General features: G+C 43.2%; 1 protein-coding gene and 1 long non-coding RNA gene across 3 annotated transcripts; both read left to right on the forward strand.

The window, feature by feature from the left end:
• The first annotated feature begins 838 nt into the window (after positions 1-838).
• On the forward strand, positions 839-44,112 carry LOC110493665 (uncharacterized). Of its 2 annotated transcripts, none has more exons than XM_021568063.3 (5): positions 839-971; positions 35,629-35,813; positions 38,848-38,934; positions 39,068-39,403; positions 40,340-44,112. In XM_021568063.3, the coding sequence occupies exons 3-5, from the start codon at positions 38,871-38,873 to the stop codon at positions 40,714-40,716; spliced, it is 777 nt and encodes a 258-aa protein (XP_021423738.1). In that variant the 5' UTR covers positions 839-971; positions 35,629-35,813; positions 38,848-38,870; the 3' UTR covers positions 40,717-44,112. The 2 variants fall into 2 exon arrangements, with proteins under 2 accessions (XP_021423738.1, XP_021423739.1); XM_021568064.3 differs by having other exon boundaries at positions 35,634-35,813.
• A 985-nt stretch (positions 44,113-45,097) lies between these two features.
• Positions 45,098-52,654, forward strand: LOC149975727 (uncharacterized). Its single transcript, XR_016487738.1, has 2 exons — positions 45,098-46,028; positions 52,288-52,654. It is a non-coding gene; the product is annotated as an uncharacterized LOC149975727 (long non-coding RNA).
• The last annotated feature ends 8,157 nt before the right edge of the window (positions 52,655-60,811 follow it).

A 60,811-nucleotide genomic window follows, 5' to 3' on the forward strand; every position in this document is an offset into this window, starting at 1 on the left:
CGGGCCACCGAGGAGAAAGGGAGGGAGGGATTAATAATATATTTTCTTCAGCGTTGAATACTGAGCATTCATCAGTGACTAATAGCTTTGTAAAGCATTATAGAAATTCAGCTCTATAGAAATGCTGTATGACTGACTGACTGATTTGAGCCGGGTTGTGGCATCAATAAATTGTCCTTGTTGAAGCATGACACACTACTGCATTCTTTACACCGGGGTTATAAGGTTTCTCATATTTTCAAGCAGTTGCACAACACTCTATAACAACTATGCCACTAAAGCATGTCTGTGCCCCAAATGGCACCCTGTTCACTGTGTAGTGCACTACTTTTGACCAGAACCCTATGGGTTCAGATCCTTACTATATAGGGATTGAGGACCATTTGGGACGCATCCATGTTTTTACTAGACCACTGAAAGAAAAGCGTCTATGTGGCCCTCAGTGAAGCAGATCGATAGTTTATTTTAAATATTTAGGGACCCATAATGCTCCTGGCAATAAAAGAAGCTTACTTCAGCTCACTGAGTTGCTATGAGAGGGAATTAGTACACAGACATACACCTATTCTCTACTTATCCTCTGCCGTTCTATCTCTAGGGTGTAGTGATTTCTTGGGGTAATGTGAGAAGTGGAACTCTTCTCCTTAGGCATTATTGCCTGGTCCTAGATCTCAAATGTTTTTTTTCCAATGCCAAACAACACTATACAGCACGAATATGTATATATTTATATACAGGGTATAATCACAAGGAGGGTGACGTAACCAACAGGGGATGTCCACTTTCCAATAGAGAAGTGACTTCGTGTTAAGACGTGGTAGGTGTTAGGCAACTTCCTGTACATGAAAGGGAAACAGGCACCATGGAAAGGGTTACAGGAAATCCCCTATTGAAATAGCAGTTTGTTAAATAAGGAAAGCAAAACTGAGAAGCAATCCGTTCATATTTCACAGGCAGCCAGGCAAGACAAGGTTTGTACGTGGAATGCTACTTTCAATATTAATGAATGGTTCTAACTGTACAGTAGAGCAACAGTAAGATTACTTTTATAGTTGCTGTACTTGGTGTAGTGTGCTGTATGGTCTTAACAATAGCTGAATGTCTGATTGCTAGCAAGAACTGATGATCATCTGTGGATTCATGTTTCAGTGCTGGGGTGAGTGAGAATTTGCATTGTTAGGATACTGTTTCCCTGCAGTTATAGATACTTCTATGTCTGCACTGTGTAGCAAAGAGAGAGCAAGAGTATGGTTGCAAAACTCCACTTTCCCAAAATTCTGAGGTTTTCCAGAAATACTTTTGGGAAAGCTACAAAAATGTTTCAAACCCTATTCAACCATAACCACCAGTGGCGACCTGCTTTTTGAGCCCCACATTTTTAGGAACAAAAAATATATACATACTGTATATACAGTTGAAGTCAGAAGTTTAGATACACTTAGGTTGGAGTCATTAAAACTCGTTTGTCAACCACTCCACAAATTTCTTGTTAACAAACTATAGTTTTGGCAAGTCGGTTAGGACACCTACTTTGTGCATGACACAAGTCATTTTTCCAACAATTGTTTACAGACAGATTATTTCCCTTATAACTCACTTTATCACAATTCCAGTGGGTCAGAAGTTTACATACACCAAGTTGACTGTGCCTTTAAACGGCTTGGAAAATTCCAGAAAATAATGTCATGGCTTTAGAGGCTTCTGATAGGCTAATTTACATAATTTGAGTCAATTGGAGGTGTACCTGTGGATGTATTTCAAGGCCTACCTTCAAACTCAGTGCCTCTTTGCTTGACATCATGGGAAAAACAAAAGAAATCAGCCAAGACCTCAGAAAAAAATGTGGAGACGTCCACAAGTCTGGTCCATCCTTGGGATAAATTTCCAAATGCTTGAAGGTACTACGTTCATATGGAACAAACAATAGTACGCAAGTATAAATACCATGGGACCACGCAGCCATCATACCGCTCAGGAAGGAGACGCATTCTGTCTCCTAGAGATGAACGTACTTTGGTGCGAAAAGTGCAAATCAATCACGGAACAACAGCAAAGGACCTTGTGAAGATGCTGGAGGACGAGACCTATAAAACGAGACCTATATTGACATAACCTGAAATAACCTGCTCCAAAACCGCCATAAAAAAGCCAGACTACGGTTTGCAACTACACATGGGGACAAAGATTGTACTTTTTGGAGAAATGTCCTCTGGTCTGATGAAACAAAAATAGAACTGTTTGGCCATAATGACCATCGTTATGTTTGGAGGAAAAAGGGGGAGGCTTGCAAGCCGAAGAACACCAGCCCAACCATGAAGCACGGGGGTGGCAGCATCATGTTGTGGGTGTGTTTTGCTGCAGGAGGGACTGGTGCACTTCACAAAATAGATGGCATCATGAGGAAGGATTTGGTCTATTTTCACCAACGCGGTATTGTACACACACCGTTTGTGGCCGGTGTGTGCTTGTTTCGTACAGCTTTGACAGTGCAAATGATAGTAGTTGTGGCGCTTGGCTTGCACGTGCAAATTCAGCACACACAACATTCTTTAATAGAATTGTGTTATTTGGCGTGTCAAGTTAAAAGCTTATTTAACGCGTCAAATAGTGATATGTATAATTTTTGACAAGCAAAGACCCAAACAGCGTTCAATGTGCCTCACCTTAATAATTGGGTCTATTTTCACCTCTTAATTTCGCATACTATTCTAACTTGGTGGTGCACATGTAGTCTTTAACCTGTTTTAGAGAAATGTCAATGAATATTGTAAGAGCTTTCATTGTGTTTATATGCCCCATTTATTGATCCTATAGTTCTAACCTGTTGTACAGAGAGTACACTGTAAAAATGGCCCATGTTCTGAATTCTGTCGCTGTACATTTCAAAGGTGTGAACAACTAGTTATATTGACTACGTCTGTCGTCGCTCGCTCATTAATGTCTTAATCGAAATTACAGATTGCCTCTTATGCCATAGTTTGTACATCTCAATTGTCAGTAGAAACCACATTTGTTTAAGCAAGTCAGCCATATCAGCTATGTTTTTTCTGTAAAGAAAGTAAATGAGGCTGAAATAACTGTTTCGCTGCCAGACAAGGCTCCGCTGATAGCCAGTTGTAACAGTGGTAAGGCGTTGGGACAGCTTTATGTAGGCCCTAACAGTTTGTGGGCACTGTTTGTCACCGTTATAGTGCAATTAATGTATTGTTTAATCTTGTGTTGTGGCTTCCTGGCATGCATCCCACATTTTGTTTTTGTTTGCCCCACCAAGATGTACATGCTAAAATTGCCTTTGCTGTGTTGGTGGTGTATGTTTACATGTTGTGTAGCTTCAGGCCATCATACTGAGCAAAATTGTCAAAGATGGATGTGTTACTTTGTTGCCTTCATCTTCTGCGGTAAACCTTCCCTATAATAACGTACCCTGGTTGCCCAACAGTGATTGAGCCCTCAGGCCATGTGAGTAATGCCATTACAAAACGGCCGCCTCGGCACCCCAGAAAACATGTCCACATTGGCCTAATGCGGGCTAAAATATTGGCCACATGTAGGCTGCCAACATTTCTATTTCATAGAAATGTATTTGAGTTATTAATTACAATTTAATTAAACATCTGTATCAGAAACACAACAAAGTTGTTGCTATCATACATATATTTTTAAAAGAGAAACTTAAGTTTTTCATACGGGTCTGTATAAATAATGGGGCCAATATGCGACATTCAGAATGGTTTCAAACCCACCAAATTATTATTTTTATGCAGTTCCACATACAGTACCAGTCAAAAGGTTTAAGGGTCATTTAAGGGTCGCTCATTTAAGGGTTTGTCTTTTATTTTTTACTATTTTCTACATTGTAGAATAATAGTGAAGACATCAAAACTATGAAATAACACATATGGAATCATGTAGTAACCAAAAAAGTGTTACACAAATCAAAATATATTTTAGATTATTCAAAGTAGCCACCGTTTGCCTTGATGACAGCTTTGCAGCTTTTGACACAATGCCCACTTAACCTGGAAGCCAGCCGCACCAATGTGTCAGAGGAAACACCGTACGCCTGGCGACCGTATCAGCGTGTACTGCTCCCGCCCCCCACAGGAGTCACTAGTGCGGGATGGGACAAGGACATCCCTGCCGGCCAAACCCTCCCCTAACCCGGACGGTGCTGGGCCAATTGTGCACCGCCCCATGGGTCTCCCGGTATTGGCCGGCTGCAACAGAGCCTGGACTCTGACTCAGAATCTCTAGAACAATTTCAAAGATTTTACTGAGTTACAGTTCATATGAGGAAATCAGTCAGTTGAAATCAATTCCGTAGGCCCTAATCTATGGATTTCACATGACTGGGAATACAGATATGCATCTGTATTTGTGTTCGTTGTCCGTAGTGTATGCCTGCCCATACACGTGGTCTGCGGTTGTGAGGCCGGTTGGACATACTGCCAAATTCTCTAAAACTATGTTGGAGGCGGCTTATAGTAGAGAAATTCACATTAAATTCCCTGGTAACAACTCAGGTGGACATTACTGCAGTCAGCATGCCAATTGCATGCTCCCTCAAAACTGCTGTGGCATTGTGTTGTGTGACAAACTGCACATTTTAGAGTTGCCTTTATGGTAGAAAATGACAAGATCATGTTTTAATACTGTTTATGCATCGAATAAGGTTTCTCAGGACTCCCTCATCTGTGTCTGTGTGAACTGAGCTGGGTTCTGGGATTTAGGCTAGCAACTGATTCCATAGATTGAATTGGTGTTAGTGTACTGTGAGGTCCCAGGGAGGAGATGGCTCTGGTATGGGCAGCTGAAAAGAAGAACCTTGTCTTAGGGGCCAAACTCTGGTTTATATACAATTAGAACAGTTTTCACAGCAAATGCTATCTGGCTGGGAGATATTCCTTTCTCACATACAAAACCTCACCTTTGACCCATTCCACACATCTGTAGTTTGCCATGTACTCAGACGGATGTGCTTAGTCTATAAAGGCTGTATCCCAACTCTGCTCATTGGGTTACAACCTTTTTAGCAGATGTTATTGCCAGTGTAGCAAAATGCTTGCATTCCTAGCCCCAACAGTGCATTTCGTGCAGGACACGAAATGTTACATAGTTACACTGCATTTTGAAGATCTCTATACAAATAACTGTCTGACAGCTAGATCCAGGATTCTTACAAGGTTCAATGTCTAATTTAACTGATTAATGCTAAATATATGATAACTTACACTGCCATAAATGCAAGGACTGAAAAGTTATGTTTTATGTCACACGATTTTGGACAAATCCGTCAAAACACCAACCATGATAAAGGGTTTTAAACTAACTTGTAAATTTTATTGAGTTTAGCTATGTTGTGTCTTTGGCTATGTCGTGTCTTTGGATGAAGTGATATGACATGCTCTTCTATAAAATCCTTTCTCTGTAATTAATATTACCTGATTGAGCTAATCATGTAAATGTAATTAACTAGATAGTCGGGGCACCACAAAATTATATTGATAGAGCAGTTATCTTCCGAATAAACTCTTAAAGACCTAGTAATATTTTACATCAATAGCAGTCAATATTAATCTTCATCTTAATTCAGTCTCATCTGAAAGTTGTAAATTCTTGGTTATCTTCACGAACCCTGGCTAACAAGTTGAATCAGCAATACAAAATTGGGTTAAATTGTTTATTTACTAAATACCTAACTAATCACACAGAATTACATATACACAGAATGAACCATACATTGATTACAAATTATGTCATAAAGGAAAACGTCTCTAGCGGACGGAACAGATATGACAGCTGGTTACCCAAAGAAAGTGGGTTGGATTTGAGTGAAAGAGCGGGAAGACTGAAGAACAAAGGGAGAAGCGATGTCTCTATCGGGCCGTAGGCAGATACTCTATCTTAAATACAGAATCTTATGCATTCTGAATTACCGCCCATTTGGAAAAGGAAAATGCAATAAATATTTACTCTGAGCTGCGCTTCGGTAGGTTGGTCGTAGATGCTGGTCGTGTTGGCCAACAGAGATATTCATGTCCTCAGAAGAATGTCTCTGGTGGTAAATTGGATATGTTGTATTAACGTCGTTGTGTGGTAGACGGAATACTCTGTTCGTCATTTCCTAGCCCACATTTACAGTGGCCTCTACTAACTCAACAGCTAGGAGGTATCACTTCTGTAGCGAATAAGAGTGCAAAGTTCATACCATTCACAACCAAAGCTCACGCTGAGGTTGGCTTCATTCTGTAGTTATTATCTGAACCCTTCTGACATCGGATCGTCATTCTAATGTACCCGGAACAGAAAGTTATATTGTCGTCAAGGCTTTATATAGGAAGGGAGAGGAGGGCGTGTTTCATAGAGTCAAGAGAGAGGGAAGAGAGAAAGGTATTTATGGGGGGAGGGGGGGGGGTCATAAACCTTACCCACAGGCCAACGTCATGACAGCTATAATACCCCCTTATATCTTAATAATGACTTTGGCATTATTACAGCTGTAACAAGTTGTCCATAGTAGAAAATCCTCACAGGTACACTAGTTTATAGAAATTTCACACACACCTTTTAAAGACTTCATCAGCATTGTACAGAAAAATTGGGCATCGCACAACAGAGAACTTAAACTGGAATGACACACTCAGTAATGGTTGCACAAAAGTAATGTGTACAAACCACGCCTCCAAATATTATAATGAGGCCCTGCCTCTAGCTGGGCTTGGTGTGGGCTATCCGGAGCTGGGCTTGCAGGCTAGGCAGTGTTGGCATTATGTGGGATTTCTGTGGACTAGTCTGTGTTGGGCAGGCATGGACTTGGTGTGGGCAAGCCCTTGCCCACCGAATACCCACATGGGGTCAATAGGGTCATGTTTGCTGGGACAGTACACAGTTTCCAAGTTCATACATGAAATTGGTATCTCACACTGTGCCAAAGTTGTAAAAAAGAGGAATCGAGAGGAGAATTCAAAAAGTTGGGCAGTGTGTGCACCCTTTATCTGTCATTGTCGGTAAATAGACAGATTAGGCAGGTTGAAACAGGGCAAAGGGAAAGCGGTATTATTGTTGAATTAGCCAATCCTCCGTTTGTGCTCTGTAAAGTACTGTGAAGTAGGCATGATCTTCTTGGAATGTACAAGAGACTCCCTGCAGCTGCATCCTTCCTTAACCAGACACTATTGTATAAGGGAAACAGGAAAGGACAGGAAAGGACAGGAAAGGACAGGAAAGGAAAGGGGAGGGGAAGGTAGCACTTAAACAAGCAAAATTCCTCCAAATATGTATATACAGTATCATTCAAAAGTTGGACGCACCTACTCATTAAAGGGTTTTTCTTTATTTTTTCTATTGTAGAATAATATAGAGGATATCAAAACATATGGAATCATGTAGTAACCAAAAAAAGTGTTAAACAAATCCAAATATATTTTAGATTCTAGATTCTTAAAAGTACTCACCCTTTGCCTTGACAGCTTTGCACGCTCTTGCTATTCTCTCAACCAGCTTCACCTGGAATGCTTTCTAACAGTCTTGAAGGAGTTCCCACAGATGCTGGGCACCTGAGGATAGGTGATTGTGGAGATCAGGTTTATCAGATGCAGCACTCCATCACTCTCCTTCTTGGTCAAATAGCCCTTACACAGCCTGGAGGTGTGTTTTGGGTCATTGTCCTGTTGAAAAACAAATTATAGTCCCACTAACGCAAACCAGATGGGATGGAATATCTCAGCAAAATGCTGTGGTAGCCATGCTGGTTAAGTGTGCCTTGAATTCTAAATAAATCACTGACAGTGTCACCAGCAAACCCCCCCCACACCATCACACATCCTCCTCCACGTTTCACTGTGGGAACAACACATGCAGAGATCATCCATTCACCTACTCTCTATCTCTCAAAGACACTGCGATTGGAACAAAAAATCCCAAATGTGTACTCATCAGACCAAAGGAGAGCTTTCCACCGGGTCTAATTTCTATTTCTCATCTTTCTTGGCCAAAGCAAGTCTATTCTTATTATTGGTGTCCTTTAGTAGTGGTTTCTTTGCACCAATTTGACCATGAAGGCCTGATTCACACAGGTTCCTCTGAACAGTTGATGTTGAGATGTGTCTGTTACTTGAACTCTGAAGTATTTATTTGGGCTCCAATCTGAGGTGCAGTTAACTCTAATGAACTGGGATGGAAAAATTACGTATTTACCAGATTTGTTTGATGTTAATAGTTAGCCATTAATACTTAACACATAGGAAGATATTTCTGTCCTGCTTATGCTGTGCTTTTATTGTCTCCAATCTAGTTCCCTGCAGCTAATCTAGGAGTATGGTCACTAGAGATGGCTTGAGATGACAAATGAGTTTGACTGTATTGCATAGACACAAATGTGTTTAACTAGAGATAGCTAAGGAGTAGAACAATCTCTCGTTGTCTCAAAATTATCCTTGCAACTGGGAAACTAAGCCAGGGTGGGGTTAAGACAACCACCCCGTGCAGATAACGACTGGATGAACCCAGAGTGGCAAATGATGCCCCAATCTGCATGAGGGGTGGAACCAACCATGACTAAGCATTCTTTGTGTCAGCTATATAAATAACTCTGCATTTGTGTACATACTGTTGGGTTGACTAGTTTTGTTATTGCAAAAATTAATCAATATTAAATACAGATGATTGTCTGAAGAAATTACAAAGTCTCTCTCAGTATGAATTTCACAGACAAAACTTATCGTCTACAGCAGAGGTAACTCTGGGTCTTATAGCGCTTGATTGTTTTTGCGACTGCACTTGAAGAAACTTTTTTAAAAAAATCCTTATTGATTGACCTTCATGTCTTAAAAGTAATGGACTGTTGTTTCTCTTCATATTTAAGCTATTCTGCCATAATATGGACTTGGTCTTTTAAACTAATAGGGCTATCTACTGTATGCCACCCCATACCTTGTCACAACACAACTGATTGGCTCAAATGCGTTAAGAAGGAAAGAAATTCCACAAATGAACCTTTAACAAGGCACCCCTGTTATTAGGAATGCATTCCATGTCACTACCTCATGGGGCTGATTGAGAGAATGCTAAGAGTTTGCAAAGCTGTCATCAAGGCAAAGGGTGGCTACTTTGAATGATGACATTTAATACACTTGTTGGTTACTACATGATTCAATGTGTTTTTTCATAGTTTTGATATCTTCACTATTATTCCAAATGTCGAAAATATATCCTGGAATAAGTAGGTGTGTCCAAACTTTTGACTGATACTGGATATACAGTTGAAGTCGGAAGTTTACTTACACCTTAGCCAAATACATTTAAACTCAGTTTTTAACAATTCCTGACATTTAATCCTAGTAAAATGTCCCTGCCTTAGGTCAGTTAGGATCACCACTTTATTTTAAGAATGTGAAATGTCAGAATAATAGTAGAGAAAATTATTTATTTCAGCTTTTATTTCTTTCATCACATTCCCAGTGGGTCAGAAGTTTAAATACTCTCGACTAGTATTTGGTAACATTGCCTTTAAATGGTTTAACTTGGGTCAAACATTTTGGGTAGCCTTCCACAAGCTTCCCACAATAAGTTGGGTGAATTTTGGCCCATTCCTCCTGACAGAGCTGGTGTAACTGAGTCAGGTTTGTAGGCCTTGCTCGCACACACTCTCTCAGTTCTGCCCACAAATCTTCTATGGGATTGAGGTCAGGGCTTTGTGTTGGCCACTCCACTACCTTGACTTTGTTGTCCTTAAGCCATTTTGCCACAACTTTAAGTATGCATTGTCCATTTGGAAGACCCATTTGCGACCAAGCTTTAACTTCCTGACAGATCTTGATGTTTCTTCAATATATCCACAAAAGAAACATCCTCTCACTGTCAATTGTGTTTCTTTTCAGCAAACTTAACATGTGAAAATATTTGTATGAACATAACAAGATTCAACAACTGAGACATAAACTGAACAAGTTCCACAGACATGTTACTAACATAAATGGAATAATGTGTCCCTGAACAAAGCAGGGGTCAAAAAAAAAAGTAAGTTATTATCTGGTGTGGCCACCAGCTGCATTAAGTACTGCAGTGCATCTCCTCCTCATGGACTGCACCAGATTTGCCAGTTCTTACTGTGAGATGTTACCCCACTCTACCACCAAGGCACCTGCAAGTTCCCAGACATTTCTGGGGGGAATGGCCCTAGCCCTCACCCTCTGATCCAACAGGTTATTCGCTGGCCATGGCAGAACACTGGCATTCCTGTCTTGCAGGAAATCACGCACAACGAGCAGTATGGCTGGTGGCATTGTCATGCTGGAGGGTCAGGATGAGCATGCAGGAAGGGTACCACATGAGGAAAGAGGATGTCTTCCCTGTAATGCAGAGTTTAGATTGTTTGCAATGACAACAGGCTCAGTCCGATGATGCTGTGACACACCGCCACAGACCATGACGGACCCTCCACCTCGAAATCGATCCCGCTCCAGAGTACAGGCCTCGGTGTATCGCTCAGTCCTTCGACGATAAACGTGAATCCGACCATCACCCCAGGTGAGAGAAAACCTTGTCTTGTCAGTGAAGAGCACTTTTTGCCAGTCCTGTCTGGTCCAGCGACAGTGTGTTTGTTCCCATAGGCGATGTTGTTGCCGGTGATATCTGGTGAGGGCCTGCCTTACAACAGGTCTACAAGCCCTCAGTCCAGCCTTTCCCATCCTATTGCGGACAGTCGGAGCACTGATGGAGGGATTGTGCGTTCCTGGTGTAACTCGGGCAGTTGTTGTTGCCATCCTGTACCTGTCCCGCAGGTGTGATGTTTGGATATACTGATCTGGTGCAGGTGTTGTTACACGTGGTCTTCCACTGCGAGGATGATCAGCTGTCCGTCCTGTCTCCCTGTAATGCTGTGTTAGGCGTCTCACAGTACGGACATTGCAATTTATTGCCCTGGCCACATCTGCAGTCCTCATGCCTCCTTGCAGCATGCCTAAGGCACGTTCACGCAGATGAGCAGGGACCCTGGGCATCTTTCTTTTGGTGTTTTTCAGAGTCAGTAGAAAGTCCTCTTTAGTGTCCTAAGTTTTCTTAACTGTGACCTTAATTGCCTACCGTCTGTAAGCTAATAGTGTCTTAATGACCGTTCCACAGGTGCATGTTCATTAATTGTTTATGGTTCATTGAACAAGCATGGGAAACAGTGTTTAAACCCTTTAAAATGAAGATCTGTGTCACGACTTCTGCCAAAGTCTGTTCATCTCCTTGTTCGGGCGGTCGATGTCACCGGTCTTCTAGCCATCGCCGATCCATTTTTCATGTTCCATTTGTTTTGTCTTGTTTTCACACTCACCTGGCTTCAATTCCCTAAATTACATGTTGTATATTTTCCCTCTGTTTTCCCCCATGTCCTTGTCAGGAATTGTTTGTTGTATGTATTGGTGCCAAGTATGTTATGGTGTGCGACGGGTTTTTACCCACTTTCTTAATTTTGTATGTTGGTTTTCGGAGTTTGTAAGCATTTATTAAATAACTCCGTTTATACTAATTTCGTTCTCCTGCGCCTGACTTCCCTGCCACCACCATTACAATCTGTGAAATTATTTTGATTTTTACGAATTATCTTTGAAAGACAGGGTCCTGAAAAAGGGCTGTTTTCTTTTTTTGCTGAGTTTATATTGTAGAAGTATGCACATGGTGAAATACACACGTACACACACTCAGTTCCCATATACAATTACCTGAAGTGCAGTGCAGGCTTGGTAAATGGATATGTTCCATTTGTTTGAGCACAGCATGCGACTGTTGAGCCTCTCTGGGGTAGGTTACATAGATCTGTATGTCTGTCTCTCATTCTCTGATGATATCTACGTTCAAGCCTCTCTAAACATAAACCTACAGTTTGCAGAGGTTTGTGGTATTTCTAATATCAACCCAGCAGCAGCCTGTTGGTGTGTATCTCACCTCAGCCGTGTGAATAGCTCAGTGGATGGCCTTGGCAGCCGCCCAACGCAAAGCGCTGTTGATGTGTGTTCCTCCGACTGTCACCTCAAGCTTTGCTCAGCAACAAACCTCGTTCTGACAGGGAGACAAACCCCACTGGCTGCTGTTGAACTAGTTGAAGCCCGTTTCTGACAGGTTGTGAAAGTCAATTAGTTTACTTTTCAGACAGAGACACTTTGAGGTTGTTCAAAGCAGCACCGTCCGGAAAGATAAATTGAGCGTGTGGAACGACAGTGACAGAATGTTTCAGGTTTTATTTTCTATACCTATTGAAAAGGATGTTTAATTTACTCCACCTACTTCCTAAGAACTACATTTAAGACAATAGAACAGTTACCAGATAAAGAGTGTGTGCTTTGGCTTGTGTCTAGGAGAGGGAAAACTTCCTCTAGGCCACTTACGTTTCACGATCTAGGCCAAGACGTTTCACGATGCTAGTATCTAAGCCAAAGTAGATCATTTTATAGATAGGCTTACAATTTCATATTGAAGCTTATCATGAAAGGGCACCCTTGTAACTGTGTGCCTAATGTAGCAAAATGTTTTCCTTGGGGTAAGTTGAGCCATTGGTTGAGCCAACGACAAGTTGAGTAAAAAGTGTTTCCTTTCCAGGTGTAATGCAAGACATTATCACTGGGATATGACGTAACAACAGGGCCTGGCCTATGTTATGTTAAAAAAAAGTACAACGTTTTTGTTACTGCAGGTGTTAAGCCTCTGCTAAAAGATGCTTAAAAGACAAAAAAAAAAAAGCAATTGTGATTGTTTTGAATTGTGTTTGGGAAATTAAGATAGACATGGTTTTAAAAAGGTGAGTGGTAATATTTAATTCAGTACATACATTTTTTTTTTAACTTATCCCCATATCCTGGAGAAGTTGTGCCAAGAGACCACTTCTTTTTTGTTTTCAAAACGAATGTTTATATGAATTCTTGTTATTTCCATGGATACACAACACCTTGAAATATATGTAGATATCTGTTAGAAAAAATACTATATTTACCTTGATGGAATGGTTCAACTTACCCCACTCTCCCCTATGTACAGTAGGAGATATATTAGGATGAACTATGCCAAGAATATAGTACATACAGTGAGTAAACAACAGTATATAAACAGAATGTGAGGTGACCAGTGTTCAATGAACATATACTTGGGGCAGTAGTTTAAAGGTGCAGGGCTGAGTACCGGGCAAGTGATGGCTTTTCAACAGTCTGTCTGAACTGTCCAATCCATTAGAGTGAACGAGTACATACTTTGTTGAAGGGTAAATATGTTTGTTTTTTAACCAGGCAAGTCAGTTAAGAACAAATTCTTATTTTCAATGACAGCTTAGGAACATTGGGTTCTGCCCCTTGTTCAGGGGCAGAGCAACAGATTTTTACCTTGTCGGCTCAGTGATTTGACCTCGCAACCTTTCGGTTAGTAGTCCAATGCTCTAACCACTAGGCTACCTGTCACCCCTGCAGACTGCAGCCAACTATCAGACTGCAGCCAACAAGATGCACCACGCATCAACGTGTCACGGGTTTTACTTTCCCCTTTCAGGAACCCATCTGAGCTCAAAACAAGAACAACACGCTTTTAAACCCCAGTGGAGTGCCGTTGTCATCGATTAGGGTGTAATATGTTTGTCCTGGCGTATTTGTTTTGGTTGCCTACACCAGGGAGATATTCATAGATAATAAACAACACTGCTGATGAAAGCAGCCAGCCGCTCTCCTGGGCGATGGCTTCAGTCTCAGGGTCACAAATGGTGTGGGAACATTGATGGAGCAGGGAGGCCATTTTCTCATCAGCAGCATCCCTGGGAGGAAACAGCTTATCCTAATGTGATGTTCTCTCTAATGGACAAGTTCATCAATCCTGAAGGGTAATAGTTTTATTAGGTGCTATGAAATGGGCTAACGAGCTGCCCGGCACTTTGTTAAAAGGAATCTTGTGTGCGAGGTGACATTGTCACCTTGCCTCACCGCCGTAACGAGCTACTTTGCAGTGGTGACTTGAGGAGATGATCAGAGCGGCGTGTTGGTGGAGTGAGTAGTGGTGAAAGTCATTTGCGGGTGGCTGGCTTGGGGAGTCTTTGAGAGAGGCGACACGTGGTCGCTATTCAATCACAGTTGGTATCCAGGTTTCCAGAAAAAGTTGAAACCATTGTTCTTTAACAAAATTAGACTCAATTGTATATCAAAGAAATAAGACAGTGTAGACCCCACTCCAGACACAAACATTGACCAAACACCAACACCTAATCGGACTGTTTGCTTTTCTTGGCAAAGAAAACAAATCTGTGTTGTCTGTGGTGATACAGTACTTTGATACAGAGAAGAAGTGAGGTATATCTGCTCCTGTCTGCTGTAATCAATAGAGGAACTGTCTGTCTCACTAGTCCTCGGTCATGTCTACACTTGACACTTACATGTGACTTCTGCTATCAGAATCAAAGATCGCATTGAAAAGACTGGTCTAGACGCACAAAAGTCGCTTTGTTGTCTGATTGATCAGATCGGGAATGCATTAGGTACAGATTTCTCCTCTGTCTGGATGCAGTCACGCTACTAAAAGCGCATACAGTGGGCAACGTCATCAGCACCCCTCCCACAATTCTCAGGAAATTAGTTTTGGGGCCCGAGAGGCTCATTTTCATCATAACGTTGGAGGAAATACATTCTTAGCCTGTGAGGAACATGTCTGCTGGCCTGAAATGCAAACCCGTTTGCAATCCCTGCTAGCTTGATACAGAGGTTAGCTAGCTAGTTAGCTACAGTAGTAAGCTACTGCCATCAGTTGTGTTATCATATTTAGCCTATTCCAGTTTGTAGAATGCATACTGGCATTTGAATATAGTGCGGGACAAGGGAATCCGGACACGGTAGACACATTTAGATGTAGACGCATGATGCGTTCGGAATGCCATGATCAGAATACTAAAGCTGAATGAACGGTTAAGTCTAGACTTTGTTCTTTTGAAAGTAAAAGTGAAAGCCTTCTGCGGTCACTCTGTAGTGTAGACTCTGCCAGCTCTGCACATCTTCACGTTCCCTCTGAGTCGCCCTTTCTCCTCCCTAACAACATCTGCAGGGGTGAAATCAGAGTGTTGCGAACAGAACGCCTCGAGGAGTATCATGGAGGACTGTTCACTTTACTGCACCATTTGGCCATATTCTATGGGTGAGATCATGGCTTGTGTCTGAAATGGCAGTCATCTTCCCAGGTTAGTAATTTGTAGATTGTGTGTGATGCCAGCAAACAAGCATCGACACAGATTGCGGACACTGATTCAAATGAATTGCGAAATGATATTTGTAATTGGGAGTAAGGTTTACGTCAATAGCTCTCATTCCTGCCAAATTGTCACGGTACCATAAGAAGATGGCTTATGTATCCGAGAGGGTACGTCATATATATATATATATATATATATATATATATATATATATATATATAGAAGAAACGGACTAGGACGGACTGTAAGATTCAGGACTGTTGCTGCTACCATGGCACATCTGTCAGAATGCAAATTAAGTGGATGGTTAGAGGTCTCACACACACATACACACAGGGCTTGTAGGTATGCAGGTAGGGTGGGTGGGTTAGGAGTTGTGGCTTGTAAGGCCTTGGAGATTGGATGTGGATAACAAGGATGTGGTGGTCTGGAAACATTAGGAACACAACATAAAAGGTGCAGGCATGACAAAGTACTGCCAGGTGACTATTACAGGAAATGGGACAAACTAAGGAGGCTGCCAGGACAAAATGTAAAAAGGGCATTAGCATTATCAAAGTAAGCACATGCATATACAAAAGAGATAACATAGCGCAAAGGCAGCATATGCACATAGTATCTCCAACAACGTAATAACTAGTCACTTAAAATGGCCGCCCCATGGCATCACCAGGCATGACCCATTACTGGTGCTCAGGTAGAAGCTAATATGGGGGGGTCAGATGAGTGAAAAGGGTAGAGGAGAGGTGATTAAAGGGATTGGGAACAGGTGTGTAGAGAAGGTGCGTGGCCTGGTGTAATTGGAAGCAATTGGAGTCCATGATCCTTCACAACATACTGTATACAAAGTAATAAAATGATCAGTTAGAAAACAGCAGTTTTGAAATTGGCTGTTTTGACTATGGAGATGTCTCCTAGCTGTGACTAAAGTTTTGTGTAGCGCTAAACAGCTGATGAGGGGGTGTAAACTAAAGCATTTTAGAGGAAAATACATTTCATGGCCAAGGATACTCTTGCCGAATTGTTATAATTATCAAAATCTTATAATTGAGGAGAAATATCCACTTTAGAGCTTGGGCAATAAAAAAATGCTCCACTTTCTCCTATTAGCTCTGAATATGTGAAGTGGACATTGAGTGTTGCTCATCGCCCCCGGGTCAGTCTTTTAGCCGTGGGAGTTTGCTCTGCAATAAATCATAAAACCACCTCCAACCGTCACCTGAACAGCATTTATATCCAGGAACGAAGCCAGAACTAGGGCTATGGCTGTGACCAATATGGATATTGCAACATCAGGGTTGTGGGTTTGAGTTCCACAGGGACCAGTATGAAAAAAAATATGAAAATGTATGAACTCACTACTTTAAGTCGCTCTGGATAAGAGCGTCTGCTAAATGACAAAAATGTAAAATAGTGCACTACTTTTGAGAGCCCTATGGTCAAATAGGGAATTGGGTGCTATTTCCGACACACCTATGTTTGACGCAGACCAGAGGGACAAACATACCAAGCCAGCAGGTAGATTAAACAAAGTGCGGGCAAACACTATGGGCTATAATCCTCTATCTCAGCAAACACTGGCCCTGGGTTTGGGTATGGCTGTGCATCTTAGCAGGTAGCTAACGTTGTTTTTGAGCCAGATTAGCATCCCTGATCCCAACACAATGTGTCCCTGATCTCCTGCGAGCTCATTTTCCGAGGGATAACCCTCCTTCAAACATGAGTTTAACACTGATATCCTTCATCAAAGCTTCACTATGGGGATTATGATGTGTGCGTGTATGCGTGTGCGTGTATGCGTGTGCGTGTGTGTGTGTGTGCTTGCATCCGTGTATGGATGCATGCGTCTGTGATATTCTGTGGGCAAACATGGAAGCCATTTACAATCTAGAGAGGAGACAAAGGACAACAAGCATCTCTGAGATGGCCACTCCTCCATAGGTTAGAAGGGGAGTACAACAACAGAGCTGATTCTGATTAGAGAGAAAGAGGGATGGGGGGGGGTGACTTCAGTGGGATGAGTACAGCCTGGTTAGAATCGATGAGTCCTCCTCATTTCACGTCAAGGCTGGAGAGACGAAGTGAAGTGGTCACGATGACGCTAATAATATCGCTCTTGGATTTCTCAAGTCTAGTGGCAAAACGTTGAAGTGATAGTTCACTCCAATGTACACCCTCAAAACGTGGTCAAATGTCGAGTCCACATCGCGGACCATTCTGTTTTGGTCCAGCTACGTTTTTCAATTCCAGATGAGAGGGAAAGATCGAATTTGCCTTAATCATATGAAAGTTAAGGCATGTAGCTGTTTCTACACACCAGATGACAGGGGATTTGCACCAATATCAAAGTTGGACTGCTTTTGAGGTCTGAAAGAATCTCGAAAACTTCGATTTTGGAGTGAACTATCCACGTTTAACATGTGGTCACCCTCTCCATACGGACAGAATTGTGCAGAGCGACACATCAGTGCATCAAAGGCACAAAATGCCAGCCACCTCTCGGTGAGAGCTATCTTTACTTCCATGAACTGTCATGATTAGAAAATCAATACAGTGGCATTTCAAACATGAGGCCAAATGCCCTTAGCAATTAGTCAGCTGGTGAAAGAGAGACAGCAATTTGAGCCTGTCACTTTGTCCTAGCGACATTTATTAGACCATTTTTCTTGTCAACAATCATTCCAAAGCTCTCTATAACTATAAGTATATAGGCAATCTGTATAGGCAGATAAGTCTTTTGGCTGCTGTGTTGGCTATGGCTATTGTCCAGCTAATCATCATTTTGAGAGACTGAGGGTTTTGTTATTCTAGTGATGGTCAGCTGTAAATGGTTCGCTGATAACCATTGATGAAACTATTATGATGAGGCCACAGATGGTGGGGTTAACTTAATCGAGCGCCTTTCAGTCCCTTTATGGTCGTACAGCATCTGTAGCGTCGCTATCGGCCCTAGGCTAACTGCTGTGACGATGCTGCTTTAATATCAATCGATATATCCCCTTCCAGTTTCTGACAACGGTGTTAATTCCAATCAGAAATGTGTTAAGTGGAGCGATATGACCTTCAATGACAGCTAGAGACTGAGAATGGATCAATGGTCCCATGGACAGATAACAACGGGAATTTTGCATTGATTATGAAGCTCTATGCATTGTATATCCACAGAAGAATCAAATGTTTACTGAACAAAAATAGAAACGCAACGATTTTACTGAGTTACATTTCATATAAGGAAATCAGTTAATTGACAAATTCTTTAGGCCCTAATCTATGGATTTCACATGACTGGGCAGGGGCACAGCCATTGGTGGGCCTTGAGAGCCAGGCCCAGCCAATCAGTATGAGTTTTTCCCCAAAAAAGGGCTTTATTACAGACAGAAATACTAAATTTCATCCGCTGTCCGGGTGGCTGGTTTAAGTCGATCCCGCAGGTGAAAAAGAAGGATGTGGAGGTCCTGGACTGGCTACACATGGTCTGCGGTTGTGAGGCCGGTTGGACGTACTGCCAAATTCTCTAAAACGACGTTGGAGGCGGCTTATGGTAGAGAAATGAACATTCAATTCTTTGGCAACAGCTCTGGTGGATATTCCTGCAGTCAGCATGCCAATTGCATGCTCTCTCAAAACCTGAGACATCTATGGCATTGTGTTGTATGACACAACTGCACATTTTAGAGTGGCCTTCTATTGCCGCCAGCACAAGGTGCACCTGTGTAATGATCATGCTGTTTAATCAGCTTCTTGTTATGCCACACCTGTCAGGTGGAAGGATTATCTTGGCAAATGATAAATGTTCACTAACAGGGATATAAACAAATTAGTGCACAACATTTTTGAGAAATAATATTTTTCTGTGTATGGAACATTTCTGGGATCTTTTATTTCAGTTCCTGAAACATGGTTGCTTTTATATTTTTGTTCAGTATAATATTTAATGAAGTCTAAGGTCAACTGTACGTTACATGGATAGCCATGATTATGATCTTCATTCATATATCAAAAGAAGGATGTAAGTGTAAGTTCAATAGCAAGTGACATGGATAGAACATTTTAAGGATGCCCCCTGTTTGCCAGTTGGCCTCTCCTGTCTAAATGTCTTCACTGGGCTTTCACTGTTCAGTTTAACACCAACCCTTACTGGGACATGTCCCCTTCTCCTCTGTCAGGAAAAGACAGGAAAGTCTGAATCATAAATATTCAGAAATATCTCTTATACACTTTCAGGGATTCAGGTCCCCTCGAAAAAAAGTGACAGACTACTTGATGGAAAGTTGAGTAGACTTTTTTTTGATGAAAATAAGAATATAAAACTTTACTAGGTCTTAAAAACAGATCAAAACAAAGAGCCCAATATTAACCTATGGGCATTAGGCAGTGACATCAAGATAGAAACAATATCAAGAGAGGGTTTATGGTCCAAACAACCTAGCAAAGTCATTCAATACCAACATGCAAGAGCTTTTGCCTTAACAAGTTCTGACAAAGACTGCATAATGCAGAAATACATCGACCCATACTACCATTTTACCACCCCACTTTAATAACAGGAGAAAGATAGTCTTGCTGTATAACAGCACAGGATGATAGAAATGCCACTATCTGACATGACAGAAATAACAAAAGTCATATACTTTTAATGAGATTATGTCCATTCAAGCATGGCCATCAAGTGACAGTCAAATGAGAGGGAGCTCGGGCTAAAACACAGTATTTCCTCATCTACTCAACCCCCCTCTATGTCTGATCTGATTGCAGGCGCCTGTCCGCAGTCTCAGTGCGATCTCTGTCTTTATGCACTGTGGTACAGGCGCTGGGCTGCCTTTACGATAAGTAGCGGTGTAGAGGCGGGTGGCTCGTAAAGCAGATAAATGACCGTCGCAATCAGAGGTTAAGGTGTCCTCAAAGTTTAGGGGCTTAGAGACGGAGAGGCCTACAGTTAGGGCCGATTGGCCCTTGGGGTTGTATGTGGTTGACAAGTGCATTAGTGGTCCGTACAAGCCCTAGAAGCCTAGTCCATTAGACCTGTGTCGCTAATGTATTTGTGTCCCTAGCTGGAGTAAACAAATGCCAAATCTGTCATTTCTCAGTGAAGCGTGCATGCATGCACAAAATGTACAGTATGTGCTTCTACGTACAGTGTGTCTGTGTTTGCATGCATGTGTGCACACACACACACACACGTCTCCACAACCACAGTCCCTACTCTCCAGTGAATAAGATATGGACCATGGCGTCAGTGGATTTACATTATTGATCAGGTTTACTTCAGAGATTATTATCCTCTCAATGAAGCATACTGTGCTTTCAGAAAGTATTCACACCCTTTGACTTATTCTACATTTTGTTGTGTTACAGCCTGAATTCAAAACCGTTACAGAGTCCAATGGCTGTGATGGGAGTAAACTGAGGATTGATCAACAACATTGTAGTTACTCCACAATACTATCCTAAATGACAGAGTGGAAAGTAGGAAGCTTGTACAGAATAAAACATATTCCAAAATATGCATCCTGTATGCAATAAGGCACTAAAGTAAAACTGCATAGAATGTGGCAAATAAATGTACTTTATACCCTGAATACAAAGTGTTACACTACTGGTCAAAAGTTTTAGAACACTTACTCATTCAAGGGTTTTTCTTTATTTTTTACTATTTTCTACATTATGGAATAATAGTGAAGACATCAAAACTATGAAATAACACATAGAATCATGTAGTAACCAAAAAAGTGTTAAACTAATCGAAATATGTTATATTTCAGATTCTTCAAGGTAGCCACCCTTTGCCTTGATGACAGCTTTGCACACTCTAGTCGTTCTCTCAACCAGCTTCACCTGGAATGCTTTTCCAACAGTCTTAAAGGAGTTCCCACATATGCTGAGCACTTGTTGGCTGCTTTTCCTTCACTCTGCGGTCCAACTCATCCCAAACCATCTCAATTGGGTTGAGGTTGGGTGATTGTGGAAGCCAGGTCATCTGATGCAGCACTCAATCACCCTCCTTCTTGGTCAAATAGCCCTTACACAGCCTGGTGTGTTGGATCACTGTCCTATTGAAAAACAAATGATAGTGAGACTAACTGCAAACCAGATGGGATGGCATATCGCAGCAGAATGTTGTGGTAGCCTTGCTGGCTAAGTGTGCCTTGAATTCTAAATAAATCACTGACAGCGTTACCAGCAAAGCACCCCCACACCATCACACCTCCTCCTCCATGTTTCACGGTAGGAACCACACGTGGAGATCATCCGTTCACCTAATCCACGTCTCAAAAAGAATCAGCGTTTGGAACCATAAATCTCACATTTGGACTCACATCAGACCAAAGGACATATTTCCACTGTTCTAATGTCCATTGCTCATGTTTCTTGGCCCAAGCAAGTCTCTTCTTATTATTGTTGTCCTTTAGTAGAGGTTTCTTTGCAGCAATCAACCATGAAGGCCTGATTCACACAGTCTCATTTGAACAGTTGATGTGTCTGTTACTTGAACTCTGAAGCATTTATTTGGGCTGAAATTTCTGGTGCTGCTAACTCTAATGAACTGACCCTCTGCAGCAGAGGTAACTCTGGGTCTTCCTTTCCTGTGGCGGTCCTCATGAGAGCAAGTTTCATCATAGCGCTAGATGGTTTTTGTGACTGCACTTAAGGAAACTTTCAAAGTTCTTGAATTTTTCCGGATTGACTGGCCTTCAAAGTAATAATGGACTGTCATTTCTCTTTGCTTATTTGAGCTGTTCTTGCCATAATATGGACTTGGTTTTTCACCAAATAGGGATCTCTTTTTAATACCACCCCTACCTTGTCACAACACAACTGATTGGCTCAAACAAATTAAGAAGGAAAGAACTTCCACAAATGAACTTTTAACAAGGCACACCTGTTAATTGAAATGCATTCCAGGTGACTACTGTACCTCATGAAGCTGGTTGAGAGAATGCCCAGATTGTGCAAATCTGTCATCAAGGCAAAGGGTGGCTACTTTGAAGAATCTCAAATGTAAATACATTTAGATTTTTTTGGTTACTACATGATTCCATATGTGTTCTTTCATAGTTTTGATGTATTCACTATTGTTCTACAATGTTGAAAATAGTAAATATTAAGAAAAACCCTTGAAATGAGTAGGTGTTCTAAAACTTTTGACCAATAGTGTATGTTTGGGGCAAATCCAACACAACACATCACCGAGTACCACTCTTCATATCTTCAAGCATGGTGGTGGCTGCATCATGTTATGAGTATGTTTGTCATCGGCAAGGACTATGGAGTTTTTTTAGGGGAAAAAGAAAGGAATCTTAGAGGAAAACCTGGCTCAGTCTGTTTTTCAACAGACACTGGGTTACTTACCAAGACCAATCACCTGAGTGGCCTAGTTACTGTTTTGGAATAAATCGTCTTGAAAATCTATGACAAGACTTGAACATTTGGAATAAGTCAAGGGATATGAATACTTTCTGAAGGCACTGTATATGAATGGACAAAGCCATCAATCAAGTGACACCATTCATATGTGAAGATTCAATAGCACATTGAAGCCAAATGAAGTCGGTTAAAGGTGAACTGCACTCACCTATTATGAACGTGTTTCTTACGGTGCTCATTACGAAATGCAGCGGCCATTACTGAAGCCCAAACGAGAGTTGTCTTTAGGGTGTGGTATAATGTGGGTGTATATTGGGTGTGTCTTTGCCATTCAATCACAACAAACAAACAAGGGCAGTAGTGAGTAACGTAGTGACAGCAAGGTAAGCTAGGCTAGCTTTGCTATGGAGAGAAGTTTTGAAGTTGAGGACTTGTTCCTGCTAATTCAGATCTGCTGAATTGAGGACGTGTTCCTGCTAATGATCTGCTAATTCAGTTCTATACAGTATGTCGGCTAAAGCCTTCGCAAACCTTGTGTTTAGCCAATCTGACAGCAGCTAGCTAGCTAGCATAGCTTGGGTATAGCCTAGCAAGCTAGCTGATATTTCTGTCAAATCACAGTTATGCAAAAATAGCAAAAAGTACAAGTGTCTGGAATGTGTTTCATGAGACACTCATTATACAACACCTTACTGCGAAAGTAGCTTGCAACTTTAAGTTTTATTATGGTCATGTAAAGGCATGTTACCGTGGAAATGATATCAACAACTGAAAGTTGAATGACCGGTCTTCAGTCAACTCAGCTTTCAACATATAACTAGCTAGTTTTGTCTCGTCTCATCTCTCACTGTTAGGACAAATCCCAGAACTAGTATTCCAACAGGTGTAGGCTACATGTGGACATTGCACAAACATGGCTATCTTGAAAGTAGCTACATTTATCAACAACAACAAAAATCGATGGGTGTGTTTGTGTTACAAAGACAAACCATGTTCTGCTGTAAATAGGCTATCATAGTAATTTGCTTGTAAAGACAGTATGCCTACACTACCTAACAAATGAAAATAAGTTGTGTATAGAGTACAACCACAGAACAAGGAGCATAAAAATCGTTGGTACAACTTCAGCTGTCCCAGAACTAGCATGACATTCTACACAATGTCTATTCTAAGGATTTGGCTGTCTAACCACACACTGACATGCACAGCTCTCTGGGTGAAGTTCTGTCTTCAAGTCTCCAGCGGGTGAGGAAGTCCCCTTCATCTATGTGATTTATTACAGGTTACAGACAGGTGCAGATAGGTGGCAGGAGTGGTGGAGTGTCTGACATTACATCCTGGATATGACAGTTCAATGAATACTGGCAGATATGAGATGCAGGAAGATGATCTTATCATTGCACCCTGTATGTACTGGCCTAGCTTCCTGCAGGAGGAAGCTTTGACTCGGACAGTAGCCTACAGAGTAATATGAGAAGTGTGTCATTGCTGAACTTGTGTAGATATTCTAAACAAAGTGTTCTGATGACTTTCAAGTGTAATAGTTCCATGTAGAATAAACAATCCTTCACGTAATACTGTAGAAGTGGTGTCCTGCTAATATAACAATGTGCAAATATTACACTTGTCTTTCTTCCATCATTCACAGCCGATACAGATACTGTACCTATCAGCATTTTGTTTGGTGGAACATGTTAGTCATCATCCCTTCGTATAGTGTCTCATATAAGACAGTTCCCCCGACCCCATTCAATTCAAAAACAACAAAATACGATGAAAAGTGATAGATGGCTCTTCTATAATTGTAATGCTGAGTGTATCAATCTGTATTTTAGTCAGGGGACTCCATGACAAACCTATCTTGTCCTTCATCGGTAGAAAAGCTAGGTAAAGTTGATACACACAGCACTATATTATCAATGGTTGTTAGGTGAACTCCAAGACAGACGACTGATTGTATTGTGACGCTGTCACGAGAATGTTCAATCCCAATGATGATAACTAATTAATAATTTAAGCTTTGACCAATCCCCAAGGTTTGTAAGACCCTTGGTTTAATAATAATTAGGCAAAGACTCAGATTCTGCACAAGGTTTGTTGTTCTTTATTCAGAGAGCTCTAAAGTCAACCAAAATGTGAACAGTCTTTATAACCCCCCATACACACACACACACACACAAACAAACAGTAGGTGGGCTGTATCTTTTTCCACAGTTCACATTCCTCGTTTATCACTATTCTACCAGCCTGGCAGTTCCTCTCCGTTCCTTTCCTCCCTAGATTAGAGGGGCCTTGGCAGGTCCTCTTTTCTGTCGTAAGTTTTTTAGAGTTACAACCAGGTAATGTGTAGTTCAATTGTCCTCTGTGTTTTCTCAACCACACATTTCTCACCCTTAACTTGTTTCAACCATACATTATTGGATAATAGTCTAATAATTCTAATACATTTCACATCGTTAATTACGTTTCAGGGTGGAATTCTTTAGTCATTACTTTAAACATATAAATTCCTTTATCAGACGTATAGCCAGATCCAATGTGACCAACCTGATGTGAGACTGGTGCATGGCCACGTACTGCCTCAGCCTTCTGCTCCTGATGTGGTGGGGGGTTCCCACGACACTGCTGAACAACAAATCCACCAGGTTATGTATAGCCTGTGAATTAAAATAGATATAATTATTCCAACAATCTAACGGCCTTGAGACAGAAGCTGTTTTTCAATCTCTCTGTTCCAGCTTTGATGCACCTGTATTGACCTTGACTTATGGATGGAAGCGGGGTGAACAGGCAGTGGCTCATGTGGTTATTGTCCTTGATTATCTTTTTTGCCTTCCTGTGACATTGGGTGTTATAGATGTCACTGTCTGTGGGGTTGGAACATTTCAGTTTGTCGGTGATATGTACACCAAGGAACTTATACCCTTCTCCGCTGCTGTCCTGTCGATGTGGATAGGAGGGTGCTCCCTCGTCCACGATCATCTCTTTTGTTTTGATGACATTGAGTGAGAGGTTATTTTCCTGACACCACACTCCGAGGGCCCTCACCTCCTCCCTGTAGGCTGTGTTGTCGTTGTTGGTAATCAAGCCTACCACTGTTGTGTCATCTGAACTTGATGATTGAGTTGGAGGCGTGCATGGCCACGCAGTCGTGGGTGAATAAGGAGTGCAGGAGGGGGCTGAGAACGCACCCTTGTGTGGCCCGAGGGTTGAGGATCAGCGGAATGGAGATGTTTCCTAACTTCACCACCTGGGGGCGGCCAGTCAGGAAGTCCAGGACCCAATTGCACAGGGCAGGGTCAAGACCCAGGGACTCAACCTTAATGATGGGTTTGAAGGGTACTATGGTGTTGAATGCTGAGCTGTAGTCAATGAACAGAATTCTTACATACAGTGCCTTGCGAAAGTATTCGGCCCCCTTGAACTTTGCGAACTTTTGCCACATTTCAGGCTTCAAACATAAAGATATAAAACTGTATTTTTTTGTGAAGAATCAACAACAAGTGGGACACAATCATGAAGTGGAACGGCATTTATTGGATATTTCAAACTTTTTTAACAAATCAAAAACTGAAAAATTGGGCGTGCAAAATTATTCAGCCCCCTTAAGTTAATACTTTGTAGCGCCACCTTTTGCTGCGATTACAGCTGTAAGTCGCTTGGGGTACGTCTCTATCAGTTTTGCACATCGAGAGACTGACATTTTTTCCCATTCCTCCTTGCAAAACAGCTCGAGCTCAGTGAGGTTGGATGGAGAGCATTTGTGAACAGCAGTTTTCAGTTCTTTCCACAGATTCTCAATTGGATTCAGGTCTGGACTTTGACTTGGCCATTCTAACACCTGGATATGTTTATTTTTGAACCATTCCATTGTAGATTTTGCTTTATGTTTTGGATCATTGTCTTGTTGGAAGACAAATCTCTGTCCCAGTCTCAGGTCTTTTGCAGACTCCATCAGGTTTTCTTCCAGAATGGTCCTATATTTGGCTCCATCCATCTTCCCATCAATTTTAACCATCTTCCCTGTCCCTGCTGAAGAAAAGCAGGCCCAAACCATGATGCTGCCACCACCATGTTTGACAGTGGGGATGGTGTGTTCAGGGTGATGAGCTGTGTTGCCTTTACGCCAAACATAACGTTTTGCATTGTTGCCAAAAAGTTCAATTTTGGTTTCATCTGACCAGAGCACCTTCTTCCACATGTTTGGTGTGTCTCCCAGGTGGCTTGTGGCAAGCTTTAAACAACACTTTTTATGGATATCTTTAAGAAATGGCTTTCTTCTTGCCACTCTTCCATAAAGGCCAGATTTGTGCAATATACAACTGATTGTTGTCCTATGGACAGAGTCTCCCACCTCAGCTGTAGATCTCTGCAGTTCATCCAGAGTGATCATGGGCCTCTTGGCTGCATCTCTGATCAGTCTTCTCCTTGTATGAGCTGAAAGTTTAGAGGGGTGGCCAGGTCTTGGTAGATTTACAGTGGTCTGATACTCCTTCCATTTCAATATTATCGCTTGCACAGTGCTCCTTGGGATGTTTAAAGCTTGGGAAATATTTTTGTATCCAAATCCGGCTTTAAACTTCTTCACAACAGTATCTCGGACCTGCCTGGTGTGTTCCTTGTTCTTCATGATGCTCTCTGCGCTTTTAACGGACCTCTGAGACTATCACAGTGCAGGTGCATTTATACGGAGACTTGATTACACACAGGTGGATTGTATTTATCATCATTAGTCATTTAGGTCAACATTGGATCATTCAGAGATCCTCACTGAACTTCTGGAGAGAGTTTGCTGCACTGAAAGTAAAGGGGCTGAATAATTTTGCACGCCCAATTTTTCAGTTTTTGATTTGTTAAAAAAGTTTGAAATATCCAATAAATGTCGTTCCACTTCATGATTGTGTCCCACTTGTTGTTGATTCTTCACAAAAAAATACAGTTTTATATCTTTATGTTTGAAGCCTGAAATGTGGCAAAAGGTCGCAAAGTTCAAGGGGGCCGAATACTTTCGCAAGGCACTGTAGGTATTCCTCTTGTCCAGATGGGTTAGGGCAGTGTGCAGTGTGATTGCATCGTCTGTGGACCTATTGGGGCGGTAAGCTAATTTAAGTGGGTCTAGGGTGACTGGTAGGGTGGAGGTGATATGGTCCCTGACTAGTCTCTCAAAGCACTTCATGATGACAGAAGTGAGTGCTATGGGGCGAGAGTCATTTAGTTCAGTTACCTTAGGTTTCTTGGGAACAGGAACAATGGTGGCTATCTTGAAGCATGTGGGGACAGCAGACTGGGATAGGGATTGACTGAATAGGTCTGTAACCACACCAGCCAGCTGGTCTGCAGCATGCTTTGAGGGAGAGGCTAGGGAGGCAGTCTGGGCCGGCAGCCTTGCGAGGGTTAACATGTTTAAATGTTTTACTCACGTTGGCTACGGAGAAGCAGAGCCCACAGAGTCTTTGGTAGCGGGCTGCGTCAGTGGCACTGTATTGTCCTCAAAGCCTTGTAATCTGTCATTCTCTGTAGACCCTGCCACATAGGTCTCGTGTTTGAGATTCAGGCCAGTGGCCCTGACATCGTTACTATGCAACCATATGTGTATTGTTCCTTTGCTGTATACTTGCTGACACATATTTATAGCATGTTAGCTAAAAAGACTGGTACTCAGGCTAGACAGGTACCCTCCTTTATCTTTGCGCTAGACAATACACAATAGACTTTCATGAGAACAGGCATGTTGTTTTAGCACTAGAAGCAAACGAAGCCCCTGAATGCTAGCTAACGTTCGCTGGTTCTAACCTAGCCCTTGATCCTGACTCCCAGTTCCATTACAGTAAAGGCAGAATGCCGACAGGGTCTGGGTTACGGAGAACGAGTGCTAACCCAAACAACCTGCCTGTTCTCATAAAAGTAGCTCGCTACCTAACTTGCAAATCAGTTTAGGTTAGTTATCAATATCAGGTTAGCTATCAATATCTTTGTTATTTATCAAAATCAGGTTAGTTATCAATATCTTTGTCCGAGTTGAAATGAATTGGCTAGCTAGATAACGTTAGCTAGCAGGGATCTTCTTAGCTAGCTAGTTTGAGTTGAAACATTATTGATAGCAAGCTGGTTAACGTTACATCCTATCAAACCTTATCGTCAGGTGTTGCACCTATGCAAATCTTCCTCTCTATGACAATACATAATATTACACATTAGGGAGAGGGTGGGTATAATTTGTTTAACGTTCCAACAGGAATCTGTTCCAAAAAAGGTTGCCAACAAATAACGTGTACAAAGCTGTATAGCTGTCGAATAAGATGCCAGGTAGGGAGTTGGCTTTCATTAAGTTTTTCACTCACCACGTTTACTCCAAAAAATGTCTGTCCTCACTCTGGTAGCCTATGGACAAACATTAAGAATAAGCTACGTGGTGAGGGTATGCCTATTTGGCAGTAAGCAAGATGAATTGATTGTGCTACTTTGTATGCGTTGTTTGTTGGCAACCTTGTACTTTACAAAGTTGTTGGAACGTTCCATATACCCACCCCTAGGGAGAGGCTATTTATTTAGCTAGATCCCAGTATCATGGCTATCTAGCTAGTTACTCACCACACACCAGTCACAGCTGTCGTGTCGTACGTTTGTTGTATGTAATACATTCTTTGCCATCTTGCGCAACATTGTTGAATGTATTAGAAGTTTGCACCAACTTTATGGAAGCCAATTTTCACTATGCTGAGCAAGTGTCCATGCGTTGCAGACTTGACAACATGTCCACAACACATAGCAGCTGGGGGCGGATCCCACCTTGTTGTCTTTTTGCAAATTGGACATCATTAGCAAAAGTGGGCAAGTATATGTAAGTTATTTGTATTTTTTATTAACAACAAATCAATACATAAAGCACATGAGGGAACACAAGCATACATAGATTACAAACAATGGACAATCGAGCTAGGGGGTACAATATCACATTACAATTACACAAGGACCTTAAGGGACATGCATATACTTACAATTCTAACAGCTTTTTTGTTAGAGCATTTAACCGTCTTAAAAAACAGTTCAATTTCTTTTTGTAGGGTATGAAAATGTGGTTTTCTGTTTGTAAATTTACATTTGTGTATATGAAATTTGGCCAAAATAATAATGAAATTAATTACATAAAAATGTTTCAGCTTATTTCTATTGTATGTAAAGAATCCAAACAGTACATCTCTCCACAATAGTGTCAAATCTTCATAAATGTGTTCAATTATAAACCTACTGATGTCTTGCCACAGTTTTCTTACATGCATACAATGCCAAAAAAGATGCAACACTGTTTCTGGGTGGTCATTACAAAAGGAGCAATTTGAGTTGATGTTTTCCTTAAACTTCTTCATATAGTGGTTGGCAGGATAATATTTATGAATAATTTTAAAGGAAACTTCCATAATTTTGTTAACAAGTAGGTATGTGTGTGGCAACATCCAAACTTTTTTCCAACAGATATTATCAATAAATCCATTCCAATAAGGCACGACATAAGGTATAGATAGATACAACATCCTGCTGAAACAAGGTTCGTATCGCTCTGTTGTTGAATGGACCAAAAGAGAAACAAATCTTTCCTACTGATGAGTCAACAGGGTCAATAGAAGGTAGGCTCTGAGGGTCAGGTCTTGACACGTTCCTGAATAACATAGCAACACCTGAGGGAATGGCATCTAAAACAATTGCATAATCTGTAGGTGTTACAGGGACCTTGTAAAGTGATAAGAATTCTTTAACTGGGTAAAAGACCCTCTGCATTTACCAGTTGGCTCACCAATAGGATATTATTTCGGAACCAATATTCTAAAAACAAAGAGGTATTTTTATACAATATATCCCGATTTATTCCATATATAATATCTGTGTGGAGAAAAATTGTGTTTATAAATGAAGGACCATGACAAGAGAACCTGCAGATGAAAAGCAGAGAGTTTCACTGGAACTTTGTCAATATTATAATTGCCAAACAACATGAAGTTAAGGCCACCAGAAGTAGAGAAGACAGAGAAGACATGATGAGGAATACAATTCCAGATAGAAGTGGGTCTTCTTAGGAATTGTTTTATCCAATTGATCTTCAAAGTATTATTTAAAGTAAAGTAATAAGTCCAGAAAATTCAGTCCGCCATTCTCATAAGTGTTCATTTCCAACAGTTTTCCTAATGTAACGGGTACGGTTTCTCCAAAGAAAGTTGAAAAGCATCTGGTCTATCTCCTTGCTTATTTTACCGTCAAGATATAAAGATAGAGCACCATATGTTAGTCTAGAGATACCTTCAGCCTTGGTTATTAGGACTCCTTTTAAAGATAAGTCCCTCTGTAGCCATTGACTTAGCTTCTTTATGTAAGTAATCCATACCCAACCCATACTCGTCATGACGCACTCACATCCAAATCTCGTTTTTGGACGAGACTGACTTTACTGGTCTTATTTACATTTTGTAGTCAATTTTGACACTATAATTCATGTTTCTGACTCATATCGATGCCACACGGGCCGTTTATAACCAGCGGAGTTGGTTCTAGGAGGCAGTTCCCCTTTATTAAGATGGCATCTCATGGAGACATAACCTGCGCCGTTTGAGTTACTCCAGGAAGTGACATTTCAGGCTAGCTCAGTGCTGCCCCCTCATTGAGTAACTCCCATTAGTTACAAAATTATTCTTAGAACTTCTTCTGTGTGTGATTTAAAAAATAATTGGTTCAAGGACATACATCTGGTGTATTAGAAGCAGTTATTGTTGCCATGATTGTGTAAATAAAATACAAAATCAAAGACAAAGATTTATCATGAAGATCGGCATTTGTCTATTCACTATAATGGGAGATCCTATTTTCTGCAAACAATGCTTGCAGTACCCCGGTCACCCTTGAATTTCCATGGTGTCAATGAGAGGGGGCAGAGGTCAAATCAAACTATACGTCATTGTCGTGCACCTCTCAAATTTTGTAACAATGCGGAGGGCTCTGTATAGTTCCACATTGACATGATTGGTTGACGGTACGTGGGGGCAGGAGTTCCTGTATGAACACAAACTTATTTCCTTGACTACTTCCTTCACAATAGCTCTGCGCTGCTCCGCGAAGTGCAAGAAGTAGGAATGCAGACATCGGATTGACCATGCAGCTCCTTTTAGTGGCACTGAGTGCTGCTGTTGCTTACTGTGAGTAAAGGAGCCTGTACAGAACTTTGGGTATATCTCAATAGTGTAAAGTGGCTTCCTCTCCCATTTATCTGCACTAGGATGAAAATACAGCGCAGGCAAGAGTAACATGGTGGGTATTTTTTTGTGTGGAATCTTTCACCAGTGGAGTGGATGAGGGAAAGGAAATGTGGAAAGCAGCTGCTTTAGAGTATTGAGATGCATCTTCTATGAGAGAAAATTAAAGCCATGTGGCCATCTATGAATGTCAGTTCCTCTGTGTTACTTTGTGTAACAGTCGGCCCAGCATGCCCATTCTTCCACCATGTGTCAATGACTCCCATCCAACAGATATAACATTGTCTGTCATTGGGTTATTGTGGTCGCATGAGGGAGTTGAAGTGGAAGAGATAAGGTCTGATGGGATGTCAAATGGCTTTTCATTGGCCTTTTGATGGATACAGGCAGGAGAAAAGTTCCCAATAGTCCTCATTCGTAATGCCTCACACGTGATGACTCACACATGATAACAATGCTACATTTCGATGTTAGATGTTGTGGTGTAGCTAAATATTAGATGCACAGGAGAGTCCAACCTTGCTGTGACTGGTATGTAGAAGTTGAAACAATGCATGAAATTAAAAAATGAGAATTAATTCCTTGGGTCAAAGTTTATAAGGCTGTGCCAAACCTTGACACATGCAACAGAAATGTTCTGACGAGCTGCTGCAAGCCATAGAATAAACGGCCTATTCATGGGAAAAAGGGGAAAGTCCCAAATGTTCTCATATTCTTTCATTGAAATATAGTACAACCCATTTCCTTTAAATTAGCGTTCCTCTTTGAAGAGTTGTTTTCACACTATTGTTTGAGTTCTTAGATGTTTGAAATCAACTATTTCGTGATGAAAAGGTCAAAAAACACCCCTGAGTACAGTAACCTGCTGAGGAACTACCTTTAGAAAGGGGCATACAACACATATAAATGAGAAATGGTGATAGGTACAACCAACTCTTTCTTGGCTTACCACTCACTCCATCACTTCTCCATGAAACATAAAAAAAATACCCATTTCTTTTCTTGTAGCCTTCCAGGCTTGAGTGGGTAGGGAATGTGGTGGGAGTTGGTCAACATTCCATCTCATTTCGAAGATGCCCCTGTGCCCCTGAAGTGGACAAAGCACTGAGAAAAGCTCCATGGAGAGATGGGGATGGAATGGAGAGGGAGAACAGTTACTCGCTTGCCCTTTAGTTAATGGACTAGGCCTAAAAGCTCCTTCTCCTTTCAACTTCTCAGAGGCAGACCGAGTAAAGAGGTCTGGCAGCTCTGCAGGTCCCATGTAACAGCTCTGTCTGTGTAAGCTAACCATCCCCTTTTATTCTTGCTTTGTCCAGTCCTAAGAGAGAGAGAGAGAGAGAGAGAGGGAGAGAGAGAAAAGGGACAGACATTAGAAGACCACTTAAGAAATTCAGCCAGAGAGTATGACCAAAAGATCATTCATTGACCTGCCACTGCTCAGAGGAGCTGAGCTGGTCTGGTTTAAGCACAAAACTGTAGAGTTTGGAAAACTGTTCTCCAAACTATTGGTGCCAACTTGGTGCCCATCAGAATTCTACATATCAAACCAAGTTAGCTGAACTTTGCAGAAGATTTGTATAGCTTTGGCTTTAGTCATAATAGTCAGGGCCTAAGGAGTTGAATAACAATTGGTACTTTGGATTGTACTTTTGACTTTGTCCCTTAGGACTCTGGCTCATGATATATGGGAGAAGTGTGATTCATACAGTAAGCTGACCTAGTACAAGCTTAAAACAGCCAGGCAAGGATATCTCCAAAATGCCAAAAGGGGAGAAGGATGAGGCGGAAGGGCATAAAGTATGTGCTTGGTACCGATAGGCCGCTGTCACCTCTGGTCTAGGATTACCACGGAAATGCGATCGTAAATCCACCTGACTAATAACCATGACAACTGCCCAGAGTGCAGAAAGTCATGCCACAGCCTCTCTCCCAGTGTGGAATTAGTGTCAACTTTTGAAAATGTTAACTTAACGACTTTACGAACTACCTCGGCAAAGTCGCATGAGTCACTCGCATTAGAGCCGGATCATTTTAGACACCATTACGGGGACAAAAACTCAAAAGCATTTTGGGATAATCTGGCCCAACAGCAATTAAGTATTGGATGAGTGTCGACAAGCTGTGAAAATAAACTGTAACGCAGTGTGTCGTGCCAGGGCGAGAGAGACAGAGATAGAAAGAGTCACCGCATTCTGTCATTTGCAGGGAGACGGTTGGCTGAAAGTGTGAAATGCAGCGTGGCATTGTTGGCAAAGATTTCCTGTTGTCGGTGGCGACAACACAGTTATTATTAGACTTCATGTTTTATTCAAAGTTGCTCTTAGCACATGGCTTGTTTCCCATCACATAAGGTTGCTGTGCTGGTGGCAGACCAAACAATTGAGCATTAAAATGCAGATGCACTGAGGAATATACACACCTATCAGAGGAGAGGCATCCAAGCAGCACGTTGCTATATCAACACGGCCTAGTGTGGGGTACAGCACAAAAGGTCAGAACACGGTAGAAAATCTCTTCGTCTCACGCTACCACCATGTTCAATCTCAAACGTAAGCACTGGTAGTGGGCTGGTGATGAAGCAGGCAGAGGCTCTCTGTTCTATAGCGGTGTATTGTTTTAGTGGAGATGTAGCCTTCATGTTACTGGAGCCTGCAGCGTCTCCTATATCTTTGTTGTTGGCAGCTACTGCAGTGCTGATGTGGGAGGAGAACTGATGCCCTAGAGCTGAGACAGTCAGCCTGAACACACACGCACACGCACACACACACACACACAGACGAGAGTACACCATATGCAGTACATACACAGACAGAAGAACTGCAGCACACACACACACACACACTTGCACGCACACACCACTTCCACACAGCAGACCACATAGGTCCAACAGAGAGGTCAGCCCTGTGGGTCAGCCATCAGTGAAACCCTGCCAGGCTCCTCTCTCTTTGCTGTTGTCTCCCACCCTGGGGTGTTCCACTAGACGTCATCCACCACTGAGGGGTCAAGGTATAGTCAGAATTCTACATGCATATTGAGTTGCCTCACACCCACAACACTCAAGGGACAGTTTGGGGGACCTGACCTGTTCCCTCAGAGTAGAACTGTCACAGCTTACATACAAGCTCGGCGCAGGAGAAAGGCTTGTCAGGTACAGTGGTTAGTGATTTACTTTGTCCATGGGCGTTTTGTAAACTGACCATCTAAAGGGCACTTCGGAGTGATGAGTGTAGGTGTGTGTCACGCTAGCGCAGAGGGTGATCGTTTTTTTTTTTTTCAACTCAGGAAACAAAGTGGCATGAACACTCACTAATGAAGTCTTATCTGTCTGACTGTGTGATGATGATAGATGACTCGAGCAAAAAAGGGTTCAAATGTTTTTGAACTTCGCAAACCTTCGCAAAACTTTATAACACACTCTCTGAGATCCTGTTACTGCAGGATCATTTGCAGAACATCTGTGTTTTCACCCTTGTTCTACAACATGAATACATTGATGAGTTACTTGAATATGCTGTCTGTGAGATTAAGATGTCAGTCAAAACACTGTCATAAACTTATAGTACCAAATGTAAAGACACATTCTATCCATTTGACCATGTCTAAGCGATGACGTTGAAAAAGTTAACGCTGAAACCTATCAAGTGAAAGCACTTCCTTATTATGAATGAGCCAATGACGTGAGTGGGAGTGATTTCTGCAACAACACTCTCACCCTTTGATGTTGGCACCCAATCAGAGCAACATCTCCTATTATATGACATTTTCCCTTGACTTATCATTAACCCATCACTCTCTCTGTCACACACACTTTCTCTCACTCTCTTTCAGAACAGCAGCAAGTGGTAGTTATGAGACATACCCTTCTCAGAGATAAGTACAGCAGCCCCACAAAGCCTCCTTACCTTGCTAAAGGAACCTACAAGGAAATGGGAGGATTTATTTGAGAAGTAGCTCAGAAGGACTCAGAAACAGTTACTCAAAGAAGCAAGGGACAAGCACTACTTCACATTGGGGTGAGTCAAGTTTGCTTCTGTATCCGTCAGACCTATCGCAATATAACTTATCTAGCTGTACTTTTAAAGGCCTAGTGCAGTCAAAAGTGATTTTTCTGTGTACAAAACACTCTTTCCATGACAAGTTGACCAGGTGAATCCAGGTGAAAGCTATGATCCGATATTGATGTTACTTGTTAAATCCACTTCAATCAGTGTAGATGAAGGGGAGGAGACAGGTTAAATAAGGATTTTTAAGCCTTGAGAAAATTTAGACATGGATTGTGTATGTGTGCCATTAAGAGTGTGAATGGGCAAGACAAAGCGCCTTTGAACAGGGTATGGTAGTAGGTGCCAAGCACACCGGTTTGTGTTAAGAACAGCAACGCTGCTGGGTTTTTCACGCTCAACAGTTTCCCAGTCTACCACCCAAAGGACATCCAGCCAACTTGTCAAAACTACGGGGTGGGATGGAGTTTTGGCCTTTCCATGGTGACATCACATTTATCAATAAAACCGCTATTCGTTTTTAAAATAAAATTTGATTTTTGTCAACAAAAATCTATTATAATCGAGACACGGGTGGAATAAATCATGTTTATCTTGAACAAATATAAATGAAACAAGGTTTTCATTACGGTTTATGTGTGGTTGAACTGAACAAATTGGAAAGACTAATTCTACATACAGAATTTTATGGAAATGAGCCCAATTGAACCAAATTAAGGCCGGTCTACACACCACATGAGAGACAGAGTTTTACTGTGTGTGTGTTGCAAATGTATTTCTTGCTCTTGATGTGTACTGTCTTCCTGTCCTTCTTGGGTCCACACACATCCCAGCTCTTCTTCTTGTTGCCACCGGCTGCCATATAGAATGATTAAAACATTTAGTTCAGGAATTTTACTTAACATATCACTAACATACAGTTACAGCAGGCCAAGGTAGGAGAGTCAGACACACACACATGCAACAACATCACTCACACTTACTTCTGTTATTGGAGTTGTTGGGTTCTGTGGGTCGGGTGGATGGGGCACCACCATCCTTCTCCTGAATGTAATAACATTCTACAGATTCCTACTAGATGGTGTGTAGTTTCACACACTGCAAAGGGTAAAGAGTGCGAGAAAAGCGGGAGACAGGCAGACAGGCAAAGAGACAGACAGGGTATTGATGCTATGCTGAAGAGGAAGACAGAGTGAAGGCACATAGCAAACCTTTTTGTTCCATTTAAAAAAAAGAAAAAAGTTTTCACCTACACACACACTTTTCCACACGTGTATTACCCCCGGGTCCAGTCGACCCAAACACCACATATGTAATGTACAGTACCAGTCAAAAGTTTGGACACACCTACTCATTCAAAGGTTTTTCTTTATTTTACAATTTTCTACGTTGTAGAATTGTCACGCCCTGACCGTAGAGAGCGTTTTATGTCTCTATTTTGGTTTGGTCAGGGTGTGATTTGGGTGGGCAGTCTATGTTCTATGATTTTCTATTTCTATGTGTTTGGCTGGGTGTGGTTCTCAATCAGAGGCAGCTGTCTATCATTGTCTCTGATTGAGAACCATACTTAGTTAGCCTTTTCCCAACTGTGTGTTGTGGGTAATTATTTTTCCGTGTGTGCACCTCGGTTGCGTCACGGTCTTTGCTGTTTACCTGTTGTTGTTTTTTTTGGATTGTTTCGGTTTCACTTTCATTAACTGATGTGGAACTACATGCACGGCTGCGCCTTGGTCGATTTATGACAGGGAGTTTGAGGATAGCGAGCGTGACAAGAATAACAGTGAATACATCAAAACTATGAAATAATACAAATGGAATCATGTAGTAACCAATAAAGTGTTAAATAAATCTAAATATATTTTATATTTGAGATTCTTCAAATAGCCACCCTTTGCCTCGATGACAGCTTTGCACACTCTTGGCATTCTCTCAACCATCTTCATGAGGTTGTCACCTGGAATGCATTTGAATTAACAGGTGTGCCTTCTTAAAAGTTAATTTGTGGAATTTATTTCCTTCTTAATGCGTTTGAGCCAATCATTTTTTATTGTGACAAGGTAGGGGTGCTAAACAGAAGATAGCCCTATTTGGTAAAAGATCAAGTCCATATTATGGCAAGAACAGCTCAAATAAGCAAAGGGAAATGACAGTCAATTACTTTAAGACATGAAGGTCAGTCAATACAAAACATTTCAATAACTTTGAAAGCTTCCTCAAGTGCAGTCACAAAAACCATCAAGCACTATGGTGAAACTAGCTGTCCTGAGGACCGCCAGAGGAAAGGAAGACCCAGAGTTACCTATGCTGCAGAAGATAAGTTCACTAGAGTTACCAGTCTCAGATTGCAGCACAAATAAATGCTTCACGGAGTTCAAGTAAGACCCATCTCAATATCAACTGTTTAGAGGAGACTGCATGAATCAGGCCTTAATGGTCGAATTGCTGCAACAACAAAAAACACTACTAAAGTACACCAAGCAGAAGAAGAGACTTGCTTGAGCCAAGAAACACGATTAACGGACATTAGACTGGTGGAAATCTGTTCTTTGGTATGATGAGTCCAAATTTTATATTTTTGGTTCCATTTGCCATGTCTTTGTGAGACGCAGAGTAGGTGAACGAATGATCTCTGCATGTGTGGTACCCACCGGGAAGCATGGAGGAGGAGGTGTGATGGTGTGGGGGTGCTTTTCTGGTAACACTGTCAGTGATTTATTTATAATTCAAGGCACACTTAACCAGCATGGCTACCACGGCATTCTGCAGCAATATGCCATCCCATCAGGTTTGCGCTTAGAGGGACTATCATTTGTTTTTCAACAGGACAATGACCCAAAACACACCTCCAGGCTGTGTAAGGACTATTTGACGATGTGGGAGAGTGATGTAGTGTTGCATCAGATATGTACTTTTCTTCTAAGGATCCATCAGTTGCATGAGTGCACTGTGTTTGCAACAGGTGAAGGTGAATATCCGGTAGACTGAGTGCGAGGGACATACTGTACTAGTTTAACATGACCAATGTGTAACTTATGTCTCTCTATAGGAGATTAAGTCAGGAGACACAAGATGAACCTATTCACCCAGCAAACTGTGATACTTTGGCTCTGTGTTGCTGTCACGCTCACGACAGGTAAGCAAATCAAGTTGAAACACTTCATAACATCAAATGGAATGGTTTAAGTCAGGAACAAGCATTAGTAGAGCACAGCCATTCCAAGAGAGCTTAGTGAAGAAACTAACTCCAATATCTCCTTAATCCACAGAGCTGGTGAAGCTAAGCACTGATGGCTCTCTGATTGTGCCATGTCACCAGAGTGTTAGCCTCCAATGCAGAATCTCCACTTTCCAGGAGGGGCTGTCAATCAATCATCTGGCCTGGGTCGGGCAGGACGGGAAGTGCCTGTGTGATGTTAACGCGACTGGAGTGATGGGGACCCACCCAGGGAACACACCTAGTGCCATGGAGTGTAGTTATACCCCACAGACACAGCTGACCCTGACTCTGCTGCAGGTACAGCCACTGGAGCAGGGAAATTACTTGTGCAAGCTGCGCTCCAATCAAGGAGTAAAGGAGGTCACCACAACGGTGAAGCTGCAAGGCGAGTGTCCCTTTATTCTCTTTATTTATTTATTTAATTTAAATTTTTACCCCTTTTTCTCCCCAATTTCACGGTATCCAATTGTTGTAGTAGCTACTATCTTGTCTCATTGCTACGGGCTCGGGAGAGACGAAGGCTGAATGTCATGCGTCCTCCGATACACAACCCAACCAGCTTCTTAACACAGCGCGCATCCAACCCGGAAGCCAGCCGCACCAATGTGTCGGAGGCTACACCGTGCACCTGGCCACCTTGGCTAGCGCGCACTGCGCCCGGCCCGCCACAGGAGTCGCTGGTGCGCGATGAGACAAGGAGATCCCTACCGACCAATCCCTCCCTAACCCGGACGACGCTAGGCCAATTGTGCGTCACCCCACGGACCTCCCGGTCGCAGCCGGTTACGACAGAGCCTGGGCGTAAACCCAGGGATCTGATGGCACAGCTGGCGCTGCAGTACAGCGCCCTTAACCACTGCGCCACCCGGGAGGCGCAGTATTACTCATGTAATACTGTCATAACCTAGACATCTGTCAAGCATGTATTCCCGAAGACTTTGACAAGAGGCTGGTGGGAGGAGCTATAGGAGGACTGGCTCATTGTAATGGCTGGAATGGGTTAAATGGAATAGTAGTCACTGTTCCATTAATTCCATTCCAGCAATTACAATGAGCCAGTCCTCCTATAGCTCCTCCCACCAGCCTCCTCTGCAATTGGTATTTTGCACTGTTTGTCAATATTGCATATAGGTCAGTGGTAGCAAATGGACATTGCCTAACCACCAGGAAGTACAAGGCACTTTATAGTGCCTCCACTGAGCAAAATGTATGACTAATGGTGTCAGGGGGCTTACGGAAGCGCATTGCACCATTTCTCAAGAATCCTCCACCTCAGCCATATTCTTGGTGTTTAAAAAAAACTTGCTCTGTTTCCATTCAGAGTGCTACAGGGAGGCCCAGCCCAGCGTCAGTGAGGAGGGCCCAACCTGCACCTTCACTGAGGTCTACCCTGACGGAGAGGTGCACTGGTTCCAGGGACACAACAATGTGACTGGGGACCCTAAAATCAAAACTAAACAAGTGAAGGAAGGAACATTTTTTACAATAACTAGTTCCCTGAATAGAAAGACCATCTCTGGGGAAGGGGCCTACAACTGCTCCCTGTGGATCCCCAGTACCGGAGCCTACCTGACCAGCAGCTTGGTACCAGAGCATGGTGAAGCCAGGGTTGAGGAGCCCAATGCCAACGGGGCAGGGGCCATTGGTCCTGTGTGGAAAACCTTTTTAGTCCTCCTGAGTACTCTCTTCCTCGTGTGATGTCTGAAAACGAACATTAGCAAATGGACCAGGAAGCGCCAGGATCAATTAATACAAATATGGAAGAGCCATTGTGTGAGGTTCCTTTCACGGTCCAAAAGTTTCCTTGGCTGCGTAGAACAAGGAAATGATGTCCAGATGAGAGAGGCTGATAACCTGGTGCAAAACGGGTAGAACTGTCAACCTATTGTGAACGCACCCTTGTTGGTCTGCCAGTGCCAGGTGTATGTGATTGTTCATTAAAAACGGCAAGCAGCAGTAGAAACAATAACAAAGCTTACTTCACCCCCATTTCGGGTAAAAAGCTGATGGATGGGGCTGGAGAAATGTAACCATTTCAAATTCATAGAGAGAGCTTTGGATGCATGGACCCGCAAAACACAAGTCTCAACGTCAACAGTGATGAGGTGACTCCGGGATGCTGGCCTTCAGGCAGACTTCCTTTGTCCAGTGTCTGTTATTTTGCCCATCTTCATATTTTCTTTGTATTGGCCAGTCTGAGATATGGCTTTTTCTTTGCAACTCTGCCTAGAAGGCCAACATCCTGGAGTCGCTTCTTCACTGTTGACGTAGAGACTGGTGTTTTGAGGGTACTATTTAATGAAGCTGCCAGTTGAGGACTTGTGAGGTGTCTGTTTCTCAAACTAGACACTCTAATGTACTTGTCCTCTTGCTCAGTTGTGCACCGGGGCTTCACATTCCTCTTTCTATTCTGGTTAGAGACAGTTTGCGCTGTTCTGTGAAGGGAGTAGTACACAGCGTTGTACGAGATCTTCAGTTTCTTGCCAATTTCTCGCATGGAATAGCCTTCATTTCTCAGAACACGAATAGACTGACGAGTTTCATTAGAAAATGCTTTGTTTCTGGCCATTTTGAGCCTGTAATTGAACCCACAACTGCTGATGCTCCAGATACTCAACTACTCTAAAGAAGGCCAGTTTATTGCTTCTTAAATCAGAACAACAGTTTTCAGCTGTGCTAACATAATTGCAAAAGGGTTTTCTAATGATCAATTATCCTTTTAAAATGATACACTTGGATTAGCTAACACAACGTGCCATTGGAACACAGGAGTGATGGTTGCTGATAATGGGCCTCTACGCCTATGTAGATATTCCATAAAAAATCTGCCGTTTCCAGCTACAATAGTAATTTACAACATTAACAATGTCTACACTGTATGTCTACACTGTATTTCTGATCAATTCTATGTTATTTTAATGGACAAAAAAATGTGCTTTTCTTTAAATAACATATGTATATATATTGAGGAATGGACCAATGGACCAGACAACATGAGATATATATATATATTATTTTATCATGTTGTCTGGTCCATTCCATTCCTCAATAGATGGCCTGTCACAAATATATCTTATACTACTTATACTAATATCTTATACTAATTGAGGTGTTCCCCCTCATTAACAGGAACTTTTAGTAGTCTGGTAATTGTGCCGTTTTAGGTGTCCCTAGTCAGCAAGTGTTCAATATACACTGGGTGTACTAAACATTAGGAACATCTGCTCTTTCCATGCCATGGACTGAACAGGTGAAAGCTGTACACACTTATCGATGTCCCTTGTTACATCCACTTCAATCCGTGTAGATGAAGGGGAGGAGACGGGTTAAAGGGTTTTGAAGCTTTGACACGTGGGTGGTGTATGTGTGCCCTTCAGAGGGGGACCGGGCAAGACACAACATTTAGGTGCTTTTGAACAGGGTATGGTAGTAGGTGCCAGGCACACCGGTTTGTATCTAGAAATGCAACGCTGCTGGGGGTTTTCACGCCCAAGTTTCCCGTGTGTATCAAGAATGGTCCACCAACCCAAAGGACATCCAGCCAACTTGACACGACGGTGGAATGCTTTTGACACCTTGTTGAGTCCATGCCCTGATGAATTGAGTCTGTTCTGAGGGCAAAAAGGGAGTGCCACTCAATAGTAGGAAGCTGTTCCTGATGTTTTGTACACAGTATACCGCACAGGTGATTTCTGAGCTGAGCTGGCTGTGTGCATACAATAAATGACCTCGTTTGCATCTTGGATCTAAAACAATAGGTGTTTAGTAGATATAGAATGTAAAATATTTTATAATCAATTACTTCAACTGGACAAAGAAATACAGGGACTACCAGTGGGCAAACCGGACCACTGTGTTGAATCTGTCTCTTGTTGCCAAATGCTGCTCTCTGCTGGAGTCTATGCTGCAGCAATTGTGGCCAGCTTCACATTCAGTATGAGTGATCAAAATACACAGACTAAATATGAGTTTACTGTAAGAAGGGAAATAGATGCTTTGGGATATACCCCTAAATAAGAACCTCTCCCCATATCTCCTCTGGCCCCTGTGCCACGTCCATGTGCTAGTCGGAACTAGGAAACAAAAAAAATGTCAGATTGCTAACGGGTTGTATTTATACAAGTGCCTGATCATCCGGTTAGCATGTTGAAAATGTCCTTGAACGCGCCATTAGTATGGGGTCCAAAGGTTATCTACACACAGTGACCCATCTCACCATCGTGGGCTAAGTGCATTGTTTCTCATAACCTTTGGGGCAAAACACTTCTTCATCCATTTAAACAAGGTTTTTGGGAGGCTTTTCAAGACTGCCCGCTTTGCTCAAATGGTCCAGTTCAAGTCAACGCTAGACGGGGTCTGGCTGTGCTTTTAGTGAGACAGGTTAAAAATGCCCTCTGTCAAGACTGGAATATTAGGGTCATGCTGTACTGGGAAAGTTCTGTCAATGTCCTGTCAACACACACACACACACACACACACTTTATTGTCACTGAGGAACCTAATAGTTCCTCATGAGAGATGCAATGTGTACTCGGTTATAATCCTCAGTCCAAACAGTTGCAAAAATGGAACATTTTGCAACTACAACCAACGTTTCTATTGGAGAAACTCAGGTAGTTCTGTCCCCGTTTCGTTCTGTTTGCTTCTGTTCAAGAAAAGATTTGCAACAGGATCGGCATAATGAACACGCCTCCTGGTCTGTAGGTTTGGCCACAACTCTATATCTATGTGGCGGATGGTTCATATAATGTGAACAGGGTAAGCAGTTGAGTGAAAACATGTACTTTAGACTGATTTCACATGTCAGCTATCAGTGTGATTCTCATATAGACATTAACACTGCATGCTAAAGGTGTCAGAGGTTCCTGCATGTGGTTAACATTTGACAGTCCACCGGATTTAAAAATGTACAGTAAAATAACACTAATCATCATCCAATCCCATTAAGTAACGGATGCTATGAATGTATATTAAGAGCTGTCTGTGTTTTCATTCTCAACTGTCCGATATAGATTTGGTAGCTACCCGAATTCCATGTTCCACATGCAATAAAACTATAAGATATTCAAATAAAGACACTGTCATCATCACAAATCGTCATCATGAAAAATTATTATTTACACTGCTGACTAAACTCCACAGTGAAGGAAGTTTCTGTTGAACTTCATCAACGACGTGGAGCCGAGACTTTGTCAAATCCAGCTCCGATTACATCGATTTGCCCAAAGGTCAATACTTCAAAACATGTCATTATGAAACGCCAACCTCGTACCTATATTTGTCATCTTTGGTTGCTGAAAACAATACTTTTTCAATAAATGTTCAAATACCACCACCAACTGGTTCCTTGTTGAGATTTAATGGGGATGAGCATTTGCACTGAGTTGTGTGCAAACATTCAGTAGCTGTATATGATTAACGTTTATTGAAAAAGTTTGGATTTCAGCAAACTAAGAAAGGCATGCAACTGCTGAGATAAAACATTGGTACACGGTGGGAGTTTCATCATTTAAATGTTTTGAAGAATTTACCTTGGGCGAATAGATGTAGTCAGAGCTAGATTCCACAAAGCCTGATCTCGACTCCACACAGTTGGTGAAGATCATCATAAACTTCCTTCACCATGGAGTGGAGTTTAGTCCACTACTACTAAAATGTTTCTTTGTGGTTAATTTCTGTTCAGAGTAAGAGCAGCATTTCAACCACTTCCCCTTTCCACCAGAAGAGGGGGAGAGTGACACACTAACTATGAGAGATTGTGAGTATCGGTTTGCCTGAGTCAATTCAACCATACACACTATATCAGGACTGCAATCCTCGTACATATAGGGTGCTTACCAAATGGCACCCTATTCTCTAAGGGGCACTTGTGAATATTCAACATATCATCTCTTAGCAGTGATTAGAAAAGGCCTCAGGAGAGATGGAGACTAACATACCGCAGAGGAATAACTTCAGGCAGCGTGTCACACACCCACATAGTAGCTCCCCACCAGTGGTGGCTGGTGGGAGGAGCTATAGGAGGACAGGCTCATTGGAATGGCATAAATGGAATGTTATCAAACACATAAAACGTATGGAAACCACGTTTGACTCCGTTCCATTAATTCCATTCCATCAATCCATCATCATTCCATGGGGCGGCAGGGTAGCCTAGTGGTTAGAGCGTTGGACTAGTAACCGGAATGTTGCGAGTTCAAACCCCCGAGCTGACAAGGTACAAATCTGTCATTCTGCCCAGGCAGTTAACCCACTGTTCCCAGGCCGTCATTGAAAATAAGAATTTGTTCTTAACTGACTTGCCTGGTTAAAAAATAAATAAATAAAAAATTACAATGAGCATGTCCTCCTATAGATCCTCCCACCAGTCTCCACTGATCCCCACAGTACCATGGGGGGCCTATTCAATTTAAAGAAATGTTTTCTTGAGTGCACCCCTTTGATTGAAAAGAGCTCCTGTGGATGCATGTCATCCTACGTTACCATGAAAAACCACCCACTGTGATTTGACACTAGATAACCCACTATCTGAAATGTCTTGCTTGTCTTGTTACATCACCACACTAGTGTTTGTTTGAAGATGTACCGGATCCTTCCCTTGAAAACACTACATACCCAAGCCAGCAGAAAGAATTTGGAGGAGTGAAAGAGTTCAGAAGTGAAGTGGTTAGCCATAGCAACTCTGATCTCTGTCTCTAAACACACACACACACACTTTTTCTCCGTCACACACACATCCAACCCAGGGAACACAGTGGGGAATGCAGGCCCGGTGCCATGGGGACCAGAAGCCCTCCGATGCCTCTCTGCCACGTGCACGCACACCGAGAGGGGCCGTGTGTTCCTCTCCCTGGCCAATTAGCCAGCCACTGTTTACTCCTCTCAGAGTGGTTTACATTACAGCCTGCTGGTCGATGGTCAGGTGAGCTATCCTATCCACAGCTGGCCATATCAACATGGTGACGAGGGCCATTCTGTCAACACAGGCCTGGGATTTACGTAAAGAACAGGTAAGTGTACGAACAGGTAACGCTAAAATGGCAGTTGGCTTTGGGACTAATAGCCTTGGGAGTAAATAAAAGGGAGAAGAGGCATTGATTTGTTATTATAAATGGGCCTACAATTATCATAACACAGTTTCTCACCAGATTATTTTGGCCTTCAAAGGGCAAAGAAAAAGGAGCCAAAGTTCAATGAAAGGGCATAATGGAAATGGGGAATGTTTTCTGTTGTGAATCTCATAGGGATAGATAGACTTGTGTGTACTCTATGCAGACAGAAGGAGAATTAGATATTCTGTGCTTATATAACGCTATTGCTCTGGAAATCAATAAAGTGAAAACATAGCAGAACGGAGTCGTGCTCGAGCTACTTTGATGTAAACAGTGTTGAGACTCTAGCTCTGCTTGACACCAGAGGTTGCAGTGTAAGAATAGAGAAGAAAATCTTCCATCAAAGCGAAAAGCGTAATTGTACTGAACCCTGCTCTTTTGACAACATTCTCCTTCGTATCGTTTGATATAGTCGAGGACTATCAAGATTGCAGAGGCAAAGTCTTTTTGAAGATAAAGACGCGAGACCAAAACATAAGACTTGTTTACCTGGCACAGATGGCGACATCTCCTCACAACAAGTGGAGCTACCTCGCATCCAGAGCGAGGCCAGAGGAGAAGCGTGCTCTGTTCTAGAATCCCCACGAGCAGTACACGCATGCAATTCTCTTTCCAATTCTCATTTCCGATGGGACAGTGGTTCATTTTACCCATCAGGCACGACAATGTCCGAGTATCATTTAGCCTTTACCAAATCAAAGTAATTTATATAGCCCTTCGTACATCAGCTGATATCTCAAAGTGCTGTACAGAAACCCAGCCTAAAACCCCAAACAGCAAGCAATGCAGGTGTAGAAGCACGGTGGCTAGGAAAAACTCCCTAGAAAGGCCAAAACCTAGGAAGAAACCTAGAGAGGAACCAGGCTATGTGGGGTGGCCAGTCCTCTTCTGGCTGTGCCGGGTGGAGATTATAACAGAACATGGCCAAGATGTTAAAATGTTCATAAATGACCAGCATGGTCCAATAATAATAAGGCAGAACAGTTGAAACTGGAGCAGCAGCATGGCCAGGTGGACTGGGACAGCAAGGAGTCATCATGTCAGGTAGTCCTGAGGCATGGTCCTAGGGCTCAGGTCCTCCGAGAGAGAGAAAGAAAGTGAGAAAGAGAGAATTAGAGAGAGCACACTTAAATTCACACAGGACACCGAATAGGACAGGAGAAGTACTCCAGATATAACAAACTGACCCTAGCCCCCCGACACATAAACTACTGCAGCATAAATACTGGAGGCTGAGACAGGAGGGGTCAGGAGACACTGTGGCCCCATCCGAGGACACCCCCGGACAGGGCCAAACCCACTTTGCCAAAGCACAGCCCCCACACCACTAGAGGGATATCTTCAACCACCAACTTACCATCCTGAGACAAGGCTGGGTATAGCCCACAAAGATCTCCGCCACGGCACAACCCAAGGGGGGGGGGGGGGGGGGGACAGGACGACCACATCAGTGACTCAACCCACTCAGGTGACGCACCCCTCCCAGGGACGGTGTGAGAGAGCCCCAGTAAGCCAGTGACTCAGCCCCTGTAATAGGGTTAGAGGCAGAGAATCCCAGTGGAAAGAGGGGAACCATAGGGCCAGAAACAGGAGTTAGTTAGAACATGCAACAGAAAACATTCAAATACGGGAAACCAAAATGAGCATTTTTTTAAATCGGATCATGTCCAAGTAGTCCCTCCCTGTTGTCTGTATCCTTCCGTTTGGTGCCTAATGAATACCACCCAGAGGGACTGTCGACAATGTTTGGCACAACCTGTTTAACATCCTGAATGTCACCTCAAATCAACACCCAATGGATAGATTGCATCCAGTTTGCTGAGTAGAGTATTGGAAGCTATTTTGTAGATGACATCGCCAAAGTCGAGGATCGGTAGGATAGTCAGTTTTACAAGGGTAAGTTTGGTGGCGTGAGTGAAGGAGGCTTTGTTGCGAAATAGAAAGCCGAATCTAGATTTGATTTTAGATTGGAGATGTTTAATATGAGTCTGGAAGGAGAGTTTACAGTCTAACCAGACACCTAGGTATTTATAGTTGTCCACATATTCTAGGTCGGAACCGTCCAGGGTGGTGATGCTAGTCGGGCGGGAGCGGGCAACGAATGGTTGAAAAGCAAACATTTGGTTTTACTAGCGTTTAAGAGCAGTTGGAGGCCACGGAAGGAGTGTTGTATGGCATTGAAGCTCGTTTGGAGTCTAATTAGCACAGTGTCCAAGGAAGGGCCAGAAGTTTACAGAATGGTGTCGTCTGCGTAGAGGTGGATCAGGGAATCGCCCGCAGCAAGAGCGACATCATTGATATATACAGAGAAAAGAGTCGGCCCGAGAATTGAACCCTGTGGTACCCCCATAGAGACTGCCAGAGGTCCGGACAACATGCCCTCCGATTTGACACACTGAACTCTGTCTGCAAAGTAGTTGGTGAACCAGGCAAGGCAGTCATTAGAAAAACCAAGGCTATTGAGTCTGCCGATAAGAATAAGGTGATTGACAGAGTCGAAAGCCTCGGCCAGGTCAATGAAGATGGCTGCACAGTACTGTCTTTTATCGATGGCAGTTATGATATCATTTAGTACCTTGAGCGTGGCTGAGGTGCACCCGTGACCGGCTCGGAAACCGGATTGCACAGCGGAGAAGGTACGGTGGGATTCGAAATGGTCAGTGATTTGTTTATTAACTTGGCTTTCGAAGACTTTAGAAAGACAGGGCAGGGTGGATATAGGTTTGTTACAGTTTGGGTCTAGGGTATCACCCCCTTTGAAGAGGGGGATGACCGTGGCAGCTTTCCAATCTTTAGGGAGCTCGGACGATACGAAAGAGAGGTTGAACAGGCTGGTAATAGGAGTTGCAACAATGGCGGCGGATAGATTGTCAAGCCCAGCTGATTTGCACGGGTCCAGGTTTTGCAGCTCTTTCAGAACATCTGCTGTCTGGATTTGGGTGAAGGAGAAGCTGGGGAGGCTTGGGCGAGTAGCTGCGGGGGGGGCGGAGCTGTTGGCCGGGGTTGGAGTAGTCAGAAGGAAGGCATGGCCAGCCGCTGAAAAATGCTTATTGAAATCTTTGATTATCATGGATTTATCAGTGGTGACCGTGTTACCTAGCCTCAGTGCAGTGGGTAGCTGGGAGGAGGTGCTCTTGTTCTCCATGGACTTTACAGTCCCAAAACGTTTTGGAGTTAGAGCTACAGGATGTGAATTTCTGCTTGAAAAAGCTAGCCTTTGCTTTCCTGACTGACTGCATGTATTGGTTCCTGATTTCTCTGAACAATTGCATATCGCGGGGACTATTCAATGCTATTGCAGTCCGCCACAGGATGTTTTTGTGCTGGTCAAGGGCAGTCAGGTCTGGAGTGAACCAAGGGCTATATCTGTTCTTATTTTTGCATTTTTTTTAACAGGGCATGCTTATCTAAGATGGTGAGGAAATTACTTTTAAAGAATGACCAGGCATCCATCCTCTACTGACGGGATGAGGTCAATATCCTTCCAGGGTACCCGGGCCAGGTCGATTAGAAAGGCCTGCTCGCAGAAGTGTTTTAGGGAGCGTTTGACAGTGATGAGGGGTGGTCAACGGACCCATAGCAGATACAGGCAATGAGGCAGTGATTGCTGAGATCCTGATTGAAAACAGCAGAGGTGTATTTGGAGGGCAAGTTGGTCAGGATAATGTATATGAGGGTGCCCATGTTTACGCATTTAGGATTGGGTTCCTTGATGATTTGTGTGAGATTGAGGGCATCTAGCTTAGATTGTAGGACTGCCGGGTTTTAAGCATATCCCAGTTAAGGTCACCTAACAGAACGAACTCTAAAGCTAGATGGGGGGCGATCAATTCACAAATGGTGTCCAGGGCACAGCTGAGAGCAGAGGGGGGTCGATAGCAGGCGGCAACAGTGAGAGACTTATTTCTGGAGAGGTTAATTTTTTTAATTAGAAGTTCAAACTGTTTGGGTATAGACCTGGAAACTATGACAGAACTTTGCAGGCTATCTCTGCAGTAGATTGCAACTCCTCCCCCTTTGTCAGTTCTATCTTGACTGAAAATGTTGTAGATGGGTATGGAAATCTCAGAATTGTTGGTGGCCTTCCTGAGCCAGGATTCAGACACGGCAAGGACATCAGGGTTGGCGGAGTGTACTAAAGCACTGAGTAAAACAAACATTGGGAAGAGGCTTCTGATGTTGACATGCATGAAACCAAGGCTTTTTCGATCACAGAAGTCAACAAATGAGGGTGCCTGGGGACACGCAGGGCCTGGGTTTACCTCCACACCACCCGAGGAACAGAGGAGGAGTAGGATAAGGGTACAGCTAAAGGCTATCAAAACTGGTCGCCTAGAGCGTTGGGGACAAGAATAAAAGGAGCCGATTTCTGTGCGTGTTAGAATAGATTCAGGGCATAATGTGCAGACAGGGGTATGGTGAATGCGGGTACAGTGGAGGTAAGTCCAGGCACTGAGTGATGATAAGAGAGGTTCTATCTCTGGATAAGCTGGTTATAATGGGTGAGGTCACCACATGTGTAGGAGGTGGGACAAAGGAGGTATCAGGGGTATGATGAGTGGAACTAGGGGCTCCATTGTGAACTGAAACAAAGATAACTAACCTAAACAGCAGTATACAAGGCATATTGACATATGAGAGAGACATACAGCGAGGCATAAAGTAATCACGGGTGAGACAACAACAGCTAATCAGCACAAACAACAACAGGTAAAATGGCGATGACAGGGCGGAGAGGGTCGGCTAACTGCACACAGAGCCTGAGTTCGCGACTGGGGCCGGTTGAAGGCACAGCGGATGGAGTCGTGTCGTGGAGTTGCGGCGGGGCGCCGTGTCGACAAAGGATCCAAGTCAGATGGCAAAAGATGTATTGTAGTTGTAGTAATTTAGTTTTCTAGCCGGGAGATGCACCTGGCTCACGGCTAACTGGTGCTAACTTTGGGGTAGGGGCGTTAGCCACTATAGCCACTCGGTATCAGCGGTGATCCGGTGCCAATTTCCAGAGCTTACAGCAAGAATCCAGTGGAGTAGTGTGTTCTAGACTTGTTTGGGTGGAGACCGGGTGAACAACTGAGTAGGCTGGGAGGTGAGCCTCAGGGATAGCTTCAGTACTGGGTAACTCGATGGGTGCTAGCTAGCTGTGAAGATCATGAGTAATGGTCCAGGGATTACGGCAGGAATCCGGCGTTGTAGTGGGGAGACAGTCCGTTACTGGTAGGCTGGCGAGTATTATCCAGTCAAAAAAAAAGGGCTGTGCAGAAGGTAAAGGCCGCTAGCAGTGGCTAACAATGACTAAATAGCTTGTAGCTAATTAGCTGGTTAGCTTCTGATGGCTAGGTGGTTCTTGCTATAATAAAAAATAATAGCGGTTCCGTATCACATTGAGTGAGGCAGGTTACCGGAAGGTATAATTGAACTAAAATGGAGAAGAGATTGAAAATAAAATTGAAATATATACAAAAAGACGAAAAATACAAAAGTACACGAGAGGATGAAAAAAACATGTCTGCACTGCTACGCCATCTTGGAATCCAATGGAGGAGTACCTGGGCTATCAAATCGGGCCGGGAAATGTGAAGCCTCAAGAATAAAAATCACTGCCATTAGGGAATGGCCGGTGCCTCGAACCAAGAGGCAAGTGAAGTCGTTCCTGGAGTTAGCAGGCTACTACAGTTGATTTGTACCTAACGAGCTTGCAATAGCTTCTCCCCTCACAGACCCAATGAAGGCACGACTACCCCAGACTGATCGACGGAGGACACACAAGTGGCGTTCCAGGCCTTGAAGGTCCATCTATGTTCGCACCCGGTACTCGTCAACCCTGACTTCTCAAAACACCTCCTGGTCCGGACAGACGCGTCTGACACAGGGGTAGGGGCCGTCTTGTCCCAAGAGCAGTAAGGCAAGGAGCACCCAATCATGTATGTCAGCAGGAAGCTCCTCCCGAGGGAAAAGAAGTACTCGATTGTCGAGAAGGAGTGCCTCGACGTGAAGTGGGCACTGGATACACTGTCAAGTATTACCTCCTCGGGAGGAAGTTCACCCTGATCACTGACCATGCCCCCCTTGTGTGGATGGCAAGAGGTAATGACACGAATGAACGTGTCACCTGGTGATTCCTGTCCTTACAGCTATTCTCTTTCTCTGTCATCCACAGATCGGGGCTCCAGCATGGCAATGCGAACGCCCTCTCCAGGAGGGATGCAAACTTAGCCCTGAACACGCCTCCATCCTGTAGGGCAAAGGGGGGAGGGGGGTATCCCGAGAGGTCTACCCCGGGGTGTACTCCCTCTGCTGGGAGTACACGGGCTGGGCACCCCAACACCGATGGCTCTAATTAGAGGTAATTAGGGGAACGTGCCAACCAGCCAGAGAGGCCACATAAAAGGAGCACTGTGGCACACCAAGGGGGAGAACCGAGAGACCGATACAGAGCAGAAGCTGAGAAGAAGGACCAAGCCAAACCTACGTGATTTCGTTGTTCTGTTTATTTTATTGCCTAGTAAAGTTGTGTTTGTTGACTAGAACCTCCCTGTTTCTGTGTTCATCTCCGCACGCTCAACCCAACACCCCACGGTTTACCTCACAGTTCTTACACAAAAGGGCATTATCATCATTTTCACAATTTCTGAGTGTTATTTTGACCTCATAGTGTGGGAATATATATATATTTTTCAAACAAGAAAAATCCAGTTTTGACTGCATTGCCCCTTTAAGATTGACGCAATTGAGATAACGATAATCAATTGTTTGACTAGTGACAATATAGTGCATTAGCTCTAGTATAGTTCTATGATTGTGTTATTATATTGGAGTTTCTTATCTACGGTGACTGACATGTCAACACCACAGCGTGCCTGCCTTGCAACGTGTTATGATTCATTTCTGCAGCAGCTGGGCACACATGGCATAATTCAGGTTAAATGCCAGGCTGAAGGATGCCCATCATGCCAGTAGGCCAACACCAGTAGTGTCCACACTGTCCACACACTAAAACACAGACAAAGTAGACTAAACACTGTGTCCACAATAACACAAGCACACCAACACTAACACTCCCATGAGTGCAAGTAGGGCAACACCAGTATACACAGTGTTCACACAGACACTACCACTAACATCACTAATAGTTACACTAACACTAACCTACTTACACAGTAACACACTGGAACACAGAAGAACAGAATCCACTGCAGTTTACTGGGTTGATATTGGATGGGTTGACAGCTGTCCAGTGTGTATGACTCTGCAATTCCGGGTCATAAACATATGAAAATGGGAGCAAGACATCATTCAAATCCGTTTTTAGATTGGAAAAAAAAAACGTTATCTTGTGCAAGGAAATATGCATTTTTAAATGAAAGGATTTCCATCTGTTGTCCTTGGATACAGACCAAATTGTCATATACTCAAACCTTCTATGAGAGAATCATATCCAAATCCCTGTTTATAAGTCCAGCTGTAGCATACCACGTGTACATCCATCTGCTAATGCACTGAACGATTCTGTCTTTTCTGTTGTCTCTCAAAAGGTTTTGATCCATGCGATACAGATCACTGGAAGTTGGTGGCACCTTCATTTGGGAGAACTGGCTCGTGGTGATGACTGGAGAATAATCAGGGGAATGGTCTCATACTGTACATGAAACACATGGTTTACAGGTTTTTTTATTCCCTTCCAATTGCTTCGTTCTGGCCATTATCATGAGCCGCTCTCCTCTCAGCAGCCTCCGCTGATACAGGTATGTGATTTAATATGAATAATGAAGAAGCTTATTGCGTGATTGTGCAGAATGCACATGGCAATGACTGAGGCCTGCTCGATTGCACCAATAAACAGAAAGCCTCATGGTTACAAAACTTCTAGATCATCTTGCCTCAACAATTCCTAGTTCCAAGAAAAATTGGCCAAACTATGAAGAATCTACAGTAATGTATGTCTGTGGCTTTCTGCTCCTTCAAATTAAAGACCCAACCGCCGTCCTCATCTTGTGGGCAGATGAGTCAATAGTCCTGCCGGTGCTGGCTTGAATGGGGACATGTGGTCAATGTATACACAGAGTACACAGAGAATAGGCCTGCAGATGGATCTCATTAGGGAAGACCCCCACACCTTTCCCATGCACCACTGCTTCGGCCATTTCCTCCTCGTTAAAGGGGGAGGCGGTTAAGTAACCTATGTTGCTGTGTTTATGTAACGCCTGGCAACCCAGCCCTCCTCCCCCACCCTCACATTCTAGGTTGTCTTGAGAGCATATTCTTCCGGTATTGTTGTATTGATACACCAGTCTCCGCCTGAGTGCTCTACAGCACAGCACAGCACAGCACAGCACAGAGAGAGGAGAGAGAGAGAGAGAGAGAGAGAGAGAGAGATTCTCAAACTCTGAGTGCTCCAATGGTTGCATAATTGTGTTCCAGCCCAGCACCAACGCACATGATTCAATTAATCAAAGGTATGAAGATTAATTGAGTAGTAGAATCGGGCGTGATCTTACTGGTATATTGCTGGGCGGCAGGTAGCCTAGCTGTTGGGCCAGTAACCGAAGAGTAGCTGGTTTGAATCCCTGAGCCGACTAGGTGAAAAATCTGTCAATGTGCCCCTGAGCAAAGCACTTAACCCTAATTGCTTCTGTAAATCGCTCTGGATAAGTGTCTACTAAAATGTCAATGTAACTAAAAAGGTGCAACTCTGGGGACACAGCAAGGCTGGAATTGAAATGATCTGCATTAGATGGTAATGATGTGTTCATACGTTGTCGGTGCAGCATTTGAGGGAATAACCTATTGGTTGGGTTACCCCTTTGCTGTGATGTGTGTTTTATATGGTGTGTCTTATCTTATCTGGCAGGCTACACTCTAGGCAGTCTCTTCTGCTGATGTGTGTGGGTCTGGTAGTGGTACTCTCTCTATCCTACTCTTTTCCTTTAGGCAGGGTTAATATCTGCCTGGCGCCCAAACAAAATCCTTGTCTTTACCTCTCTCCAACAATACCGCTACATTGTTAGTCAAGTGTTGATAGTCACTAGTCTATTTCTGTACTACAATAGAGTCGACAGTATTAGACTGGGTATCTGTATAGCACTTTGTGACAACTGCTAATGTAAAAAGGGCTTTATAAAATACATTTGATTGGTTGAGTATACTGCTCTCCAGCGAGTGTTCAATTTGGAACCCTCAAAAAAAAAATTCAGGTCTGTTGACCGCAAACTTGAACTTGAAAATTCTGTGCAACTTCCAGCACATGTTTATTGTGAACAGTGAGGGTGTACCTGCTTTAAGTTCAAGTTTCAAGTCCAAGTAGGTTCCTGTGGCTAGTAAAGTAAAGAAAAACGTTGACAGTGTTAACCAACAGGGAAAACTCTATAAAGTTGAGTGAAGTTCAATCTCGTGCTTCTCTTAGTGGTCTGATTAGTTCTTCTGTGCAGATCTGCTTGGCAGTCTCAGGCTACTGTGCGCCCATTGGAAGCAACTACCTGTTATGTACCCAGAACACGGACATCGTCTGTTCCTTTTGACACTGGGTTTGTGGAAACACAGGCACATTAAGCCTTCCGACTGTCTGCAATCCCAGACTAAAAAACGCACAATGCATTTGGAAAGAGAGACGGCACGAGCCAGCAAGGCGCCTAGAACCCAAATCTGGTTAAATAAATATTCCCACCGGACCAATGAGAACCAATCTAAATATTGATTTATCATTTCGGTTGTTGTCTCCTGTTCCAAATATGTACCGGACCGGGTGCAGTGTCAATGCAAATCGCCCTCCTCAAAGTCACATATCAAAAGTTGACATGAGACAATATTGGTTCGGGTATGAGATTAATCCACGGCTTTAGGGAGACGGTATAACAAACATCAGTCGTGAGTCCTCGTTTGATCCATGGAAAGAGTGAACAGCTGAGAGAACAGCTGACGGTCTGTTTCTCAAGCCTTTGTCTCAACTGTTGTTGTTTTTTTATTATCTCACGTGCTGACCGAGAATAAGTATGCATAAGCATTGTACAGCAAAAGTAACATTTTAAAAATCAATAAATGTGTTATTCCAAAAGGTGTTATTATAAAATACACTGCTCAAAAAAATAAAGGGAACACTTATACAACACAATGTAACTCCAAGTCAATCACACTTCTGTGAAATCAAACTGTCCACTTAGGAAGCAACACTGATTGACAATACATTTCACATGCTGTTGTGCAAATGGAATAGACAACAGGTGGAAATTATAGGCAATTAGCAAGACACCCCCAATAAAGGAGTGGTTCTACAGGTTGGGACCACAGACCACTTCTCAGTTCCTATGCTTCCTGGCTGATGTTTTGGTCACTTTTGAATGCTGGCGGTGCTTTCACTCTAGTGAAAGTCTACAACCCACACAAGTGGCTCAGGTAGTGCAGTTCATCCAGGATGGCACATCAATGCGAGATGTGGCAAGAAGGTTTGCTGTGTCTGTCAGTGTAGTGTCCAGAGCATGGAGGCGCTACCAGGAGACAGGACAGTACATCAGGAGACGTGGAGGAGGCCGTAGGAGGGCAACAACCCAGCAGCAGGACCGCTACTTCCGCCTTTGTGCAAGGAGGAGCACTGCCAGAGCCCTGCAAAATGACCTCCAGCAGGCCACAAATGTGCATGTGTCTGCTCAAACGGTCAGAAACAGACTCCATGAGGGTAGTATGAGGGCCCGACGTCCACAGGTGGGGGTTGTGCTTACAGCCCAACACCGTGCAGGATGTTTGGCATTTGCCAGAGAACACCAAGATTGGCAAATTCGCCACTCTTCGCAGATGAAAGCAGGTTCACACTGAGCACATGTGACAGTCTGGAGACGCCGTGGAGAACGTTCTGCTGCCTGCAACATCCTCCAGCATGACTGGTTTGGCTGTGGGTCAGTCATGGTGTGGGGTGGCATTTCTTTCCTCCATGTGCTCGCCAGAGGTAGCCTGACTGCCATTAGGTACCGAGATGAGATCCTCAGACCCCTTGTGAGACCATATGCTGGTTGGCCCTGTGTTCCTCCTAATTCAAGACAATGCTAGACCTCATGTGGCTGGAGTGTTTCAGCAGTTCCTGCAAGAGGAAGGCATTGATGCTATGGACTGGCCGCCCGTTCCCCAGACCTGAATCCAATTGAGCACATCTGGGACATCATGTCTCGCTCCATCCACCAATGCCACATTGCACCACAGACTGTCCAGGAGTTGGCGGATGCATTAGTCCAGGTCTGGGAGGAGATCCCTCAGGAGACCATCTGCCACCTCATCAGGAGCATGTCCAGGCGTTGTAGGGAGGTCATACAGGCACGTGGAGGCCACACACACTACTGAGCCTCGTTTTGACTTGTTTTAAGGACATTACATCAAAGTTGGATCAGCCTGTAGTGTGGTTTTCCACTTTAATTTTGAGTGTGACTCCAAATCCAGACCTCCATGGGTTGATACATTTGATTTCCATTGATAATTTTGGTGTGATTTTGTTGTCAGCACATTCAACTATGTAAAGAAAAAAGTATTTAATAAGAATATTTCATTCATTCAGATCTAGGATGTGTTATTTTAATGTTCCCTTTATTTGTTTGAGCAGTGTAATATTGATGGCTGAGCACAGACTGGATTCAAACAGACATCATAGATGGATGTTGATAATACTAGAACTAAGGGTTGAGTAGCTATCGCTTCAGCTTGTTTATTCATTAACTGTAGCACAGTACCGGGCATTGTACTGGAAGTTAAAACGCAGGCACACATTCAGGAAAATGAAGGACTGCTTAATCCTGCATTAGTTGAAGCCTGACATGGATAGATACATTGGGTGTTTTTCAAGTGGCACCCTATTCCCTGTGTAGTGCACTACTTTTGACCAGGGCCCATAGGGAATAGGATGCCATTTAGGACCATCAATGTCCTGAAAGGACTCAAAGCAACAAGCCCCAGTTGATTTGAACGAATAAGGACATGCAGTGCCATTGGGAACATTCAGCCTGCAGGTTGGGCGACAGCTAAGGACAGCTAAAGGAGAACTGGGGGGGGTTTCTGGTTATTGGGTCACAATGACCGTCTTCAAAAAACATTTGAGGCACAATCAATCAATCAGCACCCCACTGCTCTTTCCCAAAATAGTTTGAAGGAATCAGATTGAATTAGAGAAAGGCCTCGGATAGGAGGGCATACTCAAAAGAGAACTCAGCAGTGCTCGCTATTGAGTTTTATTGACAGTTGATGTTCAGCTCAGCAGTCCAATGTGACTGATGCTTTAGAACATGCACAGTGATGGTGGGTGGATAGGGGTGTGCGAGTACATGTGTACATGTAACAGGGTGTATTCCGTTCTGCCCCGAGCAGAAATCGAACCAGCAACCTTCTGCACAACAACACACTACTCAAAGCCAATTGCTTAGCCAAGAGAGCAAGATACCTGTTCATCACTTTTTGAGCGACAGTTGGCTTTCGAGCACGGGGAAGGTGGCTTTAGATCACATGAACACATGCACTACCAGCTCATACCTACCTACCACACCCCTCATGACTTGTTCTTTCTACGTGAGAGTCATGAACATAATTAATGTTGTATGTTTACTAACCCTAAAACCAGAGGTCAACAGGTGTCAACCACAGGAGGTTGGTGGCACCTTATTTGGAGAGGATGGAATCATGGTAATGGCTGGAGCTGAATTAGTGAAATGGTATCAAATACATCAAACAAAAATGAAACAAATAAAAACATGTGGTTTCAGCCACCTGACTGGCGCAGTGATCGAAGGCATTGCATCGCAGTGCTGGCTGTACCACTAGAGTTTCTGGGTTCAAGAACCAGGATTTGTCGCGACCCGGAGACCAATGGGGCAGTGGACAATTGGCCCAGCGTCGTCTGGGTTAGGGGAGGGTTTGGCCCGGCAGGGATTTCCCTGTCTCATCGTGTTCTAGCGACTCCTGTGGCAGGCTGGGCGCTGACACGGTCCCAGGTGCATGGTGTTTCCTCCAACACATTGGTGCGGCTGGCTTCTGGGTTAAGTGGGCATTGTGTTGTGTCAAGAAGCAGTGCGGCTTGGTTGCGTTGTGTTTCGGAGGACACACGGCTCTCGACCTCTTTGCCTCTCCCGAGTCCATACGGGAGTTGCAGCGATGAGACAAGACTGTAACTACCAATTGGATACCACGAAATTAGGGAGAAAAAGGGGTAAAAGTATGATGCCATTCCATTCGCTCTGTTCCTAGCAATTTTATGAGCCGTCCTCTCCTCAACAGCCTCCACTGTGGTCAACCCACACATGCTGATGGCCTTTCACCCTGGAGGAGGGGTGGGGTGGATGATTGGTATGGACCTGTTTCAATACTCCATACACTCAATCTCCCTTGCATGCCATTGAGGACAGGTGGTAGAAGGGGAACAGGTGCAGCTACTGTAGATGGGCACGGTAGAGTGGTGGCAGAGGCTTTTGTCTGACTCTTGGGCTGATGACAGATGTGCAGTGTTTTGGCACAAGAGAAGGGCAGGACAGACGCACTATGAACCTCACCTCAGACTCACCCCTGACTTAAACACAGGTTAGTCCCGCAGGGATTACAAACAAGCAGTACTATTACAACTGCCTAAAACTGTAGACATCATTAAGACGCCATTAGGCAGCGATAACATGAATGTGGATGGAAGGTGATGAACTGCACAATGTGCCTCAGGTTCTGTATCTCGGCCCAACCTTGGCATTGTAACCTCCTCTTAATGAAGGTTAGTCCCATGAAGCTCAGCTGGTAGAGCATGGCGCTTGCAGCGCCATGGGTTGTGGGTTTGATTCCCATGGGGGACCGGTATGTAAAATGGATGAAAATGTATCCGCCCACTACTGACTCAAATGTAAATGAGCCGTCAACTGGCTGGAGGTAGAAATTGCCCCTAACCACATGTCTAAAAAGCCCTCTAATGGAGATCACTGCTCTCACTGCAGCACAACAACCAGGCAATTACATGCAATTCTGGTAATAACATGGTGTGATGGCACAGCACGAGCAGCAAATATACAGAACAAATAAATGATACTCATTTGCAAAACCATGCTGCTTTCAAAGGTCAAGTAAGGGAGGAGGACGTGAAGCACAAGGGTTATTCACTAGTCCATTTTCAGAGTGATGCCTCGGTCAGCTATGCTCTGCACATAGAAACAGTGCTGTTTACCCTGCCTCTGCTCTCTGTTCAATCATAATTTGAGCTAATGAAGGGATTGTGCTCCAGGTTAACACAAGCGCTCTCTCTCTGGCCAGATGGGTTTGTGTTTCACTCTGCCAATCCACTTGCCCGTTTAAGGAGCTGGCTTGGGTCTCCTGGCATCGCCATGGAGACTGGCGAGAGAGGTGAGATGAAAGGATAAAGGAGGGAGAGTGGGGTCAGTAGTGCCAAATGTTGTGTCAAAGCCTGTATCAAAACACACATTGACTTGGACACTATGAGCACAACCAGGACCGTGATGTGAACACTTTTCAAATCAAATCAAATGTTATTTGTCACATGCGCCGAATACAACAGGTGTACGTAGGTAGACCTTACAGTGAAATACTGAATAAAACAGGTGTAGGTAGACCTTACAGTGAAATGCTGAATACAACAGGTGTAGGTAGACCTTACAGTGAAATGCTGAATACAACAGGTGTAGGTAGACCTTACAGTGAAATGATGAATACAACAGGTGTAGGTA

This window comes from Oncorhynchus mykiss, chromosome 17 (genome assembly GCF_057628025.1).
Source record: "Oncorhynchus mykiss isolate SJ-2025 chromosome 17, ASM5762802v1, whole genome shotgun sequence".
Classification (NCBI taxonomy): domain Eukaryota; kingdom Metazoa; phylum Chordata; class Actinopteri; order Salmoniformes; family Salmonidae; genus Oncorhynchus; species Oncorhynchus mykiss.

What these genes read in the sequence shown, in the direction of transcription:
- LOC110493665 (XM_021568063.3), top strand. Translation starts at nt 38,871, where the DNA reads ATGAACCTATTCACCCAGCAAACTGTGATACTTTGGCTCTGTGTTGCT. An exon ending in TGCTGTCACGCTCACGACAG is followed by an intron (nt 38,935 to 39,067) that starts GTAAGCAAATCA and finishes CTTAATCCACAG; the next exon opens with AGCTGGTGAAGCTAAGCACT. An exon ending in CACAACGGTGAAGCTGCAAG is followed by an intron (nt 39,404 to 40,339) that starts GCGAGTGTCCCT and finishes GTTTCCATTCAG; the next exon opens with AGTGCTACAGGGAGGCCCAG.